The sequence below is a fragment of the Dasypus novemcinctus genome, chromosome 7 (assembly GCF_030445035.2).
Source record: "Dasypus novemcinctus isolate mDasNov1 chromosome 7, mDasNov1.1.hap2, whole genome shotgun sequence".
Lineage (NCBI taxonomy): Eukaryota > Metazoa > Chordata > Mammalia > Cingulata > Dasypodidae > Dasypus > Dasypus novemcinctus.
The window spans coordinates 15839944-15911879 of NC_080679.1; the positions used below are offsets into that span (position 1 = coordinate 15839944).

General features: G+C 41.2%; 4 protein-coding genes and 1 pseudogene across 4 annotated transcripts; 4 read left to right on the forward strand and 1 right to left on the reverse strand.

Moving 5' to 3' along the window:
* Nucleotides 1-10638: 10638 nt before the first annotated feature.
* On the forward strand, nucleotides 10639-10962 carry LOC131279116 (small cysteine and glycine repeat-containing protein 9-like). Its single transcript, XM_058299992.1, has one exon. It carries the CDS (start codon nucleotides 10639-10641, stop codon nucleotides 10960-10962), a length of 324 nt encoding a protein of 107 aa, XP_058155975.1.
* A 5495-nt stretch (nucleotides 10963-16457) lies between these two features.
* On the reverse strand, nucleotides 16458-16784 carry LOC131279118 (small cysteine and glycine repeat-containing protein 7-like). The gene has a single exon (XM_058299994.1). It carries the CDS (start codon nucleotides 16782-16784, stop codon nucleotides 16458-16460), a length of 327 nt encoding a protein of 108 aa, XP_058155977.1.
* A 3937-nt stretch (nucleotides 16785-20721) lies between these two features.
* LOC131279119 (small cysteine and glycine repeat-containing protein 6-like) lies at nucleotides 20722-21065 on the forward strand. The gene has a single exon (XM_058299995.1). The coding sequence runs from the start codon at nucleotides 20757-20759 to the stop codon at nucleotides 21063-21065; it is 309 nt and encodes a 102-aa protein (XP_058155978.1). The 5' UTR covers nucleotides 20722-20756.
* Nucleotides 21066-30451: 9386 nt separating this feature from the next.
* On the forward strand, nucleotides 30452-55919 carry SLC19A3 (solute carrier family 19 member 3). The gene is made up of 6 exons (XM_004453863.4): nucleotides 30452-33893; nucleotides 40495-40646; nucleotides 42240-43068; nucleotides 44961-45153; nucleotides 54092-54233; nucleotides 54935-55919. Exons 2-6 carry the CDS (start codon nucleotides 40497-40499, stop codon nucleotides 55097-55099), a joined length of 1479 nt encoding a protein of 492 aa, XP_004453920.1. The 5' UTR covers nucleotides 30452-33893; nucleotides 40495-40496; the 3' UTR covers nucleotides 55100-55919.
* Nucleotides 55920-59217: 3298 nt separating this feature from the next.
* LOC101425760 (axin interactor, dorsalization-associated protein pseudogene) lies at nucleotides 59218-60150 on the forward strand (annotated as a pseudogene).
* Nucleotides 60151-71936: the final 11786 nt, after the last annotated feature.

The following is a 71936-nucleotide window of genomic DNA, read 5'->3' on the forward strand; positions in this document are numbered from 1 at the left end:
ATCATTATAGTTTTAATTTTCATTTCCTTAAGATGGGGCATTTTTTAAAATTAGAATTTCCTTTCTTGAAACTGTCCTGTACACGTACTTTGCCCATATTTCTATTGAGTTCTAGGCAATTTTATTTTTTTTATTTATGGGTGGCTTGTATATATGGTAGGTAATATTCTTATTTTACATATCACAAATATTTTCTCAATTTTTCACTTGGCATTTTAACTTTATGGGTTTTTTCCTTATCAAACTTTTAAATATTTATGAAATCAAAATTTTCATTTATTTTAGGTTAGTGCTTGTATCTGGTTAAGAAATCTTTTCTAAACTTGACATCATAAAAATACTATGGGAGGGAAACGGACTTTGGCCCAGTGGTTAGGGTGACCGTCTACCACACGGGAGGTCCGCGGTTCAAGCCCCGGGCCTCCTTGACCCGTGTGGAGCTGGCCCATGCGCAGTGCTGATGCGCGCAAGGAGTGCTGTGCCACACAGGGGTGTCCCCCGCGTAGGGGAGCCCCACGCGCAAGGAGTGCACCCATAAGGGAGCTGCCCAGCGCGAAGGAGGGAGCAGCCTGCCGAGGAATGGCGCCGCCCACACTTCCAGTGCTGCTGACCACAACAGAAGCGGACAAAGAAACAAAACGCAGCAAAAAGACACAGAAAACAGACAACCGGGGGAGGGGAGGTGAATTAAATAAATAAAAATAAATCTTTAAAAAAAAAAATACTATGGGAAATGGATGTGGCTCAAACAGTTGAGCACCTGCCTCCCACATGGGAGGTCCTGGCTTCAGTTCCCAGTGCCTCCTGAAGAAAAAACAAGCAGATAACGAGAAAGAAAGAAAAAAGATACTATGTAGGGGAGCAGAGTGGGTGAGTGAGTATAGCTCAGTGGTTGAGCACCTGCTTTCCATGTACAAGGTCCCAGGTTCAAGCCCTGGTATCTCCTTAAAAATAAAGGATATAATTTTCTTTTTCATAAGTCAGATTAGCCTGTAATTTTTTTCCTAGAGCTGTCTTCGTCCAGTGTTAGAATTATGGTTATACTAGACTTGTGTTCTATCCTCCAAATCCTTTAATTTCTCATTTGTGTTTTTCATCTCTTCATCTCTCAGTCCTGCATTCTGGATGTTTTCCTCAGATTTCTATTTTAAATAGTTTTGCTCTTCTTAGACTTGCAAGTGTGAAATATAGTATCAGTACATGAAAAACCAAGAACAACCATACTACTTCATGGTGGTGTATTTCCTCGTGTGTGTTGTTGTCTTAATTATTTTGAGCCCATTTAGCTGTGTGCCTGGGGTTGTGGCTGCATCCTTGGAGGGGAGAGGTAGAGTATGTTTACCTGGAGTGATAGATTTTGCTGGCTTCAGATCAGAGTTTTTGTTCATTTCTCAGCTTGAATTCACACAGCATGTAGTTGTTATAGATTTGGACTCCACATTCAAAACCTAACTTGAATTTTAGGCCACAGGATATAATTTCTAATGTGTAACTCTTTTTTTTTTTCCACCCAAGTTCCTGGGAGGAAGGCAAGTTTCACTGCCACTTCTGCAAGCCTATGTGCAGAGTTTTGCTAATTGGGTTGAAGAGAGAAGTCCTCGTTGGCTCCCAGGATGTATGGGCACCTCATTCCAGCCTCCTCAGTTAGTAGACATCATAACTTGTCTCCACCAGGTAATTAAACACCAGCTTCCAGGCATTTAAGGCCTATGTCTAGTTTCATTACTTTGACTCTTTCATCAGCTCGCCACTCCCCCCTGACTTTGAATTTTCCTTTCACTTCTGGAACTTGAGAATTCTTGGCTTCAAGCCCTGCTAAATATTTAATAACATCTTTGCTGGTTTTTCTGGACTCTCCGTGTTTTTTTTATAGGATATAGGAAAACTTTCCACAATATACTCAAAAAATAAAAGTATTTATGGGCTTAAAAACTAAAAGGTCATGTCCTGGGTTACTAAACTATAACCTGTTTGTTTTTAAAATCCTGCTAAAATAGTTCACATTAAAATGTTCTCTTAACATATAAAATAAAGTAAGAGCATTTATACTTAGAAGACTTTTAAAACTAAGTGTTTATGGATGATGTGCTCTAAGATATGTAAGGAAACTCTCCGGCAATTTAAAAATCCTCCTGTTGCTGATGGATACTGACCAGAAACAGGGATTTTGGTTCATCTGCTGATTTTCATTAGAGTGAATCACATTCTTTGTGAATCCCACATTTTCTTTCTAATCTTTTGCTTCAGCTTCTTTGCCTTAACTCTTTTCTTTGAACCTATCACACTTGCCCATATTTTTTATCTGATTTTCAGTCTATCCTGATTCTCTTTTCTATTTCTTTTCTACCTTCTAGGGCCTTCGTCTGCTTTTTGATTATAGAGAAAAGATTCCTTTACATATTCATCTATTCAACTATCATTTATTAAATTCCTAATATTCAATAAATTTATACATTTTTAAAAAAATATGGCTATCTAATGGCTAGACATTTCTAAATATCTCCATATATCCATTTTGTTTCCATTACCATATATGTTAACTCTCACCATTTTGAAATAAGCAATACACAATGATATCCTTAATCCTGTCAAGTGTGGAGTTTATAACTGAGATGTTTTCAAACATGCTTGATCTACCCCTTCGGGCCTTGCCTCAAAAGATCATTGTGTCCCAAGCAGCAACCATACACTTTCTTTAGAGTCACATCCTTCCATCATCTTTTTTTAAGTAAAAAATAGGTCTTCAGGATTTCGTTAGTTTTGACATGTTATGTCACAATCCCTCATTTTATCATTTGTAAAATTTAAATTATTTCCCACCTAAAAAAGTTCCCATGAGGATTAAGAAGAATGGTATAAAAGGCAGCAGTACAGCACAAATATAATGTCACTCGTATTAACATAACAACAGCTTCCTGGGGGAGGAACTAGGTTTAGCTCTCATTCTCTAACAGAATGGAGGATGATGTATCAAGTCACTCACATGCTTTTCATATGAATTACTCAGGCTCCTCTTCCTGGGACTCTCGGGCACCCTCTTGCCTGGGGGAGTCTCCCATGACCCACCCTGGAAAGTCCGACTCTACCACCTCTGCCACGGAAAAGAACTGGACCAGTGACCAGAGATGCACCATCAGTGATGGGAGTTTATTAACACCACATTTCCTCTGGGTGTATTCCACAGTGAAAATGAAGTTTGAAATCCCTTGACAAATGAAAAAACTTCACCTTGAATGTCAGGGGTCCTAGGTTGAAGGCTTGACTCTTTTGATGGCCAGTTTTGAGCAAGTTTTTTTGGCACAAATTAATTTCTCAGAGTTGCAATTCTTTCATCTTCAGAATGAGAAGATTCCTGTCTTTCACACTTTAGGTAGCCAAAACAAATAGCTCAAAAGTACTAAAACCACAGAAGTCTCTTAGAAAGCACATCTTTCCAATTTTCTCCCATCCCCCACTGGGCTGTCCTTCCTCAGTGCTAAAAGGGAGGGAGCAGTAAGTCCTGTCTCTTCCCTGAGTCCGGCAGGGGGAGTTCCTATCAGGAAGGAGCTAGATGGTACTGATGAGCTTATAGTCCAGTGTACTGGCTCTCGTGATGACCTGTGTGATCTTGAGTAAGTCCACAACCTTGAGTAAGTCAGATAGGACACCCATCCCACTGCCTTGAAAAGCAAATTGGTAAAAGCATTCCATAAAGCATTATACAAATGTAAAACATTCCCACCGTTGTTAGCCAGAGAATTGGTTCTGCTCACCACCAAGCAACCATCTTAAGAAAACATGTTAGTCAAAGAATCTGGTACTGTAATGTAAAGAAAAGTACGTGAATTTAGGGTGAAGCTAAATTTTGGACTCAAATCCCAGTTCCACCATTTATTACCTGCTGATACTGAGCAAAAGTGGGTTCTTTTCTCCTGATGCATCTTTAAAACCAACTCCTGAGATATTTGGGGTTTCAAAGAGAGAAAGAATTTTATTAATTGCTCAAGCAATGGAGCACAGTAGCCTCCTCGCCCAAAACTGCCTCTTGGATCACAGAAATTCTAATATTTTATAACATTGGGGTGCTAATGAATAATTGGGGTGGAACTGGATACAAGTTCCTTCATTAATAAACATTAAGGGCTTAACAGGGCAGATGGAGGTGGACTCCCAACAAGAGGGTTCTACAAAGTTACAATCATTTTCAGAGCTCAAGTTTCTGAGATAGAAAATTACAAAATAGAGGTCAGTCACAAGGTTCTCCATATGGAAAATAAGCAGAGGAGGCTGGGTAGTCGCCATCCCAATAGTAAGCGTACACAAGGGCAAGCCTAATCCATAAAAAGAGTCTAGAATTACCATCACAATTGTAAGCATACACAAGGATGAGGTTGAATCTAGAGTAACCATAAACAGGGGTGGGGCCATTCTAGCTGGATCAGTGATTTCCAGAATTAACCTTTTGCTATTTTATAATGTAAAGTCATCTATATAATGATTTAGTAATCATGATTATTTGTTAATTCATAATCCTTAGTTACACTGCCACTTAACCTCTCTGAGCCTCTTTTCTCAACCATAAAGAGGAGATAATAATAAATATCTAGAAGGATTTTTATGAGCTTTAGGTGAAAACATGTGTGTGTGTGTTTATGTTTTCTGAAATTGTTCCAAGCACAGGGACTGGCACATACTTAATCACAATATAGACATACCCACAATTTCACATAAAACCATCCTTTGGCTCCTGGGACCATCACAGTTCTTCTCTCTCCTTTGTGATGTGTCCACTATCTGCCTCTGCAAAGTTTGGATGGAGAAATTAAGAAGCACTCACCATTGCTTGGGCATGTTACTGAACAGGTGCAGTTTTTCAGACAGCTCCCTGACATGTGACTGAATCTCAGCTGGCTGGAATCCACAGAGACCTTCACTTCCACACAGTCATACCAAGGTGAGCTCCTGCCTCCTACATCCTGCATCCTCCAAGAGCAAATGTTCTAGACTACCTCATTCCTGTACTACAAAACACCCAGGGACTGGGGTTAGAAGGAAGAGAGGGGCTAGCAATCATCTGAAGGACTTTCTCAGGTCCTCCCAGTGGACAAGTTAGCCCTTGGTTAACAAAGTATTGAGCAAACCTGAAGCCGCTTTTCTGGATGGCTCAGCTCAGCTCACCAGTCCCTTTATATAGTCCTGATATCAATCCTTTCATCTGCATTGACTCTCCCACAGGCAGACCTTGAACTTTCTAAATGGACCAAAAGCTTTGGGGGTTTTAGACAGCAAATCCCTCATGAGCACAGATGAGCTGAACACATATTTGTGACAATCTAATAAAAGCATGTTTAACCTATTTTGATGGAAGTTATCCTGATAGGTTTTGATTAGGAATATTAAAACTAAGAAAGGGTAGAACATTAGAAGAAAAAAAAAACTTAGCAGAAGGAAAGCCAAATTTGCTTCCGAAGCAGCCAGCACACCCAAACACAGGAACAAAGCTGAACACAACAGCAGTTTGAAAGGGCCTCAACCCACTGAGTTTTCCCACCATAATCACCTGAATCCTAACCTCACAAGTTGAACTCCCGCCCCGGATAGCTCTTTATGGCAGGGCTTGGCAGTGTTCTCACTCAAACATTTATGAAATGTTGATAGTGAAAGGTTTAACTAAGAAGGAATGATCCATGTTGGGAACAATGTAAGGTCACTCATCTTGTGCTTAGCTCTTGCTCAGATCCTGCCAGGCATCAGGTGCTTTGCTCAGCACTGTCCACACATTACCTCCAATTCCAGCTTCCTTCACTAAGAAGAGCCCAACAGACAATGTAGAAGCCAGAGAGAAACTCCTTGATTGGAAGAATGGATGAAACCACAGAGAAACTCCAAGGAACTGCCTAGAGGTTTTTAGATGATGATACTGTAACCCGTGATAGCCTGAGTCACAGACACACAGAGCACAAAATTAACACAAGGGGCTACAGGGTCACATATATATGTGTGTGTATATATAAGGATAACATGTATATCATATATATGTGAATGACATATATAACATAAATAGAACTAATATGAAAAATACATATAAACATATATATGTATCAGGTTTTATGTATATTGTGAGTGGTGTGTATATATATTTATAGACATAGAGTCCACTCATTCAACCTATATTTATTAGCAAGCTATAATTTGTGCCAAGCTCTGTGATTCATATTGAATGTGTTTTAGGTCTACAGTTGAGATCCAAATACTCCACTTACAAATGGAAGTTAAAGATCAAAATTCGATAAGGAAACCAAAAAAACAATTTTTTTGTACCCAGATCTTTTAATGTCAGGCCAACATAGCAAAATAGCCACACCATTGCAATAGAACCCATCCGTCATGAAGAGGATCAGAGGAGCTCATGAGAGAAGTTAACACGGACATGGATGGTCAGCTTTTTAAGGTTATCAACTTCCTTTGCCTCTACACCCATGGAGTAAGACAAACAACTTCAGAGGATGTGATTGGCTCCTCATCTAACTGGAAAACTGATCATATTGACAACTGTGGAATTTGCCACCTCTAACATAAATAAAACGTCTACCTTAGACAGTAGCCCAAATCTTTGGAAAAGATGAGGATCATCATGACATGTGGTCAGATCATCCATGTCATCTTGCCCAGTTGGTAGATGCAGATTTTGATCTTGCTGACTGCGTTTTGTATTTTTCCTTTAACTCACACAAAAGCCCTTTCCTGTCCTGCCAAGCCATTGTTTGAGACCCGCATATAGGTGTGATAATTGTACTTCTTTCACCACCTGCACTGTGACACATCCAGGCTCTTAGAAAAATGTCTGGTATGTAAGGACACATGAATGCTAGCTGTGGCTGCTGCTGTAAGCCTTGGTCTCAATTCCATTGCTTATTTCTAAGTATTTACATTGATATTCTCCATACTCAGATCAAACGCATGGTTGCCTAGATGCCATGTGTACCCTGAGCTTTCCTATCCCTCAACTTTTTGCCCTTCTTCTTGGAATATCTACCTGCCCCCAATCATCTCCACTTGTCAAAACCTTACCTATTCTTCAAAATATGCCCCAAAATAGCACCTCCTTCCCCAAGCTGTTTCAGTTCTTTGTACCCATTCTCCCAACATCATTGGGACCCCTCCCCATGACACTCCACATCAAGGGGATTCTTTTGCTGTGTCTGATATTGTTGTACCTCATGTTCATGGTTATTTGTGTACGATTGGATGGTAAGTAACACAGCACATCATTGTTTGTGTATCCTTGATGGCCCCATCCCTTGGAAAACTGTAATTAATGCTTGTTAAATGAAAATAACTATAAGGTTAAAACCAAGGAAAACAGTTGAGAGTTTATTTGGCATTTTATTAAGAAATTTTTAGGAGAGCATCTAGAAAGACTCAACAGCCACAGGAAGGACAGAAGTATGAAAACCAAAGAGGATAAAGCTGTAGAGCCCAGGTGACAGGGAGACAGCAGGGAGTAGACAGGGTGAGATGGAGAAAAGCCTCAATGACAAAAGCAAGCAGCCACCCAGCAGCACCTGCAGGGCCAGTCCTGCCTAGCAGCAGCACTGCTTCTTGCAGCAGCACTTCTGCTGGCAGCCACACTTCTGCTGGCAGCAGCCCTTCACGTAGCCACAGGAGCCACAACCACAGGAGCCACAGCCACAGGAGCGGTGACAGCAGACGACCACGGGGGTGCTGCAGCAGCCCCCACAGCAGCCGCAGCAGCAGGGGCAGCAGGCAGAGCAGCAGCCCACCCGGTAGCATCTGCAGGTGGTGCAGCTGCCGCAGCCACCACCGCAGCCACCACTGCAGCCACCATTGCAGCCACCACCGCAGCCACCTCCGCAGCCACCACCACAGCCACCACTGCAGCCACCACTGCAGCCACCACCGCAACCACCACAACTTCCACAGCCACAGCAACCCATGGTGTCAGGAGAGAGGACTCTGGTGAGTGAGGGGAGAGGAGTCAGGAGGTGAGGGAGGCTGATGCCTCCTTCTGCTGAGAGGCCCTTATATACCAAGCAGGCTAGCTCCTTGTTATTGTTTACAAAACATCCATAAAATGTCTCATGAGGTTTCTTGAATATTTCTTTGTTGAAGACTTGGTCAGTTAATATTGCTAATTTTAACCTTTACTTGTCTCTTAAATCTATATTTAGATTAGAGTACACTTTTAAGATGTTCATGTCCATGAAAAATTAAATGTGTCTATATATTTTTTGACAAGGGGCCTAAGAATCATCTGGCATGTTATAAGTATTCAATAGATATACTTAGAATTAAATAATTGCATAAAGTATTTATGAATAACCATGGACTATAGTTAATAGCACAATTATAATAATGGTTTCATCAGTTGTAACAAAGGTGTTATATGGTGGTATATGAGAATCCTGTATTTTGTGAATGATTGTCCTGTAAAAGCATAACTTTTCTATTAAAAATAGATTTAGTGAATGATCAATTTTATAGACCTGATTCTAGAGCCTTGTAAAATTTCTGTTTCCTTTCATACTTCAAAATCATCACAGGTTAGGAAAACGATTGTTCCTCTCTCTACAGTAATTTGATAATCTCCTGTTATTAAAACTCCTCTTGAAAAATTAAGTGAAAAACCAGAATTGGAAAGGAAAAAGTAGACATTCCTAAATGGATCACATATCATGTTATACCTCACCTGAAAACATAGGTTTTCTTTTTAAGCTCCCTGGGAGCTTAATTCTTTGCAAGATGAATTGCTGTATGGTTAATAAAATTACAAAAAAAATTGTGTAATGTCAGATGCTAAAAATATGATTTTGTGCAGACTACTACCAAGTCATCTGCTTCTTGTTGGTGAGATAATTGGGAAAATAAAGTAAAAAGACATTTTAGCTACTTAGGTTGCTCAAAGAAAATACCATGAAATGGCTTGGGTTAAACAACAGGAATTTATTCACTCACGATTTGGGACTAAAAAAAAAAGTCCAAATCGAGGCATCATCAGAGTGATGCTTTCTTCCTGAAGACTGGCTGCCAACAATCATTGGCTCCTCTGCCACATGGCAAGGCACGTGGCAGCATCTGCTGGTCTCTCCCTTCTCTTCTAGGTCTCATTGGCTTCAGCTTCTTGCTTCTGTGGCTTTCTCTCTGTGTGTCTGAATTTTATTCTCTTATAACAGCCTTCAGTAATAGGATACAGCTTCAAACCACCATGCCACAGAAGGGTTCCCTCGGGCAGCTGGCTTTCTCTTACTTCTCTCACATGAAGTCCCTGTGACCAAGGCACCACTAGCCTGACCATACCCAATGGGAGGTTCACTGGAAATGATGGGTCTCAGTTTACCTGTCTCCACCTGTCAGACCTCCACTTCCTGCCCCAGGTAGACTGAGGGTATGATTAATAGGCTATCGTGTTATTGTGATGGTTTGAGCCTTCTGTGGACCCCAGAAAATTATGTTCTTAAATGAGTCCATGCCTGTGGGTGTGAACCTATTACAGGTGGAATCATTTCATGAGGTTCAGTTTAGGGCCATTTGATTTTGATTGATTACTTCAGTAAGGCATAGCCTGCAGTGGGTCTTAGTCCTCTTACTGGAGTCCTTTACAAATGCGATGAACATGGAGAGGGGGAGCCACAGACGCAGAAAGAACTCCCCACCCCGCCCCAGAAGTTGGCAGAGAAGGTCACAGAAGCCAGAGCTGAAATCATCAGAACCCAGGAGAGAGAAAGCCACAGAAGCAGAGGAAAGCTGGAGGCAGCCAGAAGCTGAGAGCAACGAGACCTGCAGAAGGGAGAGACTGTAGATGCCACCATTGCACCCTGCCACGTGGCAGGAGTCCAGGATCACTGCCAGCCAGTCTTTGGGGAGAAATCATCACCTGATGCCAGGATTTGGACATTTTTCTCAGTCTCAGAACTATCAGCTTCTAAGAATAAATCCCCACTGTAAAAGCCAACACATTTCTGTTATGTTGTCTTGATAACCTTTAGCAGACTAAATCAGTTATGTTCTTAACTTATGATCTTCATAATTTAAGCCCTGCCCAGCAAATCCAGGACCTCCAGACCATGCAGAGAAGACGTGTGTCTAGTTGCTGTGAAAACCCTTTTAAGAAGCTTGCTCTTGGGGCTCACCCCGCAGCTTCTGGATCAAGGACCACCAGCTTCGGTGGACTCTGCACATCCCCCAGAATGTTGGTGTATCTGTGTTTACAAGTGGAGTAGCTTTCATAAGCCTTATCTGCATATCTACTGCCTGCACGGAACACTCAGGAAACTTCCATGATCACCCATGTCTGAGATAAAAGCATCGTTTTGAGGCCCCTAGGACTACTTTTTCCTACATTTTGCAATCACTCTTCCTCTTCTGGAACTCAGGTATAGCACATAATTATTGCATTCCTAACAGAAAACACAAAAGCTCTCTATGGAGGCTGCTGTACTAAAAATAACCATTTTATCATGTCAGGGGTACCCAGTAAGGAAGTAAATAAAAGGTCTTGTGAGATTCTTCCACGGAAATTGAGCCAAAAATAAGGAGGTGGGGGCAGTATATAAGGGCCTCCCAGCAGAAGGAGGCATCAGACCTCCATTACCCCTGACCTCTCTCCCCTCACTTCACTGAGTCCTCTCTACTGACACCATGGGTTGCTGTGGCTGTGGAAGCTGTCGTGGCTGCAGTGGCGGCTGCAGTGGTGGCTGCAGAGGTGGCTGTGGAGGTGGCTGTGGTGGCTGCGGCAGCTGCACCACCTGCAGATGCTACCGGGTGGGCTGCTGCTCTGCCTGCTGCCCCTGCTGCTGCGGCTGCTGTGGGGGTTGCTGCAGCACCCCCGTGATCGTCTGCTGCCGCCGCTCCTGTGGCTGTGGCTCCTGTGGTTGTGGCTCCTGTGGCTACGTGAAGGGATGCTGCCAGCAGAAGTGTGGCTGCCAGCAGAAGTGCTGCTGCAAAAAGCAGTGCTGCTGCTAGGCGGGCCTGGCCATGTGGGTGCCAGGGACTTTTATTTCTCCCATTGCTAAAGTTTCCTCCAACCCAGCCTGATGCTTCTCTGCTGTCTCCCTGTTGCCTGGACTTGTGGGAACTTTTCTCTTTGGTTGTGTATCTCATACTCTGATTCTTCATTTTAGGATGGGTAAGACGAGCATCTTCTACAAGATCATCCCCAGGAAGACAATGGAGAACATCCTGACTGGTGCCCCATGGCTCGGAAAGTCTGCAGATGCTGCTGGTTTGGCTTCAGCTGGAGCAGCCAGGCCCCGTGTCCACACCTGAGCAGCAGAGCTGGGGGCCCAGACTCCCCCTCCACTTTGTCATCAGCGGCTCCCTGACCTACCTGTCCCTGGTGTGTGAGTTAGCTTTTTGCGCCCCATGTCAGGAACTGATATTTGTGCTCTCCTCTTTCTACTCTACGTGACTCAAGCTTTCACATGAGAGAAGCTTCCAAAGCAAGAGGGAATAATTAAATTCAAGGAAATGAGCACCTCCAGCACCTGGAGAGCAGATCACACCCCTGATCTCAGACCAGGAGCATCATGATCCTCAACATTTTATCCTACAGCATGTGTGCATGCCTATAGATTTTGATCTATCGGTTCTAGGTACAGTAGATTTCTTGATTTCTCAATTGCTACTTTGTAGTTCTATTAATAGTTATTACACAGCAACCTTCTGGATGCCTTAATAAATTCTACTGAAATTGTCCTTAAATATTGACTCACAAAAGCTTTCTATTTGGTGGTTCCCCGTGGAGGCGAGGGGAAGGGTAGTACTGATTTGGGAGGGAAGGCACCTCCTTGTATTGTTTGAATTTATTCTATGAACATGAACTACCTCTGTAAAAGAAATTTTAGACATGAACATTAAATTTTTTCATGTGTTATCTATTTGAATCTGTACTGTGATCTGAAATATTTTAATTTTTTTCCAAAGAGGCCTTAAATAAACTTATAATATTGTATCACTGATGTGGAGTAAGTGACCTTGGTAGTTGTTGAGGGCAGGGAGAGGGAAGAAGAGATGTGATGTGGGGGCATTTTTGGGACTTGGAGTTGTCCTAAATGATACTGCAGGGGCAGGTGCTGGACATTATATATCCTGCCATAACCCACTGAATGGACTGGGGAAGAGTGTAAACTACAATGTAAACTATAATCCATGCAGTGTAGCAGTGCTCCAAAATGTATTCACCAAATGCAATGAATGTGCCACAGTGATGAACCCTCTGGCCTCCGCTTTTCCTGAGGGATTCCTAGGGTGCCAGATCACATACCCAGGCACAGTTTCCCACCACGCCCCACATTCCTTCACTTCTACCCTCGCATTGGGAAGCTTGTCAGCGGCCTTCACTGCCACTGACTCTCAGGGTCCTGGGCTCTCCAGCATCCACTGCTCCTCTTTTCCCTCCTCCACCCATAACCTTGCAGCCCCCAGATTACACCTGTTGTCAAGTCTCTACTAAAGGTTCAGGGACAGCAGCGACTAATTTAAACTCACAGCCAAACACAGGTGTGCTCTTAGCCCCCAGATGTCCCCCTGCTCCTACCTTGCTGGCGTCCCTTAGCACCAGCCATCTGCCCTGCCCCCGTGGGATGCCCTTAACCATTGCTGCTCCCCTTGGAGTCCAGCAACAGCCACAACTAAACTCTAAGGAAAGGAAGAGGGTTTGCCAAGCCCTGGCAGGGCCCTACCCTGTGTCCTGTTCTCAGATCTGACTCAGCTCATGGTGCTGGATGGTGGGAATATCTACTCCCTTCAGGGTAAATCTGACCTTACTCTCACCCACACAGTTGTGGTCTTGTTCCACCCCATCCGTGCCCCACCCTGCCCCACCGCCTGGCCCACAGCAGGACAATTACCTCAGAACTCAGCAGACCAGCATCAGCACCTCCAGGCACTCAGACTTTAATTTCAGGCTTTACGTGTAGGAAGTATTCATATGATACCTTTGGGGAACTGACAAGCTGTCCTCTTGGTTTTCAGAGCTCCTCCTTTAGCCGGGGGTTAAAATCAGACAGAGCATCTTTTCTAGAGACTCAAGATCAGTGTCCCAAATCATTTGGGAGCATCAACTTGACCAAGGGCAAACATATTCTGCTCCCCCAGGCAAGGAGGAAACTTATGCAAACCAAAGAAACATGCCTCCCCAGACAGCTCCAAATCATTGGACAAAGCACAACACAAATAGGTGCCAAACTGACTTGGCCAAAAGGAACCTCCATCTGCCTCTGATCCTCCCTGTGAGAAAGGGGCAAGGGCCTTCCTACCTGTGTGTGCCCGAATCAAAAGAATCATCTGCCCCAAAGGTAACCTGGAGTCTCCGGATCTGAAGACAAAACCCTGCTTTAAACTTGTATATGAAACTTTGCTGTCACCATCGTTTTTACAGGGCACACAATTAGAGGAGGGAAGACCGTAGGTGAATTAGACTTTACACATTGGAACCTGAACTCGTCATCTGTTCCCCATCCCATCCCCCAGTAAGGTGCTTTCCCGGCCAATACACCCTTCTCAGTTAATCTGTTAACAGTAACTTTGTGATTCACCTTGCACAGGCTCAAATGAACTTGGTGCCATCTTGACTTCTGTTTCCTCTCTCACCCTACTTTGCTTTGTCAGCACATGTGATTGACTTGATGCTCTCATTATCTCCATGCCCACTCCTCAGATCCATCCCCATCACCTCCACCAAGCAAGGGCTTCCTGAGGATGGCCTCCCACCCCACCCCCCCCAGTCAATTCTCAAAGCCCTGCTCAGAGTGATCCTTTTCTAATGTAAGGCATGAAAACTCACTTCTCAACTCAAAAGCCTTCATGGTTTCCGACCTGGAATGACAGCACCCATAGAATGTGGCCATACACCCAAATCTCCCCATTGCTTGGCTGAAATCCCTACTGCCTGCACCCTCATTCAGTTAGCTGGTTAAGTAGCCCTTCCACTGTTCCCAGCCCCCTTTCCAGAAAGATCTGGATGCCTGGACAGACCCTTCCCTTGTCACCTTGTAGTCTTTACTCCAAGGGCATCTTCTCCTGGATGGCTATTTGAGCCACCCAATTTAAAACTGAAAATTTCCCCCATCCCCACAGTCTAAACCCTCTTGATCTGCTGTTTCATTTTCCATGACACTTCCGCTATTTGAATACACTGAATGTTTTTAGGGGACCTCAGGGACACAGGAAAAAATGTGTCGTGATCTCTTTGGTTCAGAAAATGCTCTGAGCACAGCCTTCTTTATTTAATGAGTCATTTTAATAATATAACAGGCCGGGACCTTGACAATGTGGACTAAATGTGAGGTTCCGCAACACCCCAACCTATCCTCCTGCATCCTACACCCAAGCTGGTCCTGCCCTAAAACCTGTGTTCATCATCCCTTTGTTTGTCTTTGGGCCTGACTTCATCGCATCTCTGTGCATTCCTTTCGGTGAATATGCTGCACTTCATTGGTCCATCCACTCTCCAGAGAGTGGGCATTTGGGTTGTTTCCAGAGGTTTGCCATTTTTGACAGTGCTGCTACCACATTCTTATATGTTGGAGCACATTTATTTGCAAGAATAGGCATCCACTGCTAGCCATGGAATTCCTGAGGCTCTCACATGCTCTATAATACACTTATTTCATGTTTATTGCCCATCTTCCCAGACTAGAATATTAGCCCTGTGAGGACAGGAATTTTTGTCTGTTGTGGCCATCGAGGTATTCCCAATGCTTAGGATGCTGCCTAGCCTCTTGCAGGCATTCATTAAATATTTGTAAGATGAGTAAATGTAATGTACCTATAACAATAGTATGCTACTGTTGAATAATTTTAGTTTTGCTGTTTTCCTCAGAAGCTAAGGCTGCATCCCACTGGTCTGAACCCAACACGGGCAAGGTCCCAGGCCTTACTTAATTTTGCATAACCTGCCATGATCAGACCAGCTTCTAACCCAGAAGGGGTGATCACCAGGTATGTATGCAGTGAGGTCATCTATTTTATATCATCATCTGGTTCCTCTGATGTACATATTAGTGTGATGGGCAGCAGGAAGTTCAAGTAATAAATCCCCAGCAAACACTGTAACTCCTTGTCTTCTAGGTATGTCTGAACACTGACTTGGGCCAGGCAGGAGCCCCCATTTCGGGTCTTGTGAAACCCTCACCAAGGCCTTTCTTTGGAAACATCCTTAGCGTTGGTATTTGATGTGTGTTTTTTAACTTGCCCCTGCCCCAGCCCCTTCTGCAGTACTTTCCAATGCAACACGGATGGAGCACCCAGTTTGTCTGAGTGCTGCTGGGAGAGCAGGAGAAAGATGGGAGAGACCTCCGTGGATCAGGGCAGGGACCGGCTTCCTCCTCGGGAAATGCAGTAAATCACCTTCCTCCTTCCCAGCCCAGCTGCCTGCCGCCCCACCCCCGAGCCCCAGGAGCTCTTCTGCCCTTTTACCACCTCTCACTTTCAACAGGCAACAGACTTAGGGACAAAGTCCGGAGTGTTCACAGAAAAGATTACTGTTCAGAAACTGGGCACACAGCATCATACTTTGTGTGTGATCTCACCTATGAGGGATTCTGAAAGACGTGTGAAAACAACCCATCATGACCTCTCTATTGATGTGTTCTGACATTATTTTTCCTTATGTGAGTATATAGTGTTTGATGAGACAGTGTTTTGTGACCACAATCTGCCACAGAAATAGGTAATGAGTACTGGCAATGGCAATAAAAACCTCATTAGACTCTAACAGGGTTTTTGGTAATAGGATCAAACGCAAATAATCAAGACCCCAAAATAAATATACCTTGCTTTAGATGCTGAATTTTAGAAACAGAGATCAAAATCTGTTAGAAAAGTTGGATCTACGGATAGAGAGAAAATGATGAACTGAGTCCACTGATACAATGGTCCCAAAATCTTTTTTTCTGACTTATATCAGAGGAAGCCACTGAACCTTTACCATCCTGTAAAAAGCTAATAGAGATAGATTATCCACTCATTACTCTAAATCCATCTCAAATAAATATCAGAGATCTTAATTTGCTGGATTTAACTGTATCTTTTGGTTAGATGCATTAAAATGAGGCAAGAGATTTAATGATCTTCGGCACCAATTTGTTATGGTTTATTAGGGAAAGAATTGCCTTGGGTTACAAAGACAAAATACAGCAGACATAGGATACAGAAAGAGGGAAGAAGAAATAGAAAAACATTTCAACAGCACAAATTCAAGAAAGCATAGCATTGAAAATCATCATTTTGTTCTGCCAGGCTCATACTTTGGTGATGGTTGAAGAAGGCTTCCAGTGGTGTTTTTCATTTGGGGGCTGGATCTCAGAAAGCAGGAGATATGGATTAAACTTAGCCTGGGCACCAGTTCTCATATCATCCTTAAGACTTGCAAACCAGGGAGGACTGTCAGGAAGAAAGAAAGTCTTACCAATAGGACAGTTGCCTGCAGCACCTACCCAGAGGCCAGGCAGCCCCCCCTAGCAGCAGCATTGCTTCTTGAAGCAGCACTTCTGCTGGCAGCCACACTTCTGCTGGCAACAGCCCTTCACGCAGCCACAGGAGCTGCAGCCACAGGAGCCACAGCCACAGGAGCGGCGGCAGCAGACGACCACGGGGGTGCTGCAGCAGCCCCCACAGCAGCCACAGCAGCAGGGGCAGCAGGCAGAGCAGCAGCCCACCCGGTAGCATCTGCAGGTGGTGCAGCTGCCGCAGCCACCACCGCAGCCACCACTGCAGCCACCATTGCAGCCACCACCACAGCCGCCACTGCAGCCACCACAGCTTCCACAGCCACAGCAACCCATGGTGTCAGTAGAGAGGACTAGGGTGAATGAGGGGAGAGGAGTCAGGCGGTGAAGTCTGAGGCTCCTTCTGCTGGGAGGCCCTTTTATACAATGTTTGGGGACAGGGGAAGGTGGACACATGATCCCTTCCTTGTCGCTCTTTGGTTCAGGTGTCATGGGAGAATCTCATAAAAACTTCCTGCTTGGATGTTGACTGGATTTAATAGATTATCTGTTTTGTTTATTTTTCTGATTCAAATTCCCTAAAAATTCCAGCAAAGGCCCCTGGGAGCCAAGGTAAAGGGGAAGCAGACTAGAACGTGGCGGGCAGACAAGGAAGGCACGGCTGAGGGAAGCATGTTCACGGTGTGGGAAATCATGGTCTGTCACCTGAGCAGTCAGTGTTACTAGGAGGCTCTTCCTGTGAAAAGCCCAGAAGTCCTCTCACTAAAAGCTGGGAAATGAAAGGGGCCCCAGGCTCCAATGCCACTGCCAGATGAGCCTGCTCACCAGTAGACAGAAGGTTTTTAATCCCCGCCACATCACGGCAAAGCGCGGCTCTGTATTTCATAAGTCAGTTTATCTAGCATTGTGTGATTATCTACAAAGCACAAGTAAACCTTTGCAACAGTTCATTTTCTGACACAATTCCTACTGCATTCAAAATAAAAGGGTATTTTGTAATTAGAATGAGAGAAGAATTGGGTACTGGAAAAGAGTGTTACCAAGTGACATCTAAAAGGAAGACCTACTGCCAAAATAATATGGCCCTTCCACAGATGAATGAATAAGCAAAATGTACTTGCAAAGGACTGTTATTCAGCCATAAAAAGGAATGAAGTTCTGGTACGTGCCACAGCATGGATGATCCCTAAAGAGATCATGTTAAGGGAAATGAGCCAGACATAAGAGGACACATACGTGTGTTCTCACTGATATGCAGAACTTAGAATAAGCAAATTCATAGAGACGTTAGTAGGTTAGAGGTTCCCAGGAGCTGGGAGCAAGGCAGGGGGGAGAATAGAGTTATCGCTTAAGGGCTACAGAGTTTCTATTGGAGGGAATGAAAAAGTTTGGGTAATGGATGTTGGTGATAGCTGCACAAAATTGTGATTGGAAGTATCACCAGTGAATTGTACACTTGAAAATAGTTAAAATGTGAAGTATTGAGTTGCATATAAATATATGTGATAACAGTAAAAAGTGAAAAATAATAATGGCCTACCATGGAAGATAAAACAAGAGAAATAAATCAAAATCAAACAGAAAGGGAGAAAAAGAGAGAGAGAGAGAAAAAAACGAGATAGTCCAGAAAAATAAAGGATTATACATGTAGGAAATGTAATTACACTAGAGCATTGGACCCATCATAAGCAATACTTCTGTTGTTATAATTAAACAACCAACAGGTGTGGCTTTTATCAATAAAGTGAGGTAAATATATTGGGAGTGGTAGAGGAGAAGTAAATTCCTATCTCTCTTATCAGATATTAGCATGGGCAATCAGGAAATAGCCATGTAAAGGGAATCAATGGGAAATATGGAAGCAGCTGCCAGGCCCTGTGGACCAAACTAAAGGGTGAGGTTGGATGGGAGAGGGGACCAAGGAGTTATTTCAACCATGTATATATATTACATTAATAAATGTTCAAGACATTTTGGACAACAGCTGGCATGACCCTGTCACACAGTTTCACGTGGCCTGGTAACAGTGGACCTACCGCCCAGCCTTAGCTCCTACTCTAATTCACAGGGCAAAGAATGGCACAAAATGTTCAGTTATGAAATCCTACCAGCCCAGGGGCTCGTTAAATCTTTGTTAAATTATTGAGGGATAACTTTCTTTAGATGAGCCAGAGGCAACTATATCGCTATTGAAATAATAGATGAGAAGACGCTTTGGAAAAATAAAATACTGTGGCTAGGTTTCTCGCCAACCTCACCATTATTGATGGGGTGGGATTAATTTTTGGTGGGGTGGGAGTGGGGTTGTCCTGTACATCACAGGATATTTAGCAGTATCTCTGGCCTCTACCCACTAGATATCAGCAGCGCTCCTCCCTCCAGCTGTGACACCCCAAAAGGGCTTCAGATACCACATGATCCTGCAATACCACTACTGGGTACATACCAGAAGAACTGAGAGCAGTGACGTGAACAGACATCTGCACATAATGGCATTATTCACGATTTCCAAAAGTTGGAAACAACCCAGGGATTCACCAACCGATGAATGGGCAAACAAACTGTGGTGTAGTCACACAATGGAATATCATGCAGCTATAAGAAGAAATGAAGTCGTAAAGCATATGACAACATGGATGAACGTGGAGGACATTATGGTGAGTGAAGAAAACCAGATCAAAAGGACAAGTACTGTATGATTGCATTACTACAAACCAAATATATTATGTAACAGATTGTATGATTAAAAAAAGGATGTATATGTACCCAGTACATTTAAATGAGAAATATATGTTTTTATTCAATTATGCCCTTTCTAAAGGACAATTGCTAGTAGTATCTACTTTGCAGTACAATCTACCTCACTGAGGATAGATGCAATTAAGTGTCCAGTATGAAGTTATGTAAGCAAACGGAGTTCCTTTCTTCTTCTACAATTAGGAACAAAAGCTACAGTGTATGCAAAGTAAGTCTCCTATATGTATTATGACCCTCCTTAAGTAGTTACAATAAAGGTATAATTATTTCAGACCAGGAAACACAAATCCAGGTAGGATATAAATTACATCTATTTTTAAAATTGGACATCATCTATTCCCAGTCCAGGAAAACAAGTTACTGAGAGAGCAAGGCTTTGCACAGGACCTGAAGCCAGCTGGCGGTGGAATTTCTTGGTCCGTTCGTCCACCACTTCCTAGATATTAGAAAAGAAAGGGGACATGAGGTGCTGTGGGGAGCTTGTTTGGAAATGTGTTATAAAGCTTCCAACCCTGGAGCTGCCTCTTCCACGCAGTTTTCCTGCGTTTTGACCATTGACTCAAGGACAAAAGTGAACCTAAAAGTAAATGAGGAATACTGTCTTTTTAGTCTCAGCACCCAATGACATGGGAGAAAAGGCAGATCAGGGTGCTTTGTCTCTCCACTTGGGATCCAGCTTTCCTTCCATGCAGCAGCGAGGTATCTGAGAGCCGAGAAGCTTCCTTTGAAACCAAGGAAAAAGATCTTCACTAAAGATGTGGAATCCTGGGAAGCGGGCTTTGCCCAGTGGTTAGGGCATCTGCCTACCACGTGAGAGGTCTGCGGTTCAAACCCCGGGCCTCCTTCACCCGTGTGGAGCTGGCCCATGAGCAGTGCTGATGCGCGCAAGGAGTGCCGATCCACACAGGGGTGTCCCCTGCGTAGGGGAGCCCCATGCGCAAGGAGTGCGCACCCTAAGGAGAGCCGTCCAGTGCAAAAGAAAGTGCAGGCTGCCCAAGAATGGCCCTGCCCACATGGAGAGTTGACACAAGATAACGCAACCAAAAGAAATACAGATTCCTGTGCTGCTGACAACAACAGAAGCGGACAAAAAGAACACGCAACAAAATGGACACAGAGAACAGACAACTGGGGCAGGGGGGAGGGGAGAGAAATAAAAATTTAAAAATTAAAATAAAAAAAAAAAGATGTGGAATCCTGGTGAGTGGGAAAAAGATGTGCTTTCATCAATGAGACTTGTCTTTGGAGACTGTCAGATTAAAGAAAGGCTAAACATTTAGAAGCATGTTGTTTTTATCAGAAACATAACGTGGGGAAGAAGCAAATGCTAAAATAAGCCATTTTATGAGGTCAAAGGTGTTCAATAAGGAAATAGACTCAGGATCTTGTGAAATACTCCCAAGATAGCCAGTGGGGGGAAAAAGAAACAAGGAAGTGGCAACACCCATGTGGGGGGTGGGGAGCAGAATATTTAAGGGTCCCTAATCCATCAGACTCCTTCACCCCCTGACTCCTCTCCCCTCACTCACCTGAGTCCTCTCTACTGACACCATGGGTTGCTGTGGCTGTGGAAGCTGTGGTGGTTGCAGTGGTGGCTGCAGTGGCAGTTGCGGTGGTGGCTGTGGTGGTGGCTGTGGTGGCTGTGGCAGCTGCACCACCTGCAGATGCTACCGGGTGGGCTGCTGCTCTTCCTGCTGCCCCTGCTGCTGCGGCTGCTGTGGGGGCTGCTGCAGCACCCCCGTGGTCGTCTGCTGCCACCACTCCTGTGGCTGTGGCTCCTGTGGCTGCGTGAAGGGCTGCTGCCAGCAGAAGTGTGGCTGCCAGCAGAAGTGCTGCTGCAAGAAACAGTGCTGCTGCTAGGCAGGCTGCTGGACTCCTGCCTCTAGGGCGGGAGGTGCTGGGACTGCTCCCACTATTTGGTAAGCCTTTCCTTCATCCTTCCTGCCTGCTTCCTCCCTGCCCTACCTGCCTGAATGTCTTAGAACTGCTGGTATTATTCTGTCCCTTGTGCATTGAAGTTTCAGGGCTGTTTTGTCTCTTCAGAGTGTTATATGACTCAAAATTTTCTCCCTGTATCTCCCAAGATTTAGTGTCTGGGAGGTACGAATTCTGTCACCTCTGTAATCTTGTCTCCATTGAGGAAAAAAGATAAAAGACTAACAAATATTATAACTTTAGAGGGTGGCCCAGCCACCCACGTAAAAATCTATTTGTTATGTATATAATGAAATAAAATCATGATATATAATAATTAACCTTCCTAAAAAATTTGTCTATGATGAACATTTTGTTCTTTTGCATTATAGATCCATTAACCTCTGTATTATTCCATACCTCTGTGAAGAACAAGGTCAAACTTTCTTAATAAAAATTATAAAATTCCTACAAAAATAACTTTTCCTTACCCTAAAGAGTCTCCATGTTCTACAAGATGTGTTCCCTTCTCACGGGTGACACCAATGGAGCAGAAGACAATGGATAATATTTAGATATACTTTGTATATTAGTCAGCCAAAGGGGTGCTGATGCAATATACCAGAAATCTGTTGACTTTTATAAAGGGCATTTATTTGTGGTAGAAGCTTACAGTTAACAGGCCATAAAGCATGATTTACTTCCCTCACCAGTATACTGCCCCATGGTGGAGCAAGATGGTTGCCAACATCGGCCAGGGTTCAGGCTTCCTGGGTTCCTCTCTTCCCAGGGATTGCTTCTCTCTCGGCTCAGGGTTCCTCTCTTCTAGGGCCTTGCTTCTCTTTCCTCACAACCAAACTCCTCTGTGTGCTTACTTCCCGGGGCTCCAGCTCAAGACTAGCATCAAAACTCCAGCATCAAAGCTCCAACTCTGTCCTTTGCCATGCCTTTTATCTGTGAATCCCCACCTACCAAGGGGTGGGGACTCAATGCCCTAATGACGTGGCCCAATCAAAGACCTAATCATAACTTAATCATGTCCAGGTACAGACCAGATTACAAACATAATCCTATATCTATTTTTGGAATTCATAACTATATCAAACTGATACACTTGGCATGGGATTCACTTTGTGGATAATTGATCCTATACTCTCCTAACATGGATTTTAAAATAAAGCAAAATTTGAGGCCAAATCACCAAGCTTCAGTTATCAACATCACAAAGGGCCATTCCTGTTCTCACCTACAGATTGCCTTATGATGCCTGTCCTGTGCCAAATTCTGGTTGCAGGTATTTGGATAGCCCCAGTATGGTATAACATAACTTCTCTCCTTCTCTTGGTATAATTTTCACTCATCCATTTATTCAACAAATAAGACAGTGTCTATATGAAGCCAGACAATCATCAGCCAGGCACTACAGCTCTAAAGATAAACACCTTTGCCTTCAAAAAGTTGACATTCTAGGAAGGAAACAGATAAATTAGGGTCCATTACAATGGCAGCTTTATAATGTCAGATTTTCTTCACTTGGTCACCTTTTATCCACTCCTATGCCAACTATCCAAATAGATTTTCATGTCCATTATTACAGTCACATTGCTAAAAGTCAACCTAGGAGGCCTGGATTCATTAGCTAGATAAGCCTACAAGTGAGTAGCTAGCACAATGCACAGCGTTTCCACTGGGCCCCCCAGCAGCTTGCACAAGTAACCACTGCCTCCGCCCCCATGACTTTCCCCCTCTGGCTTCTACAATGCCTTCCTCACTGAGGCTCCTCTTTGCTCCCCTTATCTCCTTCTCAGCCTCCTCCATAGGTTCTTTCTCAAAGTTGAAGCCCCAGGCTCAGCCCCTGGCCATCTTCTCCAACATGGAGCTATCAACTGGTCTCTATTCATTCTGTCTTTTTTTTCCCATGGCACTTTCCACTTTGTAATATACTCTAAAACTGATGAACTTGTGTTTCCTGTTTGTTCTTTCCTCTGCCTCCCTCCACCCCCAGAAGTTCTCCAAGGCAGAGACTCTGTTCACCTAGAACAGAGTCTGGCACACAGTAGATGCTCATCAAAGAATGTCTTAATGGAAAAAAAGGCTTTTTTAAAAAACCTTTTCAGGATGGGAAATGTCAAACATATATAAAAGTGGAGAATAGTATAAGGAATTGCCAAGACCCATGACCCAGGTAACAATCACCGACACATGTCCAGTCTCTTGTCATCTCTACCCTCGACCCACAGCCCTTCACTACTGGATTGTATTGAATCAAATCCAGACGTCATGTCATCTCATCTGCAAATCCTTCCATGTGTGTTCCTGTGAATGAATGGATTCCTCTTCTTCTCTCTTTAGCTTAGACTACGGCTGGGAGCTATCACAGGATCAGAGAAGTAAACATCTCTATGTCCAATCTGAGGTCCTTCTTGAAGGAGATGTGTGAGTTATACAGAGTAACAAAGGGCAGCCATGCTCCTTCAAGCCTTCGGGACAGGAGTCCTCGCTCACAGCACAGCTGTCTTGGAAGAAGGCAAGGCAGCAGGGAGGAATGAAGGAAGTAGGAGCTTTGGGGCCAGACATTCAGGCATTTGGATTCCAGCTCTGTGATTTAGTAGATGATCTTGGAAAATTGCAAGCTCTGGGAGCCTGAGGTCCTTCATCATATAACAGAGGATAACAGCTGCTCTGGTTTTTTTCTCAAGGGCTGAAGGTGACAACAAATGACCTATCTGCCACAAAGTTGGCCAGGGCTGCCTGCCGCTCAGCAGAGCATAAGTGTCAAGAGGAGACTCTAAAGCCAAACACCCTCATTCATATCCTGGTCTGCAGCAATTGACTCCTGTGACTTGGGCAAGCTAATTCACCCTCTTCAATGGCCTCGTCTTTTTTTTTTACTGATGCATATTAATAAAGTATACAATTTATCCAAAGTGTACAACCAATGATATGTGATATGATCACATAGTTGTGCATTCATCACTTCAATGATTATTAAAGCATTTTCATTATTTCAATAATAATAATAAACAGAAAACAGACAAACAAGAAAATTCCTCACCTCTCAATCTCTGTTTCCCCTGCTGCCCATAGCTGCCATTTTTGGCAAATCTTGTACAATTATCTATTTGTTTATTAAACAGTTTTGTTGAGATATATTCACTCATCTTTTAAGTGGGGCTGATCATTGTACTTACCTCATAGGCTGTTATAGGAATTAAGTGAGTTAATGTTTACAAAGTGCCAGGCACCTAGTAAGGGCTGAAGAAGGGATTCATAATTAAAGTGCGCATGCTTGGAGGTTAGGGATGGTTCCTTTTACTTATTCAATCATCCCAATGTCTCTTGGCAAAGCTCTGCAGCCTTTCCCACCCCCTTTCTTAAAATTCTCTTTCCCTTAGTTTCCTTGATGCTATACTTTTTGCATACCCATTCCTCCTCTAGAACCTAACACCCCCCAATAAACCTGATACCCCCCCAAATGTTCTGAACTCTGGACTCTCTCTGCACACTCTTGAAGAGGGGCTGGGATGGTCCTCGGCTGGCTTCGTTCACTGCACGGCAGAGTAGACAGACATACCGAACTAGGCTAGGAAAGAAAAGTGGCTTTATTTGCCGGTAGGAGACCAGAGATGCACAATCTCAAATCAGCTTCTTCATTAAGAGGTTTTCTCACAGCTTTTATACTGGTTCAAACAAAGAAAGTTAATCGTTAGGATGGCATTTCCAAGAAGGATCCGGAAAAATTAATTTTTGCTTTCGCAGTTACTCTTAAAATATGCATGGCTTTGGATGGATTGTATACTTAATTAGTATGTATCAATAAAATTGATTTAAAAATTTTTTTTAAAATATCGAATGACAAAAAATATGCATGGTATCTGGGGTCATACAATCTTGGGATGATAAGGATGGGAGGTGGTACAAATTTGAGGGTACAGATAACGTGGATATGAGTAAAGATAATGAGCAAGGGAGTACATAGTCACATACTTTCAGTGGAACTAAATCTGGTTAATGTTAAACCTGTAGCTCTGTGTGCCTCCTGACGTGAGCAAGAGTTACCTTGAATTTTTCTAACATTATAAGATACAGTACAATGCCTTAATGTTTAAGCTAGATTGGTTTTTTCTAGTACTATAAATTCCCCCCTGATTAAACATACATTTCCAATCTTGGGAATTTGAGCATCATTTGATCTGGCTACTTCCTGCTGAGATAGGGCATAATAGTGACAGGGTAGTCTGATGGAAGCACTACCTCATGAGGCAGATAATGCTGATTTGACTCAGAGGGACTTGCTTCAGGGGAGGACAATGTTCCATAAAAGGAAAAGGGTGTGGTAACTATTTGCTTTGATATTTGATTGCACAAGGAGATGATATATTTAAGGAGGAGCACAAAGGTTAGAATTACCATTAGAAAAACTACAATCCCTGCTTGGAGGAAGGTTATTAACCAGAAGCCAATTCCTGCAGGTAACCTACTAAACAAATCATAGAAACTAAAACTAGTGCTGGGAATAGATAAGGCTTGAATTTGATTATTCATGGGGGCTAAAAGAGAGGAGCCATTACTTGATTCATTGGGGATATAGGTATAATATTCTGTTTTAAGGATAGCAGAAGTCTCTCCTTGAGAGGCAGTTAAGATATCTAAGGCCCCCCGGTCTAGGAGAACAGCTTTGCACATTAAAATCATTTCTGCACTCATCAGGGCTATGCTATGGTAGCTGTCATTTACTGCCAAGTAATAAAGTTGTTTAAGCCTTCTACCAGGACAATAACATCTTCAACTCCAATGGAAGGGATGAAGATTTCTGCCTGGTGAACATACCAGTGAAAAGTAGACGGACTCCATCTAGTTTGTAGTAGTGGTAAATTAGCTACTGCAGATAGAAGGGAACAGTTCCTTGTGCCCAAGGCAATTCCAAAGGATATCTACCTATCCAACCTTGAAGGAGCCAGGCCACAAGTTTGTTCTGCAAATCCATTGGGTCCCATTGGGGACCACCCAGTATATTCCAGGTCTATTCATCCAACCAGTTCTAAACCAATCACTAGCTAATAAAGTGATGGTACATTTACAATTCTCAGGTGGCAGGTGTCTGAGAGTTAGGTTGTTCTGTTGAGTGATTTCTTTGCTCCCAACAAAGAAGTTCTATGTGACTTTGCTGGCCATATCCTGGTATAAACCAGACAATTATATCCCAAAATTGGAAGGGGCTATCCTTTTCTTTCATAGATTATCTATCATTTAACTCATAAGAATATTGTAAGGCAGTTTCAGCAGTAACCTTATCAGAAAATATGAGATGATGTCCTGGTTGGGATAAACTTACCTGCCATAGATCTCTATCAGTCCTAGTTATGTCAGTAGTATTTAGTGTCCCTTGTCAAGGTTGCATTTCCTTTATTAGTGACTTCAAGGCTTTCTAGTCTGTTCCTTTTAGTGGGGATATTCACCAAGGCAGGCCGGATGTACTAGAGATAGGTAATTGTCCACAAAACCCACAGTTAGATTGACTTATAGAGGTGGCATAAGAGTGTGCCCACTGAAGGAATGAATTGTCATCTTGTGTTTTTACAGGCAGGATTTGGAAGACAGGTATTAAATAAATGAGAATACTCACCTTACTAACTTTAGACAAGAACATAAAAATAACGAGCTTGTTTATGCAGGTGTTCTTTTAAACAAATGTTTGAGTCCTTCTAATGGTTCACAAGTATATTTATGCTCTGGGTCATCAGGGGAGGGAGGCGATGGCAACAGCTGCTTTGGGGCTGACTGGTGGGGGGTCCCCATACAGGAATGTTTGCAGTTTGGCCCTGGTATGATATATCCAAGGTGTGATGCCCTGCAACTTAAGAGAAGAACAAGTGACTAGTAACATTAGGTAGGGTGCAACCCACTTTGGGTTTAGCTGTGCCTGGGCATGTTGGTCTTTCCTGGCACACAGCCACACCCAGTCTCCAGGTTGATAACTGTGAAAAGAAGTGCCTGTGGGGAATTTAAGTTGGCTAGAAGCATGATCATTTATTTCAGTCAAGGTCGCTCCCAGGGATTTTACACATTGTGTGGTAGCCAGTTCAGAGCTCGGAGGCACACTGCTGACATATCCAACCTTTAGAAATGGCCGTTCATATGTCATTTCCCTCTGGCCTGCAAAGGGTCACCCCCAATTGGGGATTCAAGGAGCATCTCTCTTTCAATTGTCAACCACAATTCTGGACTTGCCAGCCACAACAACAAACCGCATCTTCAATGGACTCACAATAGGGTGCCATCTTTCCTTCAAACTCAGTTCCTCTTTTTTAGTTCCAGATTACGTTGACCAGCACGCTCACCCCAGGAATGTGAACTGACACTCCAGAGCCACCCTCAGCCTGCCTTTGCCACCGACACCAAATCGGCTGCTGAACCCTATAGAACGTTTCTTCTTTTCCTGCTCCTGCCATCCTTGTTTAGACCTTCACCCCTGCTTCCCTGGACACCTGCCTGTTTGCCTGCCTGCAAGCATCTCCCTTCTTTCCTTGCTGCCAAGAACTTATTTAAAGGAACAGGTCCAGCTGCATCAAAGCCCAGGTCGAGGTTTTCCACATAGGTGGCAGCAGCCCACCCTTGTAGTCCAATCTGCCACAACGTCCCTGGGATCTAACCCGCTATGTGCTGATCCTGCATGACTGACTCTTCGCCCCTTTCTTTGTCTCTGCTCACCTCTGCTGGGGATGTAGTTCGGCATGTCCTCATAGACCCAGAGAAGGAAATGAGTATTATTTCTTTCTCTCATTTTCCCAGAGGTCATAAAGTCTTCTTGTATGGACTATTAATTCTGCTCTAGTTTTGCTCTTAAGTTTTACAATACAATCTTTAAGCATTTACCACCAAGTGACTATGTTATATTTGTATTTTTTGTTTGTTTGTTTGTGTCCTATCTCCCTCTCTTGAGTTCAAGCTCCAAGGCAAGGATATTACCTACTTGTAACCACAGAGCCCAGAATGGCTTCTGATTCCTACCTCTATTGGCACATTTCTTCCTGTATGAAAATCATTTTTTTTTTCTTTATGTAATTGAGAAGAAGCCAGGCAAAGCCTTTGGCAAGGAGTAAGCTCTCAAGACACACTGATGGAAATAAAAAATATTTAATTATTTAGCCTTTCATGCCTCAGTTTTCCTCATCTGTAAAATGGGGTCAATACATGGTGGCATGAAGGAAAAGAGTGAATTTGTGCTCAGTGCACTCACTGGCATGTTGTAAGTACACAAGAAATGTTTGTGATTATTATCTTCATCTCTTTATGGTTGACAAGAAGCCACCACAGGAAAGGAGGGGTTCTTGACTCCTCAACAAAGACTCTCTCCTCCATCTGTCTTTGCTCAAAACTGATCCCAATGAGAATGGATGCATGAGTGTAGAATGCATTGCATGAGCAGTCAAAAGAGAGGAGCCCAAATGTTACCGGGTGTTTTCAAGATTTCCGGACTGAGGGGAGGTCACTGATTCCTTGCAATAGTGATTCCCACATTATCAGCACATATGAAAATTCCCTAGAGAGCTTGTTAAAAGTCAAATTGCTGAGCCCCACCTCCAGTGAATATGGGATGAGGCCTGAAATTTGCATTCCCAGTGAAAGACTGAACATACAAATGGACAGTGTCCCTACTGGAAAGTTTGGTTCCCTACCTGCAACAATTGGTCCAGGAAGCTGGCCACTATCTACAGTACACATTCTGGAAAGTCAAACCACAATACCTATAATGGACCGAAAATAACCAGGACTAGCTGAATAACTGCCAGCTTCCCTAATTTTGGCCCCTACTTCCAAAATAGTACCAACCAGAGAAAACCAACCATGGCCCCCTAGGCAAACATATAGGATGCCCCACTTCAAGTTATCCCAACTCCAGCCTCCCCTGCCCACAGCCTTCACTCAGGGCACACTTCCAATTGCAAATGATGGTGGCCGACTTCCCTGCTATAGCAAGCTCTGAAAAAGTAGCTCCTGTTCTCATTTAGGGGGTTTTGTATATTTTCACATTAGTGATGTTGGTGCAGCGGGTCCAGGGACTTACTTCAAGAACCAGCGACCTAGAACATCATTGTGATGTGTAAGAAAGGAGGACGTTTACTGTCTCTGAAAACAGGCATTAGGACTTCGTGGGAAATGATGCCTGAACCTTGAAGACAATTTCATATTGCTCTCTAACAATTTACCAGGGCACCTGGTGGCACAATGAGCAGGGGCTCCCACAGCCCAAGGTGCATCTTGGTAATTTATAGGCAGACATTTGGCAAACACAGGAGGGTGAAAATAGAAAATGCCAAGTCCATGTGACTCCTTGGGGGCCTTTAATCAATTTCATGTCAGTTAATTGGTAATAATAGCCTTTAGAAATCAAGAAATATTTATCTTTTTGTTTGTTTTTTAGCAGTATTTATCTTGGGGAAGGCTTTCCATTTTCAACAACAGATAAACAAAAAAGTAAAAAAGAAGCTTTCCCACTTTTTAAATGCTCTTTTTAAAAAGCTTAGCCTAAAACAACAAAAAACCAGCGTAGGACCGTACAACATAAACAATGAATCCTAATGGAATACATTGACTATAGTAATTATTACAATTATAATACTATTATTTTATCAATTGTAACAAAACACCACACTCATGCACGGTGTTAATAATGAGCAGGAAGGGGGCTATGGGAACTCTGTATTTTCTGCATGAGTTTTCTGTAAACTTACAATTTCTCTAATTAAAAGGAAAAAAAGTCTCTGCTTAAAAATATATCGCTTTAATGTGCAGTGGAGCACTAGAAGTTTGAAGAGGATGAAAGAAATAAAGTAATATTAAAACAATATTTACTTTTAAAGAAATAACCATTTGTATTAGAAGATTCTCAAAATGCTAAAAAACACAAAAACCTCTATGGTGATTATAAGCAATGGTTCTGGAGTCAGGATGCACGGATTTAAATTCTGGCATCTTTCTTCACTAGTCTGAAATGTTTATACCTCATTTTCTTCATTTGCAGAATGGAGATTGTTGCAGCACATTTCTCACAGCGTTTTGGAGAAATAAATGGATTTATAGGAATGACATTTATAAATAGACTTTCGAACCTAGTCATTAAATTATTAGATTTAATTCGCACTGCTTTATTACGTTGATAATGAATATCACTATATTACTTGAAGGAGCTCCTTTTAGGTACAATTTGCTGTTTTTGCCCAGGATTCCCGCCTCCAGACTAAGGCAGGAGTCTTAATTAGCTTATGCAAAAAAGAAAGTGCAGGGTCACCCGCCGGGGGCAAGCGACGCCTTGCCGCTCCCCGCGCCTTAGCGCCCGCGCTCGCCGACGGCCGTTCACCCCGGGTGCGAGCGAATGGGCGAGCAGAGCCGCCCTTCCCGGGGTGAGAAGCCCCCGGCAGGGGACCGCCCGGCACAGCACCGGCCCTCCTCGGCGGTGGCCGTCCTACCTTTCTCTCCACCCCCGTGCGAGGTTCCAGGGCGGAGCAGGTAACTGGGCTCGAGGTAGAAGGGGCGAGGCGGCCACCTTCCCGGAACGCCCCTGCCGGCCACGGCGCTGATTGGCAAGTCGCTTTGGCTGTCGTTCCCATTTCCAGCCACCTGGAAAAGCAGATTAAGGAAGACCGCCTCGCAGAGCCGGGGTGCAAGGCCGTTCATGGAAAAGAATTCCATGCCACAGAATTCCAACTCCCCATCCAAGGAAGGCCAAGAGGTCCTGGTGAGGCAAAGGGAGTGTTGAGGAGAGAGTGGTGGTTCCATCTCAGGAGAGAATCCAAGGCCCCCGAACTAGGCAACAAGATGCTTTCCTGACCAGTGTTGAGGGAGGGAAAGCCGGGAGCAGGTGGGTGGGGCGTGTGCTGGGAGCACAGCCTCCCGGACCTGCCCTGAGTTGGCATCTTCTAAGTCCTTGGGCAAAGTGCGGGTTACTAGATAAAATGGAGCCTGTTGTGGCTTAACCTTAGGCTTCTCTCTCTTACAAGCAGGTTTCTTTCCCTGGAAATCTCCTAACCTGTTGTCCACAATCCCCAGGTTTCTAAATCCCCGATTCTCCACATGCTGCAGGTGCCCTCTTCTCCTACCGCAAGAGGGGACTCTTTGCTCCCTATTAATTTGCCAGGTATTATCTATAATACCTATGTATCGAGCCACTGACACTGCCACAGCTGTAAATGTGCACTGGATTTAAACTTGTGCAGCACTTTGAGTTTGAAGAGGGTGAAGGAAATAATGTTTTCCAGAAATAGTCTCACTTAAGTATTTTGCTCCTGCCAATACTGGAACACGTTGGCGTCTCCTAAGGCAAAAGGTGTTTTTTTCAGTAAGGTACGTATTTTAAAGAAACCAAAATATAACTACCTGCCCAAATGTTTTTAAGTTACCTTAATCTTAGCTAAAATTGTCAAAAGGACAAATTTTGTTCAGTTATTTATAGAACAACAGTTGGCTTCACAAGACTGGGTAATTGTAAAATCTATTGAAGCATACATATTCAAACATGGATTTATTTGGTCTGCTGGTCTTAGTGGTGTTACTGGATTTTGTCTAGGTTCTCGACTATGCTGTAGAAATGAATTTCAAGAGCACATCAGGTAAGTTAGGCCAGCAATTTATTCAGGCAGGGAGGGGCGAGAAATGGGAGAAAATAACAGATCATGGGTCCCAGGTAGAGAGGAAGGGGCTGAAAAATGATAGCAGGCTGATTTACAGACTACATTTCCCCATTATAGATTATAAATGCCCAGGTTTTACTTGCTTGGTGAGGAGAAAAACGGCAGGGGAAAAACGGTGAGAGCAGGGGGCAGGGGGCAGGGACAGGGTTCCAAAGGCAAGAGAGAGCATTCCGGCCTTGCGCCTGCTTTTTGAACAGTTAATTATTCCACCCATTTGCTAATGGCAGGGGAAGAGTTCCAGCTGTTTGCTGTTTTGATTGATTACGCGCCCCCCCCCCCCCCAATAATCCCGCGTGAAGGCCCAATGATAAAGTCCTTGGGGAGTGTCTGTGGCTTCTCCTGGCTTCTGGAGGAAACCCTGTACTGAATGCAGAACCTTGTGGGACGGTCTTCCAGCAGCCATCTTGGGGGTTATTGATGTCCACATGGACTTCTTGCCAGGCTGCAGATCCATCCTTTGATTATCTATCTTACTAACTGGCTTCAGTGGTTTAGGTGAAATTATCCTCTGTGTACTTTCTGAAATTACTATCACTGGGTTGGTAGTCCTCGGCTTGGTTAAATCTGGCTGAATTTGCAACATGTGATGGCAATGAGGAAGATGGAGTCGAAGTTTTATTGAGAAGTCATGTGCCAAGAGCTAGATTGGGTACTTCCTAAGACTACCTCCTGAGGTGGGTCTGATTATTTACATTTTAAGAGGCGCTTTGAAGAAGATAAACACATGCCCCAGAGCCACAAGTAGGGATGGTGCTAGGAGGAGAATAAGGGGCATCAGACTTAAAGTCATATCTTTTCAGGAGACCACACTGGCTACTGCACACCCAAACCTGGAGAGGAAAATCCAACAAGCCTAAGGCTTGGAGGGTTGAAAATAAATCAAGATGCCAAAATAATATAGCTGGTTTGGTCATTTCATAACCATTGGCAAATCGTTTAGGTTTGGTGGAACCAATTGGAGCTCATTTAAATAGTTTAGAAGCACAATGAATGGCAATAAGTGTTAAAAGATGATTTTTTAAAAGAACGATAGGATGGGTCTCATATAGTTGTAAAAATGAACACAGTTTTAACAATTTTATTGAACTCATTAATGAGGAAACTAGTAAAGCCTTACCTGGATTCAAGAAGAATCCAAAAGAATGAAATGAAGTTTACCTGGATTCAAGAAGAATCCAAAGAATTGCGACATTTCTAGATCAGGAATATTGAAATGAAGGCAAAACTGGTTTTTCTTTGGAGAGGGGAGAAAAGAGTTGTCCTTCCACTAATTAGGATTCATTTGCATGTCTATGCACAAGAATTATTTCCCACTGTTATCTTACCTATATTTTAAATAGTTGTAAAATAGCTCAAAAAATGAATGCACGTTTCTTTCTTCAAGTACAAACTTTTTCTACCCCTGTGCATTGGACAGTTACTCAGAGTCTCAGTCATGTTTCAGTGGCTGGACAAGGACCCTGCCTGTTTGATTGACCTTCATCATAGACACATGGAGAGTAAATAGTGTTATAGAGGGTAATTAATTCATCAGTAAATGCCTCATAGGCAAGTAAAAAGGAATGATAAGGCAAAACCCTTGAAAAGGTTTGTCAAGAAATGGAACTACTCTGGCCTGTGTATTTAAAGCCTGGGTTTAACTCAAACCTTTTGAAATTGTGTGGATTATATCATTCCAGAGAAGATTTCCTGTGTGAGGTTGATTGGTTGACTTCTAACTCGGTGCTTTTTGAGATTTAACTACTTATGACAAAATTCCAGAGAAACTAAATTAGATTTCTTTACTGCCTTCAAGAGAAGGCATTTTACTTATTTCCCTCTAGGGTCATTTAAGAAAGATTGAATTGGAATGTCAGTTTTCTTAATGGGATTATAAGCAGGTGGCTGGGAAGAAATTAGAATTCTGTATATAAGCCATCGCTCTTGCCTGCTGCATCCAGTAGGAGGAGAAGGTCCTGAAGGAGGAGGAGGACAGGAGGACGTCAGCTGAGAGGAAAGACCTCTGGGCTGAGCTTCAGAGTGACTGCAGCAGGAAGGAGCAGAACTGGAATCTGAAGGCAGGAAGCCAGACGGTCCTGGAAAGGTATAAACTCCTGGGTCTGGGGGGACGGGTCACCTGTGCCTGGATTCAGCTCCCAGACTTTCTGGCATCCCGAGGAGGGAGAGAGCTAGGGACTGTGGGGCTGAGTTGACATTCTGTTCTCACCAAAGTGGGCCTGATTAATCTATTTAGAAGAATGTGATTTGGGGCCAGACTTACAAGGTTTGTCAGCCTGCCCTAGTTTTGATTTGTGGACACTGTTACCAATCTAGATTTTCTGGGACAGACCCAATTTCCAAGCTTCTGTCCTGTTCCCAGGTTAAATAAGAGGCGTCGCTCTGATGTGGAACTTGGAAAAACAGCAGGCAATGCTCCAATAGGAAAAGAGCAGGACTGAGAGGCATTGTGCACAGTAAAATGCTTTCGGGAAGGGAGGGTAGGATTTACTTTTTACAAATTGAAGTATAATTTATATACAATATCAAGAATAAATCTTAAGTGAATAGTTTGGGAGTTTTATAATTGTAAACACCCATATAATTGTAGCCAGGCAAATTATAGGCTGTTTCATCAACCCCAAAATTTCCCCCATGCTCCCTTCTGGTCAGTTCCCACCCCATCCCCACTTCAGAAGCAACCACTGTTCTGATTTATATCTAGAAATCAACTTTACCTGCTCTTGTACTTGGTATGTGGAATCTTCCGGTATGTTCTTTTCCTGTGTCTGGATTCTTTGCAGCATAATGCTTTCGCAATTCATTTGTTTTGTTGCATGTATCAGAGATTTGTTTCATTTTTTTCAATTCATCTTTTTTGAGATATAGTTGCCGTATCACTAAATGTGTGCATTCTTTGTACACAGTAAGGGGACTGTGACAAATATATTGGTCTCATTACTGCTACAATCAAGACACTGGCGCAGTTCCATCAACCCCAGAAAGTTCCCTTGTGTACCTTCCCAGTCAATCCCTCCCCCACCTCTACCCCAGGCCCCATGGATCCAGTTTCTATCCTCTTCCCTTAGTTCTGCCATTTCAGGACTTCACATAGAAAGGGAAGCTTACTTTTTTTTAAATCTGGAATCTTTGGTACAATGTAATCTTTTTGAAATTCCTCTGAGTTGTTATATATATCAATAGTTCATTCCTTTTTGTTGCTCATTACTACTCCATTGCTTGAATTTCACAGGGTTCATCCATTCACCATTTAATGGACATTTCCAGTGCATCTCATTCATTCTTACAAACACAGCTCGTACAGATTGCCAAAGGGTTTGTCAAAGAGGCTGTGTGGTTTTACATTTCCATGAGCAATGCAGAAATTGTTACCAACAATTCCTTACCAACATGCTATGGGTCAATCTTTTAGGGCTTAGCCGTTCTACGGGTTGGGAAGTTCTAGCTCAGAGTTTTACTTTGCACTTTCTAATGACATAATGAATACCTTAGCATGTGCTTTTTGTGAGATGTTTGATCAAGTCTTTTGCCCATGCCTTTTATTGTGCTGTAGGATCTCTTTATATATTTAGGACACAATTTCTTTGTCAGATATAGATAATATCTCTGTTTTCCCTTAAGTTGATGTTTTTCCTTTACAGCTTCTTGACTGCCTTGATGAACGGATAGGTTTTTTTGATCAAGTCTGACTTATCTTTTTTCTTTTGAGGTTAGTCCTTTTTGTCCTTTGAGTAAAATATTTGCCAGTCTCTAAGTCATGAAGATCTATGTTTCTTCCTATGGTATTAGAGTTTATGTTATCTCATATTAATTTAAATAAGAGGAAGTCATAACTAAAATAAAAATAACTTTATAGAAATTAATTGATGAAAACACCCTCCCAGGCCTCTCACAAGCAATTCCATGAAATCCCTTTCCCATACCTTCCTCTGGCACTTGCTTTGCCTTTCCTTAAGCTAGCTGCAGTCCTTTGTCTTACTTGAATGTTTTATCCAAAATTATATTTTCTTCTATTTTAGTAACAAGTAGTGGATTAAAAGGCTTATTTGACTGCTATCTTCTCATATTTGATGGTGGACTTGCCAGGCATCCTCTCTGACATTAGAGTAACCCATCTGATTAACAGGGAAGGGCGGGCAGAAACTGGGTGCAGACTGGTAATTCTAGATATTTTCCTACTAAATTATAGCTAAGGAGCTGGTCAAAGAACACAGCAAAAGTGGAAAAATTAAATAACATGGTAATAATTGGAATAAAGAAACTGATACCAATAGACTAAAAACACATAAGAGACTGCATAAAAACAAATTTTTCCAAGGCAGATGGAAGTAAAAATATTGAAAAGCAGTCATAACCCAAATTAACCAGAGTGGAAATAGAAATCTTTGATTTTATAGGGAGCAAAGAGAAATCTATGAGCCTCTTAAAATGAAGTAGGATTAGAAAGTCTGGCAAAGGAATTGTCATTGTGAGAAAAGCTACAGCACCACACATACCCTGAAGAAAGCGAGGCAGCAGAAAAATATGTGGCCTTCGAGAAATGACCCAAATCAGAGACTGAAAAGGGGCTGGAGGTCGAATGGTGGAATACTGAGGGTTCTCTGGTAGGACAATTGTGGCTTTTTTTTCATGAGATGAAAAATGATTCCCCTCCCAGCAAAAATTGAAAGGAACACATCGGTTCCAGGAGCCACCAAAGCTGTGTGTTGGGTGGACTTGGGACTGCCTTCCCAGTCTACACGCTGGCATGGGCAGCGTCCACTGTTGTGTAACACAGCAGCACAGGGGCCCACGTGGTGTGCGCTGCAATGTGGATGGTGCAGTCGGGGCAGAGCAGGTGCTCTCTCGTCTGCTGGGCAGGGCCTCCATGGCTCAGCAGTGGAGCAGAGGCCAGTGCTATGGGTGTACTTCCTCCATTTGCTGTTGCTAACTGGTGTGCAAAATCTCTCCTGTATGTCCAAGCCCTCCAAAGTAAATGCTGTTGCTGATTCAGCTGCTTTTAGTCTCTGTTACTTGTTACTTCTGGCATCTTCTTAGTGAAGGTTTCAAGTCATAATAGTCTAATAAGTTGGCTTCTCTTTAGTGGTTATCTTTTTTGATCTACTGCCCCCGCAAAGTTTTTATGTATACGTTTTTCAAAATGGTGATGGAGTATAATGAGTCATGTGTGAGAATTACTGCCACAGGATTATCTTATTTGAAAAGTGCAAAAAGGGGAAACATAAATATCTTGCTTTCCCAGATGTCAATGCCAAAAACCACCCCAATTCATGTCCTCAGGTTTGAGGTGGTAAAGCAATTAGGGAAGTTTAAGAGGACTGCTCATTTAGAAGAGGGATATTATGGGGTCAAAATGGAATGATAAATGGAAAAATAGCAAAAGCTGTCTGTTCTGCAATGGTGCTTGCTGTGAAGATTGTTTTTCAAGTGCTTGTGTAGACATTAGGTCTTATTTTCTCCATAATTTCTAACCCAATGACTGTCTCAGAGTAAGATGCATTTACATTGTGATCACACATGTATATTTATATACTGATAGCAACATTTTTAGAAAATAGTCTTACTCTGCAATGCACTCTGGTATTTAATATTTACTTCTGAATAATTTTAAAAAGCTGGTTGCAGCCTACTAAATTTCTTTCAGATCCACAATCTGAAAAACACTATTCTAGAAAAACCCAGAAGACAAAATTTTGAGAATATAGCTGGGCACTCTCAACCCTGAACTTGGAATTAGGAGAGCTGCATTGAAGTCCACATTTGCTGAATGTGGAAATTGGTACAAACCCCTGGCCTTCAATTTCCTCATCTATCAAATGGGGACAATACTGTTTCTTCCATCTGCCTCACAAAGTTGAAGAGGGGAAAATTTAAAATATAGGGATATTACAGAAATAATTTGAGTATCCATAATCATCATTATGAAACAGAGACAGACAAGTATGTCCTCAAAATAATAAGATGTAAAAGACGGGGACCAATACTTAGTGACTTCCACACATACATGGGGCCATTTGCCACAGGCCCGATTGAGCTCCTCGAGGCAAGGAGGGAAGCAGAGGAGTAGGTCATTGTGCTTTCTCTCTGAAACTTCCTTGAGTATCAGACCTGGGTGCCAGAGGCATCAGAATCACCTGAGGTGTTTTCCACCTTATGGTCCACACTGCAGGGCTTGGAGGGCTGTAAGAGGATTTCAGTTCAGTCGACTTCTCTTCCTGTGAGCTGGACCCTATTCTAGGCACTAGGGATAGAGCAGTGAACCAAAAAGACCTCCTGGGGTTGACATTCCAGTGGGCTATCTATTGTCCTTTTGAGGTTCATCGACCCAGCTAAATCAAGTTGAGCAGCAATTTTAAAACTATCAAGATATGACAGGACAGATAATCCACAGGCTTCCATGATCCCAGGATTCAGGGGTTTAGTCCTAGGCCTTTGATAACTTGGCATGCTGCACGAACAGGCCATTGGATAGAGAAGGCAGATGCCAAGCCACCAGGACCACCTTCCAAAAGATAGCCAAGCCTTGGTAGTTCCCTACCCAGGACAGCCTTTCCTACAAGAGCATTAACCATAAAGAAAGAAGGTGGAGCAAATCCCAGCAGCATTTCAGGAAGGAGATAAATCCCCTGCTTCCTGGGTTGGGTGAGTAGGTGGATTGTCAACTCCATTTTGCCCTGGGCAACATTTTCACTCTATTGGCATTGCTCAACCATTGCTGTGCTCCAGTTTCCAAATTCTGATTGCCATTGTCTCAGCTTTGCTTAATCAAGGGTTTTTGATGATATAAAGATAAAACAGTGTATACCTTATTTAATTTAAGGATAGAGTGGGTGGCCTGCTTGGCTCAATCCAACAGACCCTCCTTACCTCCACAGCCCTCCCAAAGATCCTCCCCCAGGATACCTGGGATTCCACCGATATCTTCTGGGGTGAGCATCATCTTTCCCCTCTCTGACTCACTTTTTTTTTTTTTTTTTAAAGATTTATTTATTTATTTAATTTCCCCCCCTCCCCTGGTTGTCTGTTCTTGGTGTCTATTTGCTGCGTCTTGTTTCTTTGTCCGCTTCTGTTGTCTTCAGCGGCCCGGGAAGTGTGGGCAGCGCCATTCCTGGGCAGGCTGCTCTTTCTTTTCACGCTGGGCGTCTCTCCTCACGGGCGCACTCCTTGCGCGTGGGGCTCCCCCACGCGGGGGACACCCTTGCGTGGCACGGCACTCCTTGCGCGCATCAGCGCTGCGCATGGCCAGCTCCACACGGTCTGACTCACTTTCTATACTGTAATTGCCCCTGGAAGACTCTATATATTAAGTCATAACCTTTAACATGACTGTGTTTATAGAAACACTTTGTGTTCTCACTGTGGTGTAATTACTGAGTTGTTATACCTCCTTTTCTCTAATTAAATTCATCCTCACAATACATTTTAATTCATGCCAGCCACATTTTTAGTGCTCAATAAACTCATGAGGCCAGTGGCTATCACCATGTACAGTCCAGCTACCATGTTTGTAATTCCAAATTGGACTCAAGTATGAGTGCTCTGGCAATAAATAGTGGTCATCCAAAGTGAAGTTGAAATCCCTGTTTCCATAGGTTACCTGAATAGGTGAACATTCCCGAAGTAGGCGATGCCAAACTCAAACACTCCATGTGAGTTTTGGTATTAGTCCCATTTCATAGATGAGAAAAATCTCAAGAGCTTTAGAAAAATTAAGAATTAACATATCAGCCAACTAGCAAATTCTATTCAAAGTTTTAAACTCGAGAATGACCAAGTTGAAACTCCAGATTTTTTTCCATTGCAATTACTATTTCCATTGTTCCATATTGTATGGTGAGAAATAATGCATTTGTACAAGCCAAGTGATCTTTTGCTCTTACTAAATAGACAAAAGTTACTTGATAAGAAAGAATGCCTGGAACATGGGGTGTTTGGATTGTTGAACTTTATACTGATTTGCCAAAATTAATTCGAAATCAAAAGAACTTTCTTTGGTCTAAATAATTTTCACATCAATACATAAATAGGATGCCCATCATGTGCCAAGCACAGCACTAGGCAGGGGACAGTCTAATGGAGAGAGAAATATGTTATAAACTCATGACATTCAGTGTGTTAAAGAGTTTGGAGTCAAAATGAAGTGGGCACACTAATGAAAGTGTTGATGTTGAAGCGGGTAAGGTTATGTGGAAATTTGTATTTTCTACATGATTTTTCTATAAACCAACTTCTCTGATTAAATGGGCAGATAGGTTTGATCAACTTAATCAATGTTCTGCATATGTTCACTTTGGGTTTTACCGCCTTCATAGAATTGTTTTTCTACCACATATACACCAATAATTCACTTGTCAGTATTTTATTTTGAAACTCATTTATAAGCACATTCTTTGGTCCAACGTTTAACACTTATTAGCAGCTACTCCTTACAAGTTGGCAAAGGAGAGCCCCAAAATGCATCTCTAAACCCACAATCATGGATGAGATATTCATTGAGAAAGGATGATTTGATGGGCTCACCTCAGGCATGTTGGGGAACATTTATTCATCACTTACCTCTTCATTCCAGCTATTGATGGATGAAACTATCTTTGCATAAAACATTCAGAAAAAAATCCATTTTTTCTTTTCATCCAAGATGCCAAAAACAATAAATACCAATTTTTCCTTTGTTTCTATTCAATCAGCCATGGATTATTTCCATACTTCACAGAGCCATTCCTGGATTTATCCCACTGTGATCCTCTGCTTATTTGGATTTTTCTCCATGATGAGGCCCTCAGAACCATTCTTAATACCATATTTAGCTGGACCAAATAAAAACCTGACGATCACTGAGGTAAGTTAAAAAAAAATCTTAATGTATCTTAATGTAGCTCAGTCTCTACAGGACTTGAAAAATGTAGCTCAATCTCTACAGGACTTGAAAAAGAAGATAGCCATGGAGTGGGTGTAGCTAAGTGGTTGAGCTCCTGCTTTGCATGCACAAGGTCCCAGGTTCAATCCTGATACCTCCTTAAAAAAAAAAAAGAGGAAAATAGCCAAGGTTTCATTCAACTTGAAGTAAGATGAATACATTGGCCTTAATGAGTCTCATTTTCATGGTAATTCTCATGTAATACAACTGTTCTACTACATTTCCCTCCTTGCACTCAAAAAGATGGGCAGCTAAAACACTCAAAAGTGTCCTATAGACTCATAACATTAGTTTTGGGGCATGAGAACATCTCAGGTCTCCATTAATTCTATTACACTATTCCTCAAAGAAGAAGAAAATTTATTTACCAAGAGGTAAGGCATTAACACCTTTAATCTCCTAGCCTTCCCTCTTTCAAAAAAGAGGAAAATCCCCAAAATGCTCTACTTAAAATACCTGACTCTTTAACTTACAACAAATGGAAGAAGAAAATGCACTGGCCAGGCTGGGGAACTTCTGAGCTGGTCTTAGGATCTCAGCCATAGCCATGAAAGTGCTGAATAGAGTGGAGAAGTGACAAAAATATTAATAGAAAGACACATTCCATGGTGCCAAAAATACCTAGCAACTACTCTGTTTTGAAGTTTCCTAGATTGAAATAGGTCACACCTGAGACAAAACAAGGGACAAATGCAGGTTCCAAATCAGCCCATGAGCCTGGGGTATGATCTGCATCTGTTGTGGACCCATAAAGAGCCATGCTTTTGTCACGCTAGCCTTTAACTTCTCTTGCACTTGCTACAACAATCTCGTGGGTCCAGATGTCAACTGCAAGGGAAGTGTCTGTGATTTAAGAAGCTGCTGCTCTCACCAGTCATACCCTGAAGATCAGCAACTTCAGTTCTTTCCATCTAGGAAAATTGAGGTGCCTTGCATTTTTAAGTAAATCTATGAGATGACCCATATTAAGTTGAGGCCAGCATTGAGTAAGGAGAGACAGTTGTACAAGGGGGAGAAAGGGTTGGAACCCAGAAATGTTAGCCAGGAGGGAGATGAAATGCATCATGAACTTTTTCCCACTCCACAAACCTGTAAGGTCATTTTCTTCACAATGTTCACATGCATGTTCATCTGGACTTTGTAAGGGCTCAAACTTTTGACATCTCCAGAAAGTGTGTGTTCAACAGTTCTTGATTAATACGCTCAAACATAAATACTATTTAAACATCCTAGTTCAGATTGCATGCTAACACAATATACTCTTCCACTGGGATACACCAATATGTGTAAACTGAATGTTTCCTTTGGGATTGAGGAGTGGCCTTTTCTTAGTGATTTCCTTGAAACACAGTTTTCTATTGGGCATTCCCATAATTTAAGACTATCCCATTGGATACAGAAGTTGATGTTGGGTAAGCCATGTGCACCTTAGTTATGTCCACATCTGAGCCTGGTAACCCTTCTCACTTCCTGGTGCTTTGTGGTCACATGACTCAATGCTTTCCTACATTGCAGATCACAAACGAGATCTTTCCCGTCTGGACATACTCTTACCTGCTGCTGCTCTTGCCTGTGTTCATCCTCACCGATTACGTCCGCTACAAGCCGGTCATCGTCTTGCAGGGGATCAGCTTCATTGTGACGTGGCTGCTGCTCTTGTTTGGCCAAGGAGTGAAGGCCATGCAGGCTGTCGAGTTCTTCTTTGGGATGGTCACTGCCACCGAGGTGGCCTACTATGCCTACATATACAGCATAGTCAGCCTGGAGCATTACCAGAAAGTGAGCAGCTACTGTCGGAGCGTGACGCTGGTGGCCTACACGGCCGGCTCAGTGCTGGCTCAGCTCCTGGTGACCCTGGCCAACGTGTCGTACTTTTACCTCAACGTCATATCCTTGGTTTCAGTCTCTGTGGCCTTCCTTTGCTCACTCTTTCTTCCAATGCCCAAGAAGAGCATGTTCTTTCATGCAAAAGCCAGCCAAGAAGGGCACATATCTCTGAGAACAGACGCAGTGGTAGATGGATCTCAGGAGGTTGATGCAGTAGGCTGCAAAGAGAAGAAACTCCCTTCGGAAACACTCACCATTTCAGAGAGTCTGCCTGATGGCCAGTTGAGCAGGGTTAGTCAGAAAAATGGGATTTGGAGAGTTTTTGTGCAGTGGTTTCAAGACTTGAAGGAGTGCTACTCCTCAAAGCACCTTTTGTACTGGTCTCTGTGGTGGGCTTTTGCCACAGCTGGTTTTAACCAAGTTTTGAACTATGTTCAAATCCTGTGGGATTACAAGGCACCATCCCAAGATTCTTCAGTGTATAATGGGGCAGTAGAAGCAATGGCAACATTTGGAGGTCAGTAAATGTTGATTTATCTTCTTTTTATCTATGTATAAATTATAGGACATTCCCATTATTTTCATTTCTCCAGGGGCTAAACTTCTCCATGGTGATAAATTTTTTCTGTTCAGTTGTCATTTCATTCTTTTTTTGAGAACAGAGGTACTTCTACTTAATGTGTTATATGTAGTTACAACAAGCAACTCAAGAGTTGAGGATTAGGCACCAAATGAATAAATTCTAACCTAGTCCCTAAGATTCCAATTCATCATCCAAACAAGTGTTAATAATGTCTCTTGTTTTTCAGGATTGTTTTTCATATCAAAAGGACAAAATGCAACTTATACATAAGCAAGAAGTATTTATTCTTGATTATTTTATAAAATTATCTGAATAAGACTCCTGAGACTATTAATAAAGGATTTAATTTAACTAGCAACTCATCTTTAGCAATTCAAAACTGAGCCCCCAAAATTGTCACACATGCACTTTTCTTATGAGATCTCAGTGGGGAAAAGAAGATAGCTGAGAGATGGGACTCTAACATCAGAGGAAAATCTGCCTTTTAAGGTTATTACTTTAAAATAAATATTTATATCCAGGTCATTAAAAACTTCAATTTCAAGTGAGACTTTGAAAATGTTTTCTAGGAAGTGGGAGTTTTCCACACCCAAATTTACAAAAAAGTTTTGAAAAACCCGTTTTGGCATCTACTTTCTGATTGTCTCCTTTTGGGAGCCTTCAATTTACCTCCTGAAAAATCAAGATACGGCTTCAATTCTTCACTGAAAAATTCTTCCTTCATTCTAATTTCTTGGTGGTGGGGGAATAGATTTAAAAGTTTAATTTATTTGATAGTTACAGTTCTTTCTTAGATCACATTTTAAAAAGGTAATTAAACACGTCAATAATTTGAAATATTAACTATTTTGTCATTTTATTAAAGCGAACCATAATTTCAAACCCACATTATTATCAATTATATAAACTCTTAAACTCTATAGAATCAGTATAGGACTTTTAACTCAAAGCTTAAGTAAATTAGGCCAAGCCTTGATAACATCAAGATGGAGACTAGAAATAATTATGATTCATAAAAGGAACCATCCGGGAAATGGACTTAGCCCAGTTGTTAGGGCGTCCGTCTACCATATGGGAGGTCCACGGTTCAAACCCCGGGCCTCCTTGATCCGTGTGAAGCTGGCCTATGCACAGTGCTGATGTGTGCAAGGAGTGCCGTGCCACGCAGGGGTGTCCCCCGCATAGGGGAGCCCCACGAGCAAGGAGTGCACCCATAAGGAGAGCCGCCCAGCGCGAAAGAAAGTGCAGCCTGCCCAGGAATGGTGCCGCCCACACTTCCCGTGCCGCTGACGACAACAGAAGCAGACAAAGAAACAAGATGCAGCAAATAGACACAGAGAACAGATAACTGGGGGAGGGGGGGTAAATTAAATTAATTAATTAAAAAAAATAAAAGGAACCATCCAATACATCATGTCTGGTACCCATCCTTAAAAACCTTTCTTTTTGTAATAAAGGAGAAGCTAATATAGAGTAGCCAGATGCTGTCCCTCAGCCACTGTTTTCTCCTTTTCTTTCCCTGCCCTTAGTTATTTTGTTAAATGGCTGATTTGTGAATCCTTTCTTCCCACACAGCAGTGTTTCAGTGCCTGGCTCATAGTGTGAGAGTTAAATGATTGACTGAAAGATTAGAAAGTGAAGCTAGAAGGCAAAAGAAAACCTGCTAGAGGAAAGGAAAAATCCACATTTTGATGGAAAGAACAATTTTTGTCAGATAGATACTCTTCTTTAAGAATTAACTGAGACCACTGTGTTTTGAAGAAGGTGTGTCGATATTTCCCATGGGCAAAATCAATACACTGATCTTCATTAATGCTTCTTTTCAGGGGCCGCAACTGCCTTTGCAGTGGGTTATGTGAAACTCAACTGGGATCTCCTGGGAGAGTTGGCTTTGGCCATCTTCTCCGTGGTCAACGCAGGTGCCATACTGCTCATGCATTACACAGACAACATCTGGGTGTGCTATGCTGGTTACTTGATCTTCAAGTCAGTCTACATGCTCCTCATCACCATTGCCGTGTAAATATTGCCTTCCATTCTTTTTAACTCTTAAAACCAACACAGTTTTCCTTTCCTATGATTCCTTGGAGAACTTTAGATTTGAATCCAGTGGAATAATTTTTGCCTGATATTAACATACATAACATTTGTTCCATTTCAAAGAGAAACAGTCTTATACATGCAATATTTCACATGAGGTTTTATGAAGCTAAATAGTCCCCTGTTATGTTTTTTAGCTTTCCTTTTAGTAATATACATGACCTTAGGATTTCCCTTTCAACCATTGTCATACCCATATAAAAGCACTGCTAGTTAAAACATAATGTTGTGCTTTCACCTTTCCTGTTCATTTCCAAAGATTAACACACAACCTTTTCACCAATTCTGCACAAGTTAACCCTCAGCTTTCCATTCTCTAACCTCCTTCTGTAATATTTTCTGGTGCCCCATATTTTAGTTACTAATTCCATGAGTTTACACAATACATTTAATTCATAATAGTGCAATCAGACAGTATTTGTCCTTTTGTGCCTGACTTGTTTCACTCAATATAATATCCTCCAGATTCATCCTCGTCATGTGCTTCATGACTTCATTTCTTCTTATGGCTGCATAACATTCCATCATGTTTGTTCACCCCAGTTTTTTATCCATTCATCAGGTGATGGACACCTAAGTTGCTTCCATCTTTCGGCAATCGTGAATAATGTCACTATGAGCAGCGGTGTGCAGATGTCTGTTTCTGTCCTTGCTCTCAGTTCTTTAGGGTATATACCTAGTAGCAGTATTGCTGGGTCACGTGGTAGATCTATATCTAACTTTCTTAGGAACCACCAAACAGACTTCCATAGTGGCTGGACCATTCTATATTCCCACCAACAGTGAATAAGTGTTCCTATCTCTCCACATCCTCTCCAGCACTTGTAGTTTTCTGTGTTTTTGTTGTTGTTGTTGTTTTGGGTTTTGTTTTTTGTTTTTTTCATTCAAGAAGCAGTCATCACTCATATTACATTATCTCCCCTGGCCACAGGGATTACTCCGAGGAGAGAGAAGGTGACTCAGTAAAGCCAGGCCTCTCAGAGTTTTAACCAGGATTTTAAAATTAGAGTTGGAGGGGGAAACCCTATTATTGGATTGCTGAGCTGGAAGGCTGTGAATCTGGACTAGGTGACAGCTATTTTCTCCCACTGGGTGGAAAAGCCTGTCTGCAGTAGCAAGGGATGAAGATATCAAAGCGAGAAACCAATATGGGTGGTGGAGTATTTCAACAACATTATAATCCCAGGTGCCTGATGTCTTTATAACAAGCTCAACCCTCCTGTCTTTCCTACAGCATGATAAAATGAGCCCATAAAATCTTTATTTTCCTTTTTGTTTAACAAATCAATTTTATTTATACATATTAATAAAGCATACAGTTCATCCAAAGTGTGCTTTTTTAATGGTGGCCGTTGTAGTAGATGTGAAATATCTCATTGTAGCTTTGATTTGCATTTCCCTAACAGCCAATGATGTTGAACATTTTTTCATGTGTTTTATTTCACCATTTATATATCTTCTTTGAAAAAATGTCTGTTCAGGTTTTTTGCCTATTTTTTAATTGGGTCATTTGTCTTTTTATTGTTGAGTTGTAACATCTCTTTATACATCATAGATATTAGACACATGCCAGATCTATGCTTTCCAAATATTTTCTCCCATTGAGTAGGCTCCCATTTTACTCTTTTCACAAAGTCCTTTGAGGTACAGAAGTTTTTAATTTTGAGGAGGTCCCATTTTTTTTTTTTTAATTTCTCTCCCCTTCTCCACCCCCCCCACCCCCGTTGTCTGTTCTCTGTGTCTGTTTGCTTTGTCTTCTTTGTCCGCTTCTGTTGTTGTCAGCAGCACAGGAATCTGTGTTTCTTTTTGTTGTGTCATCTTGTTGTGTCAGCTTTCCGTATGTGTGGTGCTATTCCTGGGCAGGCTGCACTTTCTTTCGTGCTGGGCGCCTCACCTTACGGGGCACACGCCTTGTGCCCGGGGCTCCCCTACATGGGGGACACCCCTGGGTGGCAGGGCACTCCTTGCACGCATCAGCACTGTGCATGGGCCAGCTTCACATGAGTCAAGGAGGCCCGGGGTTTGAAACGCAGACCTCTAGGGTTTGAAACGGATGCCCTAACCACTGGACCACATCCGCCACCTATTTTTTTTCTTTTATTGTTCATCCTTTGGATGTAAGATCCAAAAACCACTACCTACCATGAGCTTTTGAAGATGTTTCCCTACATTTTCTTCTAGTAGTTTTTTGGTCCTGGCTTTTGTATTGAAGTCTTTGATCCATTTTAAGTTGATTATTGTATGGGGAGTGAGATGGGGGTCCTCTTTTATTCTTTTGGTTATGGATATCTCCCAGCACCATTTGTTGAATAGACTGTTTTGTCCCATTAACATGGACTTGGTAGGATTGTCAAAAACCAGTTGGGTGTAGAGGTGTGGGTTTATTTCTGGACTCTCAATTCTATTCTATTGATCAGTGTATCTTATTTTTATGACAATACCATGCTGTTTTGACTACTGTAGCTTTGTACTATGTTTCAGGGTCTGGAAGTGAAAGTCCTCCCATATTGCTCTTCTCTTTTAAGAATGCTTTTTGTTATTCAGGTGCACTTTTCCTTCCAAATAACTTTGGTAATTGCCTTTTCTATTTCTGTAAAATATGCTTTTAATTTTGATTGGTACTGCATTGAATCTATAACTCAGTTTGGATAGGATTGACATCTTCATGATATTTAACCTTCCAATCCATGAACATGGAATATATTTCCATTTGTTTACATCTTTGATTTCTTTTAGCATTGTTTTGTAGTTTTCCACATACAGGTACTTACTTCTTTTGGTAAATTTATTCCTAGGTATTAGAGTATTTTTGTTGTTATTGTAAATTGAATTTTTTTCCTGATTTCTTAGATTGCTCAGTACAAGTGTACAGAAACATTACTGATAATGTGCATGTTGATCTTGTATCCTACCACTTTGCTGAGTTCATTTTTTAGCTCAAATAGCCTTGTGATAGACATTTCAGAATTTTCTAAATACAGTATCATTTCATCCACAAATAGCAAATGTTTTCTTTTCTTATTTTCTTATTTGGATGCTTTTTTTTTTCCTTTCTAATTTCTCTAGGTAGAACTTATAGCATGCTATTGAATAACAGTGGTGGCAGTGGGCATCCTTGTCTTATTTCTTATCTTTAAGGAAAGTTTTCAACCTTCCCCCATTGAGTATAATGTTGGCCATGGGTTTTTCATATATGCTCTTTCTCATACTGAAGAATATTCTTTCTATTCCTGTCTTTCAAAGTGTTTTGTCAAATGTCTTTTCTGCATCAATCCAGATGATCTTGTGTTTTTTTTTCTTTCAGTTTGTTAATGTGGTGTATTATGTTAATTCATTTTCTTATGTCGAACCAGGTTTGCATAGCAGGAATAAATCCCACTTGGTTTCGGTGAATAATTCAATTTGCACGTATTTTGATGAGAATTTATGCATCTATGTTCATTAGAGATATTGGTCTGTAATTTTCTTTTCTTGTAGTATCTTTATCTGGCTTTGTTATTAGGGTTATGTTGGCTCCATAAAATGTGTTGGGTAATTTTCCCTCCTCTTCAATTTTTTGGAAGAGTTTAAACAGGATTGTTGTTAATTCTTTTTGAAATGCTTGGCAGAATTCACCTGTGAAGCCATCTGGTCCTGGACATTTCTTTGTTGGGGAATTTCTGATGATTGATTCAATCTCTTTAAATGTGATTGGTTTGTTATATTTTTGTATTTCTTGTAAAGTCAATGTAGGTTGTTTGGGCATGTCTAGGAATTTGTCTATTTGATCTCGGTTGTCATAATATCCTCTTATGATCCTTTTTATTTCTGCAGTCAGTCATAACTTCTCCCCTTTCATTTCTGATTTTACTTATTTGCATCTGTATTAGTCAGCCAAAGGGGTGCTCATGCAAAATATCAGAAATTGGTTGGTTTTGGTAAAAGGTATTTATTCAGGGTAGGAACTTACAGATACCAGGCCATAAAGCATAAGTTACTTCCCTCACCGAAGTCTATTTGGAACAAGATGGCTGCCAATATCTGTGAGGGTTCAGGCTTCCTAGGTTCCTACTTTCCTGGGGCTTGCTTTTCTCTGGGTTCAAGGTTCCTTTCTTCATGGAGCTGGCCTCTCTTTCCTCTGTGAGTTTACTTCCCAGGGCTCCAGCTTAAGTCTTCAGCTTCAAACTCCAACATTGAAACTCCAATATCAGAAACCCTCAACTCTGTTCTTTGCCATGCCAAGGGGTGGGGACTCAATGCCCTAATCATAACTCAGTTATGCCCAGGTATAGATGATTATAAGCATAATCCAATATTTCTTTTTGGAATTCATCAATAATATTAAATTACTACAGCATCCTCACTCTTTTTTTCCTCATCAATCTAGCTAAGGTTTTGTCAATTGTATTGATCTTCTCAAAGATCAGATTTTGGTTTTGGTTTCTTTTTTTTGTTCGCAATTTCATTTATTTCTGCTCTATTCTTTATTATTTTTTTCTTTCTGCTTTTTGGGGATTGGTTTGTTTTTCTTTTTCTGGTTCTTCCAGGTGTTCAGTTATGGCTTTGATTTTAGGTCTTTCTTTTTTTTAATATAGGCATTTAGAATTCTAAATTTCCTTCTCAGCACTGCCTTCCCATAAGTTTTGCAAAGTTGTGTTCTCATTTTCATTCATCTCAGTATATTTACCAATTTCACTTACAATTTCTTCTTTGACCCACTGATTATTTAGGAGTACGTTTTTTAACCCCCACACTTGCAAATTTTCCTTTCTTATCTATTATTGATTTCCAATTTTATTCCATTATAATCTGAGAAGGTGCTATTTATAATTTTTTTTTTGCTATATATAATTTCAATCTTTTTATATTTATTTAAGACCTGTCTTGTGACTTAATATGTGGTCTGTCCTGGGAAAAGATCAATGAGCACTTGATAAGAATGTATAACCCATTGATTTGGAATGTATCATTCTGTGTATGTCTGTTGGATCTAGCTCATTTATCATATTACTCAAGTTTTCTGTTTCCTTATTGATCTTCTGTCTAGTTGTTTCAGCTAATGATAAAAGTGGTGTGTTGAAGTCTCCAACTATTAATGTAGAGATGTCTATTTCTCCCTTCAGTTTTGCCAGAGTTTGCTTCATATATTTTGGGAAACTCTGGTTAGGTGCATAGATATTTATGACTATTATTTCTTCCTGGTGGATTGTCCCTTTTGTCAATATATAATGGCTTTTTGTATCTCTTATCTTTTTTTTACATTTAAAATCTGTTCCATTCCATAGTAGTATAGCTACCCCTACTCTTTTTTTGGTTATTGTTTGTATGGAGTATCTTTTTCCAGCCTTTCACTTTCAGCTGGTTTGTAACCCAGTCCAAAGTAAGTCTTTTGTAAACAGAATACAGATGCCTCATCTTTTGATTGGGGAGTTTGATCTATTCACAGTCAATGATATTACTGTAAATGCATTATTTACTTCCACCATTTTATTCTTTGGTTTTCATATGTTGTATCTTCTTTTTTTTTTTTAAGATTTATTTGTTTATTTCTCCCCACTCCACCCCCCCCCCCCCGCCCCGTTGTCTGCTCTCTGTATCCAATCACTGCGCGTTCTTCTGTGTCTCCTTGTATTCTCATTAGGTGGCTCTGGGAACCAATTCTGGGACTTTCTGGAGTGGGAGAGAGGTGTTCATCCTCTTGTGTCACCTCAGTTCCTTGGTCTGCTGCATCTCTTATTGTTTCTCCTCTGTGTCTCTTTGTGTTGTGTTATTTTGCTATGCCAGCTTTCCACATGGGCCGGCACTCCATGCAGGCAAGCACTCCTCCAAAGGCCAGCACTCCTGCATGAGTAGCATGCCTGCACGGGGCAGCACTCCATGTGGGTCAGCTCTCTGCTCAGGCCAGCTCACCATGTGGGCCAGCTTGCTTTCACCAGGAGGCCACAGGTATCAAACCCTGCACTTCCCATATGGTAGATGGGAGCTCAATTGCTTGAGCCACATCTGCTTCCCTTTTATTTTCATTTGTCTTTTTACTCTCTTGGGTTATCCTTTCTGCTATTCTTGTCTTCTACACTCTCTTCCAAATCTCTCTCTCCTTTCTTTTTCTTTCGGACTGTAAGACTCCCATTAATACTTTCTGCAAAGGCAGATCTTTTTTATGAATTCTCTTAGTTTCTGTTCATTTGTAAATATTTTAAACTCACCTTCATATTTGAAGGACAATTTTGCTTAATAATTTTCCTTTCAGTATCCTAATTATATTATACCACTGTCTTCTCGCCTTCATGGTTTCTGATGAGAAATCCATATTAAATCTTTCTGGGCATCCCTTGCATGCTATGGTTTGCTTCTCCCTTGCTGCTCTCAAAATTTTCTCTTTAGCTTTGATGTTTGACTTTCTCAGTAATAGGTGTTGGAGTAGCTCTATTCAGATTTATTCTGATTGGGCACACACTACACTTCTTGGACATGTAAATCCATTTATTTCATGACAGGTGGGAAATTTTCAGCCATAATTTTCTCAAATACTCTTTCTGCCTCTTTTCCCTTCTCTTCTCCCTCTGGAACTCCTATGACATGTATTTTGTTGAGCTTCATGGTATCATTCAACTCCATGAGCCCCTGCTCAATGTTTTCCCATTCTTTTCTTTCTCTGTTCTTTTCTCTTTCAATCTAGACTTCCTCAACAGCTGTTCCCCATCCTCAACAGCTGACAGTCCCCTTCCTTTTCCTGGGTAAGAAATGGTTCCATTCCCCTCTGTGTCCTCAACAACCAATCTCGGTCAGTAGGGAGGGTGATTACGAGGCTTCAGTCCGATTGTGTGGGACACAGCAGACCAAATTTGTGGGTCATAAGCTGAATCAGCCTTAGGCTGCATCCCTCACTCTCCCCTTTCCTGGGGAGATTGATCCCTGTGGCCCCCTTTGTCTGTAGCCACTGGCCCCAAGCCTGGAGTATTCAAAGCTCTAGGTTCTTAGGGTGGGGTAAAGCTACCAGTGACTGCAGCTGCAGCTTCCACTCACAGTATTTCCATTGAGATTCTTTGTCTGTACCCTCTCTCTTAGGGGCAGGGTTCAGTCTTCCTGCTGGTGTCCTATACCCTAGAACATATTTTTCCAGGTCATTGCTGCCTGTTCTCTAGCTATTTTTCTGAGAGAGGAGAGAGTCCCATGTACTCTCTAATCTGTCTTTTTCCCTGAAGTTCCCCAATTGCAATATCAAATGTTGACTACTTGATGATAAATTAGGACAGCGTGACCATCTTTTTATTTAACTCATTTGCTCTCTGAATGGTGCTCAGCTTAGTCATCACAGGAAAAATTGTAGGTTTATAAACTGAAAGCAATGAGATATTGTCAGGTTTGATTATTTTAAGCAGTTTGCCATAAAAGATATGATACAATCCAATTTTGAATGATTAGGTTTATATATCATCCATAATTTCAATTGTTGGCTTGAGTAATCCTAGGAGCAAACTTTTGATTGAAACAAAATATTACCTGAAAAGTTATAAAAAGTGATATTGCAAAGATGATAAGAAACTCTAAAACTCAGAGAGTCTTTTTAACATTTGATTCTGTTTAGGTGCGGCCAAAGCTGTCTGCAAGTGAGCTTTGGAACTAACCAATAGAAATAAGAAACATTTGAATTTAAATTTAAAATTGCAGAACATAAGTAGAGACAAAGTTTTATCAAATTTTGTTTATTTTAAATGTGTGAAAAATGTTTGATCTTGACAAACAACTGAAAAAAATGGAAATATAAGGACTCAGGGAAGAGATCATGAGGTAAAGAAGATGAAACTTGAGGGTATTCTTTTCGCAAGTTTATTATTTCGTGGAAATGTCTTGGTCTGATAAATCAGTCATGTTTCCTGACTTCTTTTCTTCAATGTGAGAATTTTGTTAAGTAGGATTATAATTTTTTTCTGACATCATTTTAAATATATTCAGAACCCAAAGACTTTACATGCATTCCAAGAAGAACTCTAAATAAATTAATGACAGGATTCAATCAATTATACAACCTATCTTGGTCTGCATCTTCTAAAGAATAATTCAGACAATTGAAAGGGAAATGAATAGCTCATGAAAAATCTGTTCAGACTAGGTAATGATTTCATTTTCATAAAACGTATTGCTAAACAGTACCGAAAGTCAGCTATCAAGAAGCAGATTTGGCTTAGCAGATAGAGCATCCACCTACCACATGGGAGGTTCAGGGTTCAAACCTAGGACCTCCTGACCCATGTGGTGAGCTGGGCCATGCACAGTGCTGATGCACACAAGGAGTGCTGTGCCATGCAGGGCTGTCCCCCACATAGGGGAGCCCCACATGCAAGGAGTGTGCCCCGTAAGGAGAGCCACCCTGCACAATAAAGTGCAGCCTGTCCAGGAATGGCGCTGCACACATGGACATCTTAAGCAGCAAGATGATGCAACAAAAAGAGACACAGATTCCTGGTGCCGCTGACAAGAATAAAAGCGAACACAGAAGAACACACAGTGAATGGACACACAGAACAGACAACTGGGAGGGTGGGGGTGGGAGAAGGGGAGATAAATCAAAATAAATTAATTAAAATTTTAAAAAAATAAAAGTCAGCTATCATCCAATATTCTCAAGTTATAAGAACTTAGAATATTTAGGTTTAATTTCTGCATGCATGATACTGGAAATTCAGGGATTTTGCCATGTAATACTTATGAAGATTCAGACTTTAACTGTACTTTTAAACTCCATTTCTTTGTCTCTATATGAGATTTAGACAAGGTTATTGAGAGAATATTGCTTTCTTTTCTGTTTCTGTCTTTAAAGAAAAGAAAAACCCCATATAGCTTCTTTTTCAAACGCTTATTAAATGTTTCATGGCAGATTTCAGATCGCAGTTAACCTGAGTGTAGAACGCTATGCACTGGTGTTTGGCATCAACACCTTCCTTGCCTTGGTGATCCAGACCATCCTAACTGTGATCGTAGTGGATCCGAGAGGGCTTAACCTGCCAATCAGCATTCAGGTAAGTTGCAATCCTTCTGTTTTCCATCTGAGGTCATTGGTGGGAATGTAATTAGGTAAGTTCTCCAAGATTTTCAACCCAACAACTGCCATCATTTAAGTTTCTTCCAGAATTCCTTGGCTAGGCAAACTTGGAAATAAGAAATTCTTTAATTAGCATTATATCGCACCAAGTAGTTTTGGGCAGTAATCACAGCTAGGCTAACCTTTGCCTCCTAAAGTTTCGTCAGTAACATTCACACCTTTGCATGTACATATGTGCCCTCTTCTCACCATTCAATTCTGAAGTTTAGTGAGATTTCCATGAGGAAAGTGTGTATGCCAACAGAACTCAGTACACTCTTCCCTGCTCAGTATCTAAAATTCATTCCTGGAGCAGTGGCATGTAGCTTTGTGCTATTTCTCAAAGGTGGCCACATAGACAGATAGTGGAATTTACACTTTTCATTATCGATGGTAAAAACTAGGATGCAAACCCAAGCACCCTGCCTCCAAAATGCACACTCTTTAATCACTGCATTGATACACTTTTAGACCTGGATTTTCTAAAATGGGAGAAGAATATTTTGTGCAGATCCAGATGACTGATCCTGGGTCTCAGTTTTCCCATTATCCAAGCCAACCAATGACATCATGTATCATCAGTGACAGAGATGGTCAGCTCTCCTATATGACTAATGCATTCAATTTGGTTTTCTCTAGTTCTTAGTTTATGGGAGCTACTTTGCAGTGATTGCTGGCATTTTCCTGATGAGAAGCATCAGCATTATTTACTCAGCCAAATACCTAAGGAGTTATGCTACAAGTCAGAATCCTGATGAGCCACCAGAGGAACTAAATGATGTGAGCAGTGTAACCAGGCTCTAGGCTGATCACAGTCAACCTTGCAGCCTCTGAGCATGGACTCTGCTGTACCCCAAGGCAATGAAGCACAGCCCAAGATTTTGAGGTGGATGACAGGATGTGTTTTGTCATAAATTCCCATGCTTCCCAAGTCTGGATTCCAGTAAACCTTTTTAAAACCACAACAAAACCAGCTTTAAAACAGATACGTGCCCAGCTGGATACAGTTGACAGGGTTCATCACATTTGGGACCCCAGTGAATGGCAGTGACCAAAATTCTGTTCAGATCGTTGGCAAGAACATGCAAATGACCTGGAAAGAAACCATGAGGAAACGTGAACCATCTTGGAGTTGTTCCCCTTTTGCAAGCAGAAATACCAGCTGGATTGGCCCTGTTGCTGGGTTCAGATACTTGCTTGATCTTACCAAAGCTGACAATAAATACAAAGGGCATTCATTTTTCGGTCATATAAACTTTTCCCCTCATCACCCATTAAGTGTATTTCTGTGTATAGCTTACTGTTTTCTGAGAGAATGGCAAGGTTTGGTGCTATTTCTACAGACTTCTCTTCAACCCAAGCATTATTCACAAACTAGTATTTGATAACACCAACCTTTAATTTTTTCCATGATTGTTTTCCGTGTTCTGGTCTGTTGAGCTTCGTTGTTGAGAAACTCTACCTCAGAAATAGTGCCAACCAGTGCTGTATGTCTGCAGAATGACTTTCACATCTATGCCTCGCTAGAGGGAGATGACCCTTCTCCTGACTGTGACCTCAATAGATGTTTTACTGTACTGTCAGTTTGATGTCTAATTTTTTAATAAATTTTGCTGAAAATGTTTGTCTTTTGAAATGTCAGTAGATGATGCATTGAACAGTCTGCACTGGACATCAAGAATGTTGGCTTGTAATTCCAGTATACTTTTCTCCAGATGCTAAAATTCAATCACTAGACTGAAAATAAATTTTTAAAATTCTTTAACTTTCCCATTGCACAGAGGAGGGGTAAAGAGATGGTGGTTGGAAAGACCCAGGCTCAAATCCTGCCTGGGTGTTTCAAATCTGGGTAAGTTACCAAACTTTTAGTTCTCCATCTATGAAAAGGAAAAAACAAGCCCTACAGAATAAGGTTGTTTTGAAGATTAAATTAGATTAATGTATAACATTTATCTAATTAAAGCCTAAAACATGCAAATATTCAATGAATGGTAGCTAAGATCTACCAAGCAATAGCTAGATAGGGAAGGTAAGAGAGGAAAGCTTTCATTCACAGTAGTCACAAGGTGTGACCTACCTAAAGAAAGTCCCAAACACATCCCATTTCTTAGCAAAGAAAACAGAAGTGTATGTAGGATCACATCTTCCCAAATTAATCAACTCTCTGCATCCCCAGGAAAATTCCACTAATTTTCAATTTGGCAAAATAATACAGCACCCCAGAATGTGACTTCGTTTGGAAATAGGATCATTAGCAAGTGGAATTAGTCCAATGAAGCTGAGTAAGAGTAGGACAGATCCCTAATTCATTTTGACAGGTGTCCTTATAAGAAGAGATGACATCTAAATGTATGGAATTACCTACCTTGTTCTTGGATAGGAAGAAAAGACATGGAAAGTTGTCAGGTTCATCTAAATAAATTTATTAAATAAATCCAATCCCAGAAAAAAATACCAACGTATTATTTTCAGAACACATAAAGATAATTTTGTTTTATTTGGAAAAAATTTTTAAAGAACCAGGGAAGTGCTTCTTAAAAATGGAAAAATAAGATTGAATTATTTGTAGAAATTAAAATCCTACTCTTAACTCACAGTTCATTGCAGAAACATAGTGAGAAGCATAAACAGTCTAACAGAAAAGAATAAAAGTTCTGAATTTGCCCCTAATTCATATGGAATTTTAGACTGGAAAAGGTATAAATAAGTGTCATTGCTATGAACAAAAATTCTACTCTTTCCAAATTACAAATGTATATACCTTTCCACCTAAAAATTTCTCGGAGAAAGATACACTTGCATGCAAAGAAACTGACATATATAAAAAGTATTATATATGTATGTTATTTTCATTACAGTATTGTTTCCAAGAACAATGGATTGGAAATAATTTAAATTTCATCAAAAGCGGACAGGGAAATAGATTATGGTGCATCCATATGTTCATCTGTAATAATATTCACTAATAAAAAATGAAAATCTTTATATAGTGTATTAATCAGCCAAAGCGGTGCTGATGCAAATTACCAGAAATCTGTTGGTTTTTACAAAGGGTATTTATTTGGGATAGAAGCTTATAGTTACCAGGCCATAAAGCATAAGTTGCTTCCTTCTTCAAAGTCTACTGCCACATGTTGGGGCAAGATGGCTGCAGATCTCTGCCAAGAGTTCAGTCTTCTTGGGTTCCTCTCTTCCCAGGACTCCATTTCTTTCTGGGCTTAGCTGCTGTGCTCACTGCACTAGGTCAGCTGTAGACTATCAGGCAAATGGCTCTGTCTCTCTGCCCGGGGCTTCTGCCATGTGTAAGGAGCCATCTCTATTCCTCTGTGTTCTTCTCCTGTGTGTTCACTTCCCGGGCCCCAGCTCAAAACTCTCAATTCTGTCCTTTGCCATATCTTTTCTCTGTGAGTCTCCACCCCACTCAATGCCCTACTGATGTGGCCCAATCAAAGTCCTAATCATAATTTAATCAATTAAAAGTGATACCTCTGACAGACCAGTTTACAAACATAATCCAATAACTATTTTTGGATTTCATAAACAATGCCAAACTTCTACCCATAGTGATACAGAAAGAACTATGAAATATTTTTATTAAGAGTAAAAAGCTGAGCCAAAATAATAATGAATATAGTATTTATCTCCTATGTAAAAGGAGAAAATAAATATATATTTTGACATATGCATGCAATTTTTCTGGAAGGACAAACAAAACTAATAACAATGATCACCTGCTGTGGAGTATTGGGAGATAGGAGGGAGACTTGCCTTTATAGCTTTTGATCTTTGCAACATATGAATTATCTACCCCACAATTAAAATATTAATTTTAGGGGAGCAGATGTAGCTCAGTGGTTGAGCACTGGCTTCCCATGTACAAGGTCCTGGGTTCAATCTCTGGTACCTCAAAAACAAAAAACAGACACACACATACATATATATATGTAAATTTTAAAAAGTGTTTACCTCTGGGGAAATAATTTAGCAATGAAGAATGAGAAGCTAGAATTATTTTTATATGGAACCATTCTGATGAATTTACATTTTTTGTGAATAATTAAATGTGCACTTATAAGTGAAAGGAGAAAACAATAGGAATAAAAACTAAGTAGACCTGCCAATGAAAAATCCTAAATTCAAAAAACTTCTATTTGATATCTCATTAAAGAAAAAATATTTTATTGTTATTGTTATTATTATAAAGCCATCAAGTAAGCCATCAATTATTTCCGGTCACATTGGTCAATCCATAGATTACTAAGCAGAACTGCAATTCTTCAGTCAGAGGCGGGGCTCATAGACATGAAGAAATTAGTCCAAGATCAAATGAAGAGGGTCTACAGCGGCCCTCGGTGGGTTCATCTACTTGTTGCAGCAGAATAGAAAGACAGAGACACACTGAACTAGGCTAGGAAGGTACAGGGGCTTTACTCACGGCGGGGAGACAGGAAATGTACAATCTCAAATCAGCCTCCTTGTTAAGGGTGTTCTCACAGATTTTAGAAAGTTAATCATTAGGGTTACATTTCTAAGAAGGGTCTGGAAAAACTAGTTTTTGCTTTCTTAGTTAATCTTAAAATATGCAAGGTACCTGGGTTAATATATTTATTCCTGAAAAGTAATACTCTGTAGAGTATCACACTAAACAGTAAAACTTCAACTTATTGAAGATCTTGGGGATTGTGGTAGTGTGGCTTTTAAAATATTTTTTGGTTTAACTTAGACTTCCCTGAGAAAACATTCTGCTCTAAAGAAGCTTTGTTTCCAAAAGAATTTCTTGGGGCGGCTCCCCGGTGGGTGGCGGCAGTAACCATTGCGGTTCCTTCTGACCCTGTTAATGTCGGGGCCAGGCCTGGGGAGTTTGGCGCCCTAGAGCCCGGCCTTGCTGGGGTAGAGTGGAGGGGACAGGGTGGGGACCGGCCATGTGGGAAGTGACCCGGAGCCTGCTGCAGCACTGGGGCGCCAGTTTTAGGAGAGGCGCTGACTTCGACTCTTGGGACCAGCTGATGGAGGCGATAGACGAGTATCAGATATTAGCAAGATATCTACAAAAAGAGGCCCAAGCTCAACATAATAATTCCGGATTCACAGAAGCACAAAAGAAGACGAGGCAAAACTGCAGCATGCTTGGAATTGTGAAGTGCAGCCTTAAAGTCTACAAGGTCCTGAGAAGAATTTAAACTGGAGGATTTGAAGAAGCTAGAAACAATCCTAAAGAATATTCTTACTTATAATAAAGAATTCCCATTTGACGTTCAGCCTGTCCTATTAAGAAGAATTTTAGCTCCTGGTGAAGAAGAAAATTTGGAATTTGAAGAAGATGAAGAGGAGGATGGTGCTGGCGCTGGGTCTCCTAATTCCTTTCCTGCAAGAGTTCCTGGGACTTTATTACCAAGGTTAGCATCAGAACCAGGAATGACGTTACTCACCATCAGAATTGAGAAGATTGGTCTGAAAGGTGCTGGGCAATGCGTCGGTCTCTATATTACAGTTAGTGTAAAGGATCTGGGTGGCACAGATTTCACTCCTGTGTGAGATACTCCTGTGGCTTCAAGAAAAGAAGATACGTATGTTCACTTTAATGTGGGCATTGAGCTCCAGAAGCCTGTTGAAAAATTAACCAGAGGTGCAGCTATCGTCTTTGAATTCAAAACACTACAAGCCTAAGAAAAGATTTACCAGCTCCAAGTGTTTTGCTTTCATGGAGATGGATGAAATTAAACCTGGGCCAACTGTAATAGAACTATACAAGAAACACACTGACTTAAAAAGAAAGAAATTGCAGTTATTGACCAAGAAACCACTTTATCTTCACCTACATCAAACTTTGCACAAGGAATGACCCTGACATGAAAGCCCTGGAACTTCTGTGAAATTTACTACTCAGTAGAAACCATCATAGCTCTGGGTAGCATATTTACCCTTCCACAAGCAGGAAGCGGGCTGTACCTGTGCCAGCAGGCCAGAGAAGTCTGAAGCACAGCTATTCCACAGAATTTCCAGGCCAGCACATCACTGACATAGAAGACTCCTTTGGATATGGGCTGAATATAGATTTTGAGGCATGTTTTTACTTTTCTATTAATTGTGCAATTAAGTCTATTTTCTAACTTACCACTCTACCTACCCTGTCTCCTGGAACAACACTGCTGTGGGTAGGATGTGCTCATCTTCAGACTCAATATAGCAGTAAGAATGTGCCAGAGTTTACACATCTGCTCACTTCCTCTCCCGTATGCTTTTTCGGTTTTTGAGGCAACTTCAAACTTTGGGTTGATGTGGGTAAGATATGAAACTGCTTTGAGAAGAATTCATTGGAACAGTCATGCTGCCTGCCTGCCGAAGGTCAGTCTGGAAATGCCTAAGCTGCTCCTCAGGGGTGGCTTAATGTCATCCTGATCTGAGTGTTCCTATTAGAAATCGTGTGCCGTGGCCACATCAGCGGCCCAGGTGGGCGTGTTCTGCAGATTACAGCCATGATTTTTCCAAATGACCAGGTTACTTTTTGAAAAGTGAGCATATTTTTAGTCATGTTGATTAGCTGGCCTTCTACATAACATTGTTATTCTTTCTGATAATGATTCAAAGATTAATGTTGGAATCCTCTCAGAATAATTACAAACTTTTTGAGCATTCAGCTACTCTAAAATAGCTGGCAGATGGTTTTATAATGTCTCCTAAATCATGTAACCTAAAATTGAGTCAGATGCTAACAAGATACTGTAGGAGTAACTGCTGTTTTCTGACAACTGATTGTGAAACCTGAAAACCTGCATACCTCTTCTTATAGTGATGAATATGCACATCTGGAAAGATCATTCTATTTTCTGATAAGGGTAGATAAGATTGTCATTTATTTCCTATTTAGATACTTTGACATTCATCCATATGAAAATATGCAGGTCATTAGCTTATTATAATTTGACTGTTTACATTATTTTTGACAATAATGGGGCATAAATAAAACTTTCATAGTATACATGGAGTGATATTTGATCAACAGACCTTTGATTCATAGTGGGTTTTCTATGGGTTAGATGTAGAACCCACATATTTTAATAGTCACTGTTTTAAATCAACAATCCTAGCATGAGGGGAATGTAGTGTCAGTACTGGCCTATTTTTAATCTAGTGTAACCCTAGTCATACAATTCAGTATGTTTGCTTTTTAAATTAAGTAACCACAGTAAGTTCTTTTGGCCCTTGCACTTCAAGAGATCTAGTCTTTACTTTCAGTTGTCTATTAGGTCAATTCAGTTTACTAGATAGATGTTAATATAAACTATAAAAGCCTGAAAGAGTTCTCAACCAAATGTAATCTTGTCTCATCTTGATTAGATCAATTCCAAATTCTACAGTGATTCACCCTAGGGGATGAAGAATTTGCCTTAATAAGTTACTTTGTTCACCTACCACTTATTCCCTGTTGTTAGATCCCTAGACTGTAAGCTCCTCAAGGGACACGAACCACATTTTCTCCGTGTCGTAAATTTTCTAAGGTACTTGGCAGCACTCTGTACCCTCTGTACCCTAAGAGTACTCAGTATCTTTTATATGATGTTGCTGAGGAGACCTAAAAAATAATCACTTTTTTAAAAACTACTATTAAAATGTAGCAAAACTGAAAAAAAAAAGAATTTCTTGTAAAACTACTCTCTTCCAGGTACCATAACAGTCAGCAAGGATAAGGCTAGACACATAAATTAATGGGAGAGAATAGAGAAACCAGGAATAGAGCCACACAAACATGCCCAACTGATTTTTGGCAAATTCACTGGAAGAAAGATAGTCTTTCAACGAATGGTGCTGGAACAATGGGAAATCCACAGGCAAAAAACAAACTTCTAAATCTCACACCGTAAACAAACATTCACTCAAAGCGTATCATGGTCTTAAATATCAAGCACAAAACTTTTGGGGGAAAAATAGAAAACTTTTGATCTACAGCTGGAAATAGAGTTCTTTGTCTTGACATTAAATTATGATCTGTAACAGAAAAAAATGATCAAGCTTCACCAAATTAAAACCTTTTTCTCTGTGATAAATCTTGTTAAGAGGATGGAAAAACAAGCCACAAAATGGGAGAAAATATTTGCAAGCCCTATATCTGACAAAGGACTAGTATCTAGAGCATATCAAGAACACTGAAAACTCAACAGTAAGGGGGGAAAAAAGCAATACAATTAAGAAAATGTACAAAAGACATGCATGGATATTTCACTAAAGAGGTTATACATGTGGCAAGTACATACATGAAAAGATGTTCAACATCATTAGACATTAGGAACATGCAAATTAAAATCATAATGAGATATTACTATGCAACTATCAGAATTGCTCAGATAAGAGGTAGTGTTTACAACAAATGCTGGGGAGGATACAGAGAAACTGGATCACTCATATATTGCTAGTGCAAATGCAATATAGTACAGTCACTCTGGAAAAGTTCGGTACTTTTTTAAAAAGCTAAATTTGGAACCGCCCTACTACCCAGAAATTGCATTCCTGGACATGTAGGCTGGAAAAATGAAACTTTTATTTGTGCAAGTAAACTATATGAATGCTTTATTTGTAATAGCCCCAAATGTAGCAACACAGATGTCATGAATGCACATATGGTTAAACAAGTTGTGGAATTTCCACACCATGGAATACTACTCAGTAATAAAAAGGAACAACCTACTGATGCACAGACAAACAAGTCAGTGAGGGTAGAGAAAAGAGGATGACATGGTCCCCTTTTTAAGCAACTCAGGTACTAGCAGTAGGGCTAATAGGGTCAGTAGATAAACACATGACTTTCGGGAAGAGAGATGTTACAGAACAGAGGAAAAGATTGAGCAGGCACAAAAAGAGGCTTGGTCAACTCAACTTGCTCAAGTCAAGGAATGTGTCACAAGAAACGACTGATGGCTGAGCTAATTCCTGGGTGTGAGCCTTTTGAAAACCCTTAGAAACCTAAGTTTACCAAGGTACTTGTTTACCTTAGATCAAGTGGGCAAGATGCAATGGAATAATTCATTAACCATCGTGATATATCCTCTGAACATCAGAGGATAAACCCTCCTTTAGTTTATACATGTAGAAAGTTTTAAAATGGAGATGTATTTCAATCTGAGAAAAAAATGTTTTTGGTAATTTTCAATTATTTCATGCTTGACATGGCCATTTTTAGTTGCTATGCTCCTTTTCTGAAATGAAGAATGAAAACAATGAGGGTCTGAATAGAAGACTGTTTCAGTCCATAATCGTAACCCTGTGGTACATCCCTATTTACTCCTGATGCTGCAGAAGAAATATTTTACCACATTTGTGTTCATTATTTTCTCCTTTGAAGGAAATTTTATCAACCTTAAAACACATTTTAAGAACATAGATATCTAACCACCCATTTCCAATTTATTCATAACTACTTGTTAACATGTTCGTGATTTGGTGGACAAAAGTGTCCTTTCTATTTACTAGAATGGAAAATCTCCTTAAGGACGAAACACTAATATACCTCATGCCTATTAGCTTTTTTCCTTTCGTAACAAAATTCTGTGGACTCTGCTTTATTATTTTCCTTCTCCCCTAGAAGACTATCACAAATGCATTGTGCAAAAGATCCAAGGAGGTGGCAGACTTGGCCCAGTGGTTAGGGCATCTGCCTACCATATGGGAGGTCTGCGGTTCAAACCCCAGGCCTCCTTGACCCATGTGGAGCTGGCCCATGCGCAGTGCTGATGCGCGCAAGAAGTGCTGTGCAACGCAGGGGTGTCCCCCGCGTAGGGGAGCCTCACGTACAAGGAGTGCACCCCGTATGGAGAGCCACCCAGCATGAAAGAAAGTACAGCCTGCCCAGGAATGGTGCCATACACATGGAGAGCTGACACAACAAGATGACGCAACTAAAAGAAACACAGATTCCCATGCCGCTGACAACAACAAAAGTGGACAAAGAAGATGCAGCAAAATAGACACAGAGAACAGACAATGGGGGGAGAGGGAGAGAAATAAATAAATCTTTAAAAAAAAAAAAAAAAAAAAGATCCAAGGAGAATTTAACTACATCACCTAACAAATGTTTGAAAGTGATTATTTTTCAGTAACCACTCCATTCCAGCTGAGGTGAAACTTAATCTTGACTTATGCTTCAAACTAATCATTAGATTTTTATTGGGAACAAGGTGCCAGGAAGAGTCTCTAGTCAGATTAGCTCTACTCAGAATTATCATGTAACTGTGAGTTAAAACTAGAAAAGAGTATGGGGGAAAAATTACAATTTTATAAAATACTACCACTTTGGTTGCTAAGAAGGACTTAACTAAGATTAATTTAAGTGAGCCTTCCTGAGTCTCACCTGCACTCACCAAAGATGGGGGAGGTGGTTGGGATTCAGAACATTCAAATGTATCACAAATATCTTTACTTGCTTGTATTACTCAGCCAAAGGGGTGCTGATGCAAAATACCAGAAATTTTTATAAAGGGTATTTATTTGGGGTAGGAGCTACAGATACCAGGCCATAAAGCATAAGTTACTTCCCTCACCAAAGTCTATTTTTACATGTTGGAGCAAGATGACTGCCGATGTCTGCGAGGGTTCAGGCTTCCTGGGTTCCTCCCTTCCAGGGTCTTGCTTCTTTCTGGGTTCAGGGTTCCTCACTTCCCAGGGCTCCAACTTTAGCATCTAATTCCAACATCAAAACTCCAATGTCAAAAACCCTCTACTCTGTCCTTTGCCATGCCTTTTATATGTGAGTCCCCACCCACCAAGGGGTGGGGATCCACCACCCTAATGATGTGGCCCAATCAAAGCCCCAATCATAACTCAATCATGCCCAGGTACAGACAAGATTACAAACATAATCCAATATCTACTTTTGGAATCCATAACCATATCAAACTGCTACATTAGTCTTTCCAATGATCCTATTACCTTTGACTTAAGATTAGAATCTTTTATGGTAATCAAATCAAATAAAAAATTGAAAAAACATGCTCCTCAGAAGGAATATGCATTCTTCTTTGAAGTCAATCACCATTTTCTAGCAAAGCCAATGCTGTCCTTGAACCATAATTTGCTCCCAGGATGGGTCCCAATAACCCAATAGGCCATTGAAATACAAATGGAACAATAAGGTACTGCAGGACAAAGTGTAGCACAAAAATTTTGCTTACATCAGTTTTGGGATTAATTGCCCAGCAACTGATCATAGCAAGTTCTTTTTCCAGGTACCATTCCCCTCCCCCAGGCCAGCTTTCCTAATCTAAATGATTCACCACTTGTCAGTAGTGCAACCAAAATAAGAAAACACTTGATTTGTCTCTCATGGATGAGGAATCATGGCTCTGGGCTAGTTTTAGAATCTCTAGGTAGAGCTAAGAAGAGAGTGTGCAGAGAATGGCATTGATCAGATGCCAAAACATCATTATTTGTATTGGCTTGTACTAAAAGATAAGGCGAGGAGGAATGCAGTTTGTCAAGGAAACAGGAAACAGATACAACTGCACCTCAAAGAGTGCTAGGGTAAGAGGATTAAATCAAAACAGGACAAGCTCAGCCCAAATTCAGTCCAGGAGTTCTGCTGTGTCTTTAATCCATACCCTGTTGAAGCGCTGGGCAGGCCATCCCAACAGCCCCTTCACTTTATCTTTGGTTTTGTACCTTGCCTCTATCCCCAGAAATTGTGATGGAGGGAAGGAGTAGCAATTCGGGTTGGGCACCAGCACCTTCCTTTACACTTTCTTCTGTCCGTTGTCTTTTTTCTTTCTGGAAATTGAGATCCCACACACTTTGGATAAGTAAATGAGTCCCTCAAGTAATCTGTGCTATATTTGTACCAGAGTTGACTTAAACAGAACACTATGGGGCTGGGGGGGGCGGGGGGGGGGGGTGTATGATGGTCCCCTTGTACTTACCCAGCATATAATATTCAAGTTTTATGGAAACATAAGGCTCCTTCCCCTTTATTCCTACATATATAACAGAGTAATACAATTTATTGAGGTACAAGGTGTTTTATTTTGGCTTTTATCTTGTCCATGTGTACAGAAAATGCTATCTTCTTTAAGACACCTTTATCAAGCAGCTTTGTGACTCTGTGCTCATTCAGAAGTGTGATGGTTAATTTCATGTGTCAGCTTAACGAGGTTACGGAATAGTTATTTGGTCAAGCAAGCACTGGCCTACTTGTTACTGTCAGGTTATTTCATAGATGAATTACCTTCCATAGTTAGTCAATTGTATCTACATTGATTGTATCTACAATCAACAAAGGAGACTGCCTTCAGCAATAAGGGGAGTCTCCTCATCCAATCAGTTGAGGTCTTAAAGCAGAACTGAGGATTTCAGCAGCCAGAAAGAAGAATTTCTGCCTCTTTCTGCCACCGGGCTTCTCTTGGAGAATACACCTCCACCTTCATCAGAGGCTTGCAGCCTGCTCCACAGAATTAGACTTGCCAGTCCTCACAGTCACATGAGTCAATTCCTATAATACACCTCTTCATATTTATATCTCTTGTTGGTTCTGTTTCTCTGGAGAACTCTAACAAAAGAGGTCAAAATCATCTCAGGGTGGAAAAGCACTCAAAAATGGATCTTATTAAGAAAGGAATGATTGTAAAGGCGGAGAATACAACAATTCTATTTTTTGTTATGTTCTTTATCAAGGGATTAAATCTTAAATGAATTAATTCTAGCTCACATTCTATTTAAAAAGTCGTGCAAATTATTTACACTCTTTGAAGCTCCATTTCATCAGTGAAAAATCAATAAATACCACCTCTTCTACCTATCCTGCTGAGGTATTTTTAAGATTAAAAAATAATGCATCTGAAGCATTTGCCAACTCTATTATTGTGTGCAAAGTTAAATTTTTCAAAAATCATTCTAGAAATTGAAATACATTTATGAAACTTCCAAACTTATACCAGAGAAACTCATTTATTAAGGCTATGATTTACATTTCATAATGTACATTTCTGATTTATATTACACTTAATATATTTGAAATAAGGAGAAAATTAATATAATAAACTTATAATTTTGGATAAGGGTCCTGAATGTAATTTGCCTTTTAAACAAAACTTTCTCTATCATAAAATCTTTCCTTCTCCTTCTGGGTATCATTTCACTAATACAACTCTCCCCAAACTAGAAAACCTGACATGACTTATTCTTCTTTTCTCTTAAATGTCCACCTATGTTATCCTGCTGCCTTGCAAAATAATTCTCCTCACACCCAGATCTTCTGCTCGATATTACAAAAGCCAGTTTTTCCAGACTAGATTTTTATTACAATCTCTCATTCCATCACCTCTCTATCATCTGCTTATTACACAATTTCTGTGGAGATATGGTTTCCATTTGCTTTTTCCCTGTACATAGATATTATGCTTTAAAGTATTCATTCCTCCACTTAATTTTTATCTGCTTAGTACCAAGGGCATATTACCCCTTAACAAATGTCATTTGATTATGGCAATAATGCCAGCAAAGAAAAATATGGGAAAAGGAAATGAAAGATAGGAACTGATGGCAGCAGCGTGGGCTCAGCTGGCATTGGGGAGCCCCTCTTCACTAGGTGGTCTACCCAGGCCCAGCAAGGTCCCCTTCACTTACAGATAGTTTTCCAAGGCATTCTCCCTTTAGCAGACCTTCGAGAGCCCTCAGCGGGAGGTTCTGAAGAGTGGGTGTGAGGGTTTCCAGCTTCTGTCATAGGCTGTCCCATTCGGGACTTCCGTCCGGCTCCTAGGTATCCTCTCTCAACTGAGGATTTGAAATAGGTCCGAGGTTCACAGAAACTTGGCCACAATCCTGTTTTCTTCCCCAACACAGCTTGTGGCCCTTCACTCGTTTCCTTGGGAGGGTTCAGGAAGGCACGTTGGAAAATTTGAGACCTTAAGTCAGCGGTGAACCCACTAATCTGTGTTTGCTTCCAAATAAATCAAAATGTTCTGTATCCGATGAATATTTTCAAAAAAAACATTGTTGAGTTTATTTTCCTATTGCCTACCATTCATGAGATTGCAGCTAAGCTCTAGAATCTGGCATTATTCTTGATTTTTTTCCCTCCCCCTCTTCCCTCCATGCAGGTTTGGCAGAGGTAAATCTTTTCTTCTATTAAAATAAAGTCTTTACATAGGTCACATTTAGAATTAGTGGGACTTTAAAATTAATTATAGAAACCAATTTTTAATGCTCTTATTTTATATACAAATACTTTCTCATCACATTTCACTAAAGTCCTAATTATAGAAAGTATCTTAAATTGTTCAATTTAGAAACAGTCCATTGCCTCAGTGCCTCAAATAAATTAGACTAGCCCTCTATGAAATCAAACTGGGGACAAATGAAAAACACAAAGATTATTACTGTATCACACACATATGATTTGTTATTGGGATTTGATCTTATGTAATTGATAGTTAGGTAGTCTCTGCCAGGCTGATTTCTGGTGCTGGAGCTTGCATTTCACTGGCTAGGAAGAGAGGGCAGAAGACAGATGTGACAAAGAAAAGCAACTACCTGGAGCCCACACTGATGAGACGAAGCCCATGAAAATGGACTGAAAACCTCTTCAGTTCTTGTTGTCTCTGACCTGGGTGGGATGGATTTCCTACAGGAGCCTGGAGCCCTTTGTTATGGCTCTAAACACAGGCTTATCTGACCAAGGAGTCCCAGAAACTGATGGAAGATCCAGGAGAAGGTGGAGCAGTTGTGGGTTTAGCTGGTGACTCACACCAGTAAGGGGCAATATTAGCCAAAAGGGGTGCTGATGCAAAGCCCCAGAACTCCATTGGCTTCCATAAAAGGTGTCCACTTGGGACAGAAGCCCACAGTCACAAGGCCCCAAAGAGTCCAGCTCAGGGCACCATAAGGGGCACTCTCCCACCCAAAGTCTGTTGCCACATGCCAACAAAAGATGGCGGGTGATGTCTGCAAGGGTTCAGCCCTCCTCCTTCCTTGCAAGGCTCCACAGTCCCAGCTCCTTCTGATTCCAACTGCAAGTTGGCAGAAGGCTCATCTCTCCCCAGGGTCTGCCTCTTTCTGGGCTCAGCCACTCCACTCTCCCCACAAGGTCAGCTGCAGACTATCAGGCTCATCTGTCTCCTTGGAGCCTCTGCTGTGTCTAATGAGCTATCTCTTTTCCTCTGCCATGTAGTTTTCTGTCTGAGTGTCCACCCCCCAAGGGGGTGGGAACTCAACACCCTACTGACTTGCTCAAATAAAAGCCCTAATCTTAATTCTAATAAGTAAGCATAACCTTTGAATTTAATACAGTCAAAGAGTATCACTCCCAGAGTAACTGACCAGTTTACAAACATAATCAAATATCTCTTCTGGAATTCATAAATAATATCAAACTGCCACAGGGGCCATGCAGATAAATTACAAAATGTGTGAGCCACCCAGAGGCTGCTACTTTCTCTGACCTCCAGATCTCACACTGGAATTTCTCTTGTGGCCCATCTGCATCAGAACCTACAGGAAAGGGAACTCTGGAAACTGTAATTCACATTACAAGCCACCACCAATACATGTCCTGCTGCTTTAGATGATCCAGTAACTTGCTGCCAGGAACAACTCGGGGGGGAGGTCTAGGTATATTCCCACAGCATTTGCTCATACTTTTTTACAACATTTACCACCCATATTATAATGAGCTGTGTTTTACATGCAAATATATCTCCTCCAGGGCAAGGACTACATATTTTATATCTTTCTATGACAGATATATAGTACAATACTTGGCATATAGCTGATGTTCAAAATATGTTGGGGTGATGAGTGAGAGAATGAATAATCACAAACAGGGATGTGCCGTGTGAAAAAACACATGGAAAAGCATCTAGTATCCATCAGGGAGTATCAAGAACTCTACAAGGTGATCTTCCACCGGAGGACTAAATATTCCTGTCCTCATAGAAAGAGGCAGGGACTGCCTAGGAAGAGGTGAAGGTGGTTGTGGAGCAAATTGCTCAGACCCAACAGAAATTTTCAGCAAATGACCATTGTATTACTTACACAGCAAAAAGGGTCCAAAAGAGCCGGGAAAGAGAATCCACCACGGATCGTCTCCTGGGGTAGCCAAAAACAGCTTGGTCAGGGTCAGTAGATGGCAGCTGTGCCCACGCCGTTCTGTGGTGAGAAGAGACACAAGGCTATTCCACTGGGGGTGGTATCTACCCACCCTGGGGCAGGGAGCCCTGCCACTGAGAATTCCTGCCTTGATTAGTGTCTGCGGCTGCTTATTCCAGGTTTCCAGCGTTTAAGGTACAGTTGGGTCTTTTTTTAATTTTTAAAATTTTATTTTATTTTTATAGAGAAGGTAAATCACAATATAATGCATTCAGATAGTTTTGTTCTTTTTTAAGTAAAAAAACTTTAAAATGGTCAGTTTGACAAAGAAGATAACAAACGTACATATCAGACTTTCAACACCAATGAAAAAATAAAACATTTTTATAGACTTAAATTTGTCATTAATGCATTTAGTTTTGGGTAAAGGACTCAAAATTTAAAATATCTCTAAAATCATATGGTGTTAATAGAAATAGAAATCAGCCACTTACTGAGGTCATTTTAGTGAGTTACCTTCATTTAAATATAAGAAAGGTAGTATCTTGAAACTTAAAAAGACATCTTTAGAGAACCTTATTTGAGGGCATTGCTTTTTCAGACACATTCTGATATTCAAATTCACTTTACGGCAGAACTATAAATTAATCTCTTAATTTTTTCTTTTTATAAAAGCAGTCACTTTGGAATTGAATAGAAAAGATGAAAGCACAACATGATGTCTGTAACAGTGCTAATACATGGTATGAGAGTGGTTAAAAGGGAAAGACTAAGGTCATGTATATTACTAAAAGGAAAGCTAAAAAATGTAACATGTAAAACCTCATGTGAAATATGAATATGGGTAATATTGCATATATAAGACTTTTTCTTTGAAACTGAATATTATATATGTTAATGTTACAAGATGTTAGTATCAAGCAAAAACAAAACATAACTTTATGCTAAGTAAAAGAAACTAGACAAAAAGTACTGCATATTGTGTGATTCCATTTTTATAAAATGTAAATAGAGAGAAGTGGATTTGGCCCAACAGATAGGGCATCCGCTTACCACATGGGAGGTCCAAGGTTCAAACCCAGGGCCTCCTGACCCATGTGATAAGCTGGCCCATGCACAGTGCTGATGTGCACAAGGACTGCCATGCCAGGCAGGAGTGTCCCCTGTGTAGGGGAGCCCCACGCACAAGGAGTGCGCCCTGTAAGGAGAGCCGCCCAGTGCAAAAAAAGTGCAGCCTGCTCAGGAATGGTGCCACACACATGGAGAGCTGACGTAGCAATATGACGCAACAAAATGAGACACAGATTCCAGATGTCGCTGACAAGAATAGAAGCGGACAAAGAAGAACACACAGCAAATGGACTCAGAGAGCAGACAACTGGGGGAGGTGGGGAGGAGGGGACAGAAATAAATAAAAATAAATCTTTTATAAAAATGTCAATATAAATCAATTTCTAAAGATGGAATTAGATTAGTGGTTATGTAGGTCTGGGGAAGGACAGAGGGATTGAGAGGTGACTGCTAAGAGGTGTGGAGATTTTCTTTCTTGAGTAATGAAATTGTTCTAAAATTCCTT

What these genes read in the sequence shown, in the direction of transcription:
- LOC131279118 (XM_058299994.1), bottom strand. Translation starts at nt 16,784, where the DNA reads ATGGGTTGCTGTGGCTGTGGAAGCTGTGGTGGCTGCAGTGGCGGCTGT.
- LOC131279119 (XM_058299995.1), top strand. Translation starts at nt 20,757, where the DNA reads ATGGGTTGCTGTGGCTGTGGAAGCTGTGGTGGTTGCAGTGGTGGCTGC.
- LOC131279116 (XM_058299992.1), top strand. Translation starts at nt 10,639, where the DNA reads ATGGGTTGCTGTGGCTGTGGAAGCTGTCGTGGCTGCAGTGGCGGCTGC.
- SLC19A3 (XM_004453863.4), top strand. Translation starts at nt 40,497, where the DNA reads ATGGATTATTTCCATACTTCACAGAGCCATTCCTGGATTTATCCCACT. An exon ending in AAAACCTGACGATCACTGAG is followed by an intron (nt 40,647 to 42,239) that starts GTAAGTTAAAAA and finishes CCTACATTGCAG; the next exon opens with ATCACAAACGAGATCTTTCC. An exon ending in CTCCTCATCACCATTGCCGT is followed by an intron (nt 45,154 to 54,091) that starts GTAAATATTGCC and finishes GTTTCATGGCAG; the next exon opens with ATTTCAGATCGCAGTTAACC.